This window comes from Pagrus pagrus (genome assembly GCF_965226575.1).
Source record: "Pagrus pagrus genome assembly, chromosome: 3".
NCBI lineage: Eukaryota > Metazoa > Chordata > Actinopteri > Spariformes > Sparidae > Pagrus > Pagrus pagrus.
In genome coordinates this window covers 9,012,023-9,082,782 of record NC_140187.1, presented here as the reverse complement: position 1 = coordinate 9,082,782, position 70,760 = coordinate 9,012,023, and the positions used below count along the sequence as shown (strand labels likewise).

General features: G+C 38.7%; 5 protein-coding genes across 10 annotated transcripts in view; 1 reads left to right on the top strand and 4 right to left on the bottom strand.

The window, feature by feature from the left end:
- LOC311255459 (synaptotagmin-2-like) overlaps window positions 1-9,756 on the top strand; it is a 35,863-nt gene extending 26,107 nt beyond the window's left edge. For all 3 annotated transcript variants that reach the window (XM_084349946.1, XM_084349948.1, XM_084349947.1), the window contains 5 exons: window positions 893-1,060; window positions 1,963-2,130; window positions 2,516-2,633; window positions 3,128-3,261; window positions 3,784-9,756. In XM_084349946.1, the coding sequence (XP_084206072.1) occupies window positions 893-1,060; window positions 1,963-2,130; window positions 2,516-2,633; window positions 3,128-3,261; window positions 3,784-3,999 (804 nt within the window). In that variant the 3' untranslated portion in view covers window positions 4,000-9,756. The remainder of the gene's footprint in view (window positions 1-892; window positions 1,061-1,962; window positions 2,131-2,515; window positions 2,634-3,127; window positions 3,262-3,783) is intronic.
- A 2,082-nt stretch (window positions 9,757-11,838) lies between these two features.
- On the bottom strand, window positions 11,839-21,828 carry LOC311255460 (protein phosphatase 1 regulatory subunit 12B-like). 2 transcript variants are annotated; one of them, XM_084349949.1, is made up of 7 exons: window positions 21,473-21,828; window positions 16,568-16,584; window positions 16,275-16,413; window positions 15,027-15,128; window positions 14,574-14,624; window positions 14,430-14,480; window positions 11,839-12,168 (listed from the first exon to the last, which is right to left on the bottom strand). In XM_084349949.1, exons 1-7 carry the CDS (start codon window positions 21,566-21,568, stop codon window positions 12,082-12,084), a joined length of 543 nt encoding a protein of 180 aa, XP_084206075.1. In that variant the 5' UTR covers window positions 21,569-21,828; the 3' UTR covers window positions 11,839-12,081. The 2 variants fall into 2 exon arrangements, with proteins under 2 accessions (XP_084206075.1, XP_084206076.1); XM_084349950.1 differs by lacking the exon at window positions 14,430-14,480.
- Window positions 21,829-24,341: 2,513 nt separating this feature from the next.
- Window positions 24,342-28,277, bottom strand: LOC311253280 (uncharacterized protein). Of its 2 annotated transcripts, XM_084347128.1 has the most exons (5): window positions 27,914-28,277; window positions 26,547-27,025; window positions 26,291-26,438; window positions 25,631-26,156; window positions 24,342-24,758 (listed from the first exon to the last, which is right to left on the bottom strand). In XM_084347128.1, exons 1-5 carry the CDS (start codon window positions 28,178-28,180, stop codon window positions 24,745-24,747), a joined length of 1,434 nt encoding a protein of 477 aa, XP_084203254.1. In that variant the 5' UTR covers window positions 28,181-28,277; the 3' UTR covers window positions 24,342-24,744. The 2 variants fall into 2 exon arrangements, with proteins under 2 accessions (XP_084203254.1, XP_084203253.1); XM_084347127.1 differs by having other exon boundaries at window positions 24,342-26,156.
- Window positions 28,278-29,351: 1,074 nt separating this feature from the next.
- On the bottom strand, window positions 29,352-43,127 carry LOC311254835 (immunoglobulin-like and fibronectin type III domain-containing protein 1; the record flags this gene model as incomplete). Its single annotated transcript, XM_084348832.1, has 23 exons — window positions 29,352-29,362; window positions 30,030-30,356; window positions 30,710-31,006; window positions 31,508-31,700; window positions 31,825-31,910; window positions 32,839-33,147; window positions 33,237-33,365; window positions 33,462-33,638; window positions 34,250-34,549; window positions 34,657-34,950; window positions 35,041-35,182; window positions 35,303-35,427; window positions 36,321-36,713; window positions 36,838-37,110; window positions 37,254-37,416; window positions 37,513-37,626; window positions 38,575-38,770; window positions 38,854-38,896; window positions 39,128-39,148; window positions 39,277-39,376; window positions 39,567-39,706; window positions 39,813-39,935; window positions 43,091-43,127. The coding sequence occupies 23 exons, from the start codon at window positions 43,125-43,127 to the stop codon at window positions 29,352-29,354; spliced, it is 3,993 nt and encodes a 1,330-aa protein (XP_084204958.1).
- Window positions 43,128-47,390: 4,263 nt separating this feature from the next.
- LOC311255328 (immunoglobulin-like and fibronectin type III domain-containing protein 1) lies at window positions 47,391-67,069 on the bottom strand. 2 transcript variants are annotated; one of them, XM_084349721.1, is made up of 24 exons: window positions 67,004-67,069; window positions 62,809-62,899; window positions 61,101-61,223; window positions 60,541-60,680; window positions 59,520-59,619; window positions 59,172-59,253; window positions 58,890-59,082; window positions 58,633-58,746; window positions 58,111-58,279; window positions 57,752-58,024; window positions 57,416-57,658; window positions 57,136-57,183; window positions 54,521-54,586; window positions 52,875-52,990; window positions 51,756-51,897; window positions 51,368-51,661; window positions 50,917-51,219; window positions 50,420-50,599; window positions 50,197-50,325; window positions 50,022-50,101; window positions 49,628-49,820; window positions 48,720-49,016; window positions 47,813-48,139; window positions 47,391-47,710 (listed from the first exon to the last, which is right to left on the bottom strand). In XM_084349721.1, the coding sequence occupies exons 2-24, from the start codon at window positions 62,852-62,854 to the stop codon at window positions 47,706-47,708; spliced, it is 3,663 nt and encodes a 1,220-aa protein (XP_084205847.1). In that variant the 5' UTR covers window positions 62,855-62,899; window positions 67,004-67,069; the 3' UTR covers window positions 47,391-47,705. The 2 variants fall into 2 exon arrangements, with proteins under 2 accessions (XP_084205847.1, XP_084205846.1); XM_084349720.1 differs by lacking the exons at window positions 54,521-54,586; window positions 59,172-59,253; window positions 59,520-59,619; ... (2 more) ...; window positions 62,809-62,899; window positions 67,004-67,069 and having other exon boundaries at window positions 58,890-59,120.
- Window positions 67,070-70,760: the final 3,691 nt, after the last annotated feature.

The following is a 70,760-nucleotide window of genomic DNA, read 5'->3' as shown; positions in this document are numbered from 1 at the left end:
TTAGCTAACTACTAGCTAGTAGCCTGCGTTTCTAAAATGTACTCTCGTAGTCATATTGCTACAGTCGTACCTTTCATCATCCCTTACGTTGTCATCCTCCTCACTGTTGACGACAAGCTCTTGAACAAGAGGCGATACATTTTATATTATACTACATATTGACGGGAAATCATTTCTTATGGCCTTTATGTGATGCTACGCCTACTGGCTGCAGCTTCATATTAAATGGACGGACATTAGAGTAAAACTGACCTTCTTGTCTAACTAAGAATATTTCTCCAAATGCTCAGCTAGTCCTTTAAGGTCTGATGCTTGCGAACTTATTCATTTATTGTTATGAAACTCCAGCAGAGCGGAGCAACAATAATTTTCACAGACAGGCTGATAAAATTTAGCTTCACGATAAGTCTGGCTCAAAGAAAAGGGAATTTGTCAGAGATTAGGTAACTTGTCATCATTACTGTAACGCCCTCAGGAGCATATGGACACAGCGGCTGTATATGACATGAATTAATTAGGCTTTAAGAGGTGAATCAATGAGAAAATGCCTTAAATTAAGTCAACATAAAACAGAGCAGAGACTAGCATACATATTAAATAGATGTTAATCTTATGGTACAGAGGAAAAGGCAGATTTCAAAAGTTACCACACTGTGATGATTGTGTGACATTGAAGGAAACCCTCTGACATTCAATACTTCTCCGGTCCGACAAGAAGTTTGCGGTGATTGATTGCACGGCTTCAGATGTCAGATGATGTTACATCACCAGGCTGTCGCTTGCAGCTGTGACCCAAATGAACAATCTTATAAACGCTGGGTTTTTCACCTCATAAAAATGTGCCTTCACTTCTCCTATCCCTCACATCCTGCCTCACCTCCTCTGCACACAGCTCACCGTTGGCATCCTTCAAGCTGCGGATCTCATGTCGATGGACTCGGGCGGCACCTCCGATCCTTACGTTAAAGTCTCGCTCCATCCTGACAAGAAGAAGAAGTACGACACCAAAGTCCACAAGAAAACACTGAACCCCGTCTTCAACGAGACATTTGTATTCAAGGTGAGTCGTATCAGAGTGATCAAAATGTCGACTGATGGAGAATTTGCATCTTGCTGCACGGCTGAGGGGATGCAGATGTAAACACACAAAGGTCAGATGTTTGTGGATGATCATGAGTAAGTTTGTGTTTTTATACAAAATGAGCGGCACAAATAATCATCCTAACCAGCTGCCAGTGTGTCCCTTACAGTGTGTTAGTGTAATAACACTAACTGTGTCCTGTCAGGTTCCTCAGGATGTGTGTACTCACTGGTCTGTGCAGCCTGCAGTACATGCTGCTCTTTCCTTTCCGGGCTAATAAAGCCCACAGAGACTTAACAAGCGGCTCTGGGTCACGCTGGAAGCTCTGCCTGTCTGCAAATTTGCAGCAGATCGAATTTTACCAAAATTTTTTCTCCCACTTTATTGCAAAGGTTTATTTGAATTTCTTACTACTTTTTTTTTTTTGCTATTAATTTCTTATGCCTTAAATGGTTGTCTGCAGTGGATGGTAGTGTTTTAGCCAGCAGATAATCTTTTCTTATGTCATTTATAGAAGTAAAAGGGAATTAAATACATTTTTATTGTATTTAAGTTCTTTTGTCCTTCAATACAGGTCTTTTCTCAGAGAACTTATATTATATTAACTCAGTTTCATATATTTCTCCTTGTTTCTCAGCTAAAAATCACCACCACATATATTAAAAACTACTCCAGTCTTACCCATTATTGCACTTTAAAGAAAACTGGACAATCCACAGGAAACCAATGTGAATTTTTCCTCCTGGACATCAAATCTAATATTTAGAATTACTGTTTTTCCTCTTATTATTTGAGGATTTAATTCACTTTTATAGTACAAATGTAAAGACAACACAAGCCACCACAGTTTAAAACAACACTGCGTTGTGTCTGTTGATCAGGTGCCCTACGAGGAGCTCGGTGGAAAAACTCTGGTGATGTCTGTTTACGACTACGACCGATTCTCCAAACATGACGTCATCGGCGAGGTGAAGATTCCCATGAACACCATCGACCTCGGACGGCCGATCGAGGAGTGGAAAGATCTGGAGAGCGCCGATCAAGAGGAGGTGCTGTTCAGATTCAAACTTTTGAAATCAGGCTTTTAAAGATGACAGCTAATAGATAATATACAGTTGTTAAAAGAGATGTTTGAAAAACCAAACATTCAATCAACAAAATCACAATTTTCTTTCAGTGGTTAAATAATTTTGATAACATTTTTTTGAACTTCCTCAAAACCCTTTGAGGCAAAATTCACTTCTCATTTACGCCAGTAGATGCTGAATCTTTTCATTTTCCTCAATCCAAACAAAGAAAAAGTGCAGCAGACAGCAGCAGAGAGCATTTTTCTTTAGCCATTATCATATTCTTAAACAATCAGTTTTCTGTTGTTGGCTGATGAACACGTGTGCTTGTCGTCTCTGCCTCTTCTCTCTGTGCTGACTGACTCAGCCCGAGAAACTGGGAGACATCTGCATCTCCCTCCGTTACGTCCCCACTGCCGGGAAACTCACCGTCTGCATCCTGGAGGCAAAGAACCTGAAGAAGATGGACGCCTGTGGATTATCCGGTAAAGAAAGTTAAAGTTACAGTTGATATTGCTGCTGTTGGGAGCAATTAAGGCTTCGATTTGTGTTTGTCCATGACTGTGATTATGAATGATGTCTCAAAAAGATCTCTGCGCTCACAGCACAGTTCTGATCTGATGTGCGAGAAAGCCTGAAACATCAAAAATGGAGAAAAGACAGCTCTGCATACTTAAATTCACTGCACGTATTTAATGATAAACACAATCTCTGGGTCCCTAGAGCAATCCCAGAACTTATAATGACTTCAAATAGAGCAAATACACTTGGGAAGTGCAGCTCACAATTGTATTTCGGCAGCTTCAGACTCCACAGGAAAGCTGATAAATCAATACAGAGAGCGATCACGAGCATCAGCATCAGGAGTAATAGAGGGGTTGTAAATATTGCAGGAACTACAGGAAGGCCGACAATTACGTTACATTAACTTGCCTTGATGGTCTCTGTTGCTGATCTTATTGATTGATGCCCTTTGCAGATCCTTATGTGAAGATCCAGCTGCTGCAGGGAGGTAAGCGTCTGAAGAAAAAGAAGACCACGGTGAAGAAGAACACCCTGAACCCTTACTACAACGAATCCTTCAGCTTTGAAATCCCTCTGGAGCAAATGCAGGTACAGTACGAGACAGACCTATTTAAGCTATTAGTGAAGCAAAGTGTTGTGGAAGTGTTTGAAAGTCATCTCCACTCATATTTTAAAATTGTTGTGACGACTTCACCCTTTCATGCATGGTGTCTGATATTATTTACACTTGAATAGTTTGTATTAAGCAGCAGTATTTAATAGTCCTCAGGTTTTGTCTATTTATAGGGCCAATAGGCAGAACATACCCTTTGCTGCATTGCGTCCGCTGGGCGGCACGGTGTATTTTCAGTCACAGAAAACAGTACTTCACTCTTTTACTTGAAAAATAAAGGTTTCACCTGTCTGGTTTTCTGAGAATGAATCGATTTAACAGTTAAACATTTGCATAACTCCTTCAGAATAATATATTACTCTTTTGAAGAGTAAAAAACAAACAACAACAAAAAGAAAAGCATTACTTTGTGATTTAATCATTCATGCATGAAAGAGAACAGAAACAGAAAACAACAACACACAGAAATGATAAATTCTCTCTCGTTCCCTTCTTAGAAAATCTTGGTGGCGGTCACAGTGTTTGATTACGACAAGATCGGTAAGAACGACGCCATCGGAAAGATCTTCGTGGGCAGTAAAGCGACCGGCCTCGGTCTGAAGCACTGGTCCGACATGCTGGCTAACCCGCGTCGCCCCATCGCCCAGTGGCATCCATTGCAGCCAGAGGAGGATATCGACGGTCAGCTGGCATCCTTGAATGCAAAGAAGTAACATGCTCCACCAACCAGCTAATGCACTAACTCAGAAATCCAACCCCCCCACCCCCCCTACTTTGCATGAAACCCATGACTTAACACATGACGACTCGTCATGAAACCTGCTCAGCAAAAAAGAGACATCTTAGAATATCTGCTCATTCATGGTTAAGTCGGAAAAAAAAACTCTTTTTAAGCATCACATTTCACACATTTAGTGTATGCTGAGAAGAGTGGCGTTGAGTTTATCTGGTGACTGGTTCGTGAATGATCGACTTTTGGTCTTTCTTTGATTTGAAGAAACTTAGAAACTGATTCTTAGGGTGCTGACACTGAACGAAAGTCTTGGTGAAGACAATGCTGGAAATAAAGCTTTAGTTTAGTTTATAGAGCATGCTTTACTTACCTCCCCACTGCCCTGCATACACCACGCCCAGTCTTGTATCTTGCTATAAGTGTGCTATAACTTGCAATAGAAAGTACTGTAGTATTGGGTTATTTCCTGCATATAGAGTCTGTTTAAGTCTATAAATGCAAAAAGATTTAATTGAGGATGAATGAGGTCACTGAATGCAGCGATTCCATGTTGCAATATATTTTCAAGAGAAATAAATGATTGTCTTCATTCTAGCAGCTCACATTTGAGAAGGAGACACACACACAGTACACTACAGTGTTACACATCACGACAGGGGGGACACAGTCGTCTGATCTAAGTTGCTTGTTTTGTCTGCATACATACATCTCTGTCTTCTTCAAACAGATCTAATGTAGGACAGGAATACAAGGGTGCCTTTCCTGATACGACACTTTGAGAAAATCAGTAAGCTTCATTGTTTTATTTATTTCAGAGGGGAAACTTTTACAGAGTGAATCTCGTTCAAAAGTAGTCAGGGACACTGTGAATGTGCCATCTGGAGTCTTGTCTTGAGCTGTGTCGACCACTTGGATGTAAAACCTTACTTACCTGTGGACAAAGTGAGGATACTAGAAGGCTTACCAATGATGTTCAAACCAATTGTGACTATGCTTCTTTAAAAAAAATTGCTTCCTGACAACAGTGCCATCTAACACGTCTTTTGTTTTGATATCCATTAAACAGATTAAATGTCTTTAGTACAACTTCAACAGCTTCTGGTGAAAACGACGCGAGGATTTCTGTCAAAGACGAAATGTTTTTATAGAGAATTGAATTTGAAATGTAAAGATGTGGCTGCACTTTTTAAGAGAACGTGAACTCGAGTACAAAAATGCAGGTTTGTGCTAAACATATAATACGATGAAACACATCTTGGACCATTTGCTTGAACCAAATAGAGCTGCAGAGCCGAGCATGTATCATGCCTCACAGTACTTCACGTTGTTTGGATCGCTCACTCGTCAGCCACAAGCTTCGTAAAAACCTGGAGTGCCGCAACATGGTGGTGTTACAGCTTCATCACAGACATACTGCTTTACTGTGATGTGCAGAGGGACGGAGGCAAAAAAATGTCAAAAGGATTTGAATCTTATAAACAACTCAACACTTAATATGAAGTTTAATCACTGCTGAATGCTTAACGCAGACATTTTAAAACCACTGAACTCAACCTGTTGCACCGGATCAGTTTAAGGTTTGGGAATGCCGGTGACACCAGAACCAAGAACAGATATAGTTTACATGACGTCACAATGATAATATTTTTTATTTGTATAGCACGTATTGAAACCAGCTTTACAAAGTGCTTCACAACAAACACAAAAACACAATAATAAAATACAAACTAATAAAAAAGAAATAAAACTAATAAGAGTGGATGATTACAACCATACAAACACCAAAGACAAAAAGTTTAAAAAGCAATGGGTATATTCAAATAGAGTCGTGCAATGTCTAGAATAAAGCGCAGTGTAATAAAAAAATAAAAAAATAAATATAGAAATGTGAAAGACGTGTGGTGATTTTTATAGCTGTAACATTTAGCATGGCCTCGCTAATGCTACTCCAGGATGAGCTACTGAAGATGAGAACCACAAAATAATAATGTTTCCTTCATGTTTGAACTGAAGTAATAAAGATTTTATAGATGTTTTAGCCCCACAGTAACAGTAAATGTTCACATTTTCACAAACTAGGGCGTCTTCTGTTATAAGCTTTATATTTGGGAATGCTAATGATGAATAGCATTGATTTCCAAATAGAGGTATTTGCACCCCAGGGGGTATTTCTGCAGTTGCCATGGGGTACATGGAAAGACTGTGGAGTAGTGCGACTGTTAAATAAAAGTAGAGAAATTATTATTTAATGGAAAAATAATAAATCCCCATATTTAGCCATAACACACAAATAGGATTATAAATGTGTGATGCTGATCTTTTGTATATTTATTGTCACAATTACAACAGTTGGAAAACTAGTTGGCATCAGAGAATTATTTATTGTTCACATAACAGTTACTCCATCTAGAATAAAAAATATCTGACTGTAGATATAAACAAGATTTAAATAGCGATAGATAACACGACAAGAGTAAGTAAGAATAAAATATATAAAATACAGAAATGTAAAAATAACAGTAAAAAAGTACATAAAACTATAATATGTGACAGCTTTGTATATATAAATATATACACACTCCAAAGGATAATTGTACTGATGAAAACTTCACTAAACCCACTGAAACTAGTAGAGCGCATACCTTCGCCAAGACCAGTGTCCTTTAATTCAATCAAGCCTTATCCAATATAAAATAAAACATGATAGATCTACTAGATCCACTAGATCTGAATTTAATTTTTATTTCAATCTACATCAAATCGAGCTCACTCATAGATACCAGGCAGCCGAATCCACCTTTTTTTTTTTTTTTCATCAACTCATGTGTTATTCCCGGAGAAATTAACGAAAATGTCAAAAATCTTGCGATGTTAAAGAAAATGAGAAAACATTTCTGGATCTACCCCAAAAGTTAATGGGGTCTATTCTGGGCTGAGACCAATTTTCCATGCAAGTTTCATGGAAATCCAGTTGATAGTTTTTGTGTAATCCTGCTGACAAACCAACCAACTAACCAACCAGCTAATGAACGCACGTGAAAACATAACCTCAGTAGTGGAGCCAAAAAAGAGCCCAGAATCACCATGTGTTGTATGAAAAAAGAGTATAGTATAGTTTATACAGTATATACTTTAATATAACTAATAGAGTAAAATACCATCCAGCTTAAATTACATTTGGTGTCAATGAGGAGGAACTAACCTTTTAAAAACTGTACAACTCGAAATGACCTTCTGTAAACGGTTCAGAAATATTCATAAGATTGACAGTCAACTATTTCAGTGGTATTTAAATGTCCACATTAAGACTTCAGTAGTGGTTACATTTCAGAAGTAGCCGTTCAGTTGAGAATAACATTCACGTTATCACAGCCTTTCTTTGCTTCAGTAGGAGGTCGTATTGTCACCAGAAGTAAGAATAATTCTGCAGGAGGGTGAAGTGCAGCACGCCGATCGGTCCATTCACAATACTACTTCTTCCTATTGTCAACATAACGCATCGCGCAGATCTGTTAATAGGCTACAGCATGTATTTACAAGATGATGTAAATAGTAGCATGTTTTAAAGAGGAACCATAATTATATTGTGTATGTGTGTTTGTGTTCTGTGTCATATTTTGATAATAAAACGGAGTAAAAAAAAAGAGTATGCACTGACTGCAAAGTGTATGTATTTTTGCTGAATGGGACTTGAATGTATGTCTGAATAACTGATGTTAGGGTTCACAGGCTCCTTTAAACGCCACACTCCTTTAAAGCAGGGTTGCTTTGTGTATCATGTGTAAAAAAAAAAAAAAAAAAAATCCCACTCAGTTTGCCATAATACTGCATGACTGTGTGGTTTTTCTGTCACCGTCTGTACGTGTCCTCTGTGCTGAATTACAGTTAACTCGGGCTACAAGTCATTTATTGTTCATTTCTGCTTGCACTTGTTACACAGTGTGTGTTTGTCGCTGACCAGTAAACTGTATATATTTCAAAAAAAGGAGAATATTTGCCGCCTCCTTGATTTTCTATCTCAGTGTACCGTAAGTGTTTCCTTGGTTCACTCCTGCCAGATCAAGTCATAGTTTATTAAATGTAGATAAAGTGGACGACGTAATCGACTTGTAGCCCCGTTTTTCTTTCCGTACTTCATTAAACTGTACCTTCTCATCTTATTGCTATTCATATAAACCTGCTCTTATATGACTGATTATACTTTTTAACAAGAGAAATGAGTGTCAGAAGTCAGTAATTTACATATGAAATAAACCAACCTTTATTTTTTAATGTCACAAAACATCTTTTTTTAACTCGATTACTTCTGGGAAATATTACCACTGCATGTTATTGATGCAGTCCTCTTATGTAGCTCCAGTCAGATAACGAAGCAATCAATAACCTTTTCATAATAAATGTCACTTCATGAATGAACAGTTTGACTAATGGATCGCAATACGATGAGCTGGGGTTGTGTCACTTGTGCATGCTGTGAGATATCGATGCTGTGTCTACCATGACATTTCTGGCGTGAGGATTTGTTTTCCCCCCGTCTGTGAGTCATTGTCATTTAGATAAACCTTTATTTGGACCGCATGAAGATGAGCAATCCTTATCTTCATGACAGTCGATCTTTTAGAGTGTAATGTCGATATATCTCTATGTTCAAGGGGATAAGAGGAGTACTACGGAAGAGGATTAGGGCCATTGTATAAAAACAAAATTGAGTTCTGACTTTTTTTCTCAGAATTGTGATTTTTGAGATTAAAATCTGAAAAGAGTCAGAATTTTGAGTTTAAGTGCAATATTTTGAGGGAAAAAGGTCAGAATTGTGGGAAATAAAGTCACAATTTTGAATAAAAACTCACAACTCTGAGAGAAAAGTCACAATTCTGACAAAAATTGAGATTGTGAATTGTGAAAAAAAGTCAGAACTCATTTATTTTTTGTTTTACAGTGGCCCTGATCCTCTTCTATAGAAAACACAACAGACACATTTTCCATTAATAATATTGAGTCTGTTTTGAAGATTCAATCCCACAATGTGGTGTCCCATTTTCAGATTTTATTGTGAAGGAGCGCCGCATCACATCCTTAATGTGTGTCAGGTCGTCCTCTCCCGGGGTCGGTCACCTCATCTACGTATACGAGCTGACATTCTGTCCTCGACTTTGTGTATTTGCAATAGGACCAATAGAGCCTGTATTTGTTTTATTGTCGTTCTGTTAATGGACTGTCATTTTTCTGCAATGCAGGCAACAAAATCCCCTGTCTTCCTGGGTCACACAAGCTATTATGAGCACAGAGCAGACCCAAACAGTGCAGAACAGCATTCGCATTGCAATACTGCCAACCTGCTGCTTCAGTTACGGTTCCTCTTTATTCCTCTTACGTGAACATAGCCATGATACAGAGCATCCAAAGACTTGATCGTCACCCGTCACGCATTCACTCTCTCCGAGCGACACAGACAAGGGAAATGCTTGAACGTCTTTCTTGACTCTTCTTGTTTTCTGTCTTGTTGTAGAGGTGTGTCAGTACAGTAGTTGTGCCTTTTTGTGAACTGCATGATTTATTTCCACACGGAATCCATGTTTTCCAGCAAAAAAAGAAAAAGAAACAAAAAGACCAACAAAGTTGTACTCATATAACACTCTATGTAGAATTACTCAAGGGAACCAAAATATGGGATGTGGTCAGGACATATCTGTGTGTTGTCAAAATGTAATCATAGGAAATAAAGGCATTTTAAGTAGCCTTGTCATGTGTGGTGTGTAAAGGGAATCAAAGGGTGCATTTCCACTTCTGGTCAGAGGGTGGCATCATACACAGCATGAGGAAAAATGGGGAGCAGTGTTGAGAAGCACATCTTGGAGCCACTGCGGTGACGCAATGTGAATGTGTTGACAAATGGTGGATGACAAACCTGCAATGATGAACTAGGATGAAGTTTGTGTTCATCGTATCTGTCATTGAAACAACTTTTAGGATTATTCTTCAGATTATTCATAAACTATGATGATCAACATTAAACATACAAAGAATAGAAAATGAAATGTCAGTCTGGCAGGGATCCTGTGAATGTATGATTATAAATGGGACTCATTAAATGTCCTTAATGTGCAACAAAAGATAAATTATAGCCAGTGTTGTGCATAAACACAACAGTTCAGTTGTGATTATCATGAAATTCCTTCATGAAAGAGCTGTACTTTCAGATCTGTTTGTCCAGTTTTCAAACACTGTAAGGACAACCAAAAGTTGGGGTTCATTTTTTATCATCTGCTGATAAAGATCTTTATGTTATATACTCCAGAACAGCTACTTAAAGGGTAACTCCACCAATTGTATACGTTAAAGCATGTTAACAGGTCTTGGGGGTACAACTGTATAAGTGAAAAAGTACGATAAAGCCTTTTGAGGCTCCAGAGGAAGCTGTATGTAATAAATATAAAGATAAATTGCATCCAGTGATGTCGCTCCCTGGCAGAATTGCATTGTGGGTAATGTAGGGGCCAGGTTTTGAAAAGGAAGAAGAATGTATGGGGGGGAAAAGGTGATATTTCTGGTTCTGCTGTATCAATTTTGATCATTTGTTTTTAAAGATGTTCATAATGAGTCCAACAGTGTTGCAGGAGTGCAGTCGGCTGCTTTCAGAACCTGGTGCCTACATTACCCACAATGCACTTAGCCAGCGAGTGACATCACTGGAGGAAATTTATCAGATTACATACAGCTTCCTCTGGAGCCACAAAAGGCTTTATACTACTTTGTTCACATATGCAGTAGTTTTCCCAAGACCCGTCAACGCTCTCTTGTCATGGTCTTGCTTGGTCTTTTCAGTTTTGAGATTTCCTGTTTAAAGTTGAAAGCCTCTTCTTGTGTCATGTTTTGTTTTTGTTTCCATTTCCTGTCTTTGTCTTTTTCCCACCCTTTTGCTGTGTACACCTGCTGTCCATAAATTAATCATTCCTGCGTATATAAGCCTGTGTTTTTCACTTACTCTTTGTCAGTTTGTCTGTTTTTGTCCTCGGATCAGTCCTGTGTCACCCTGTGTTTCACATCTATTCCCTGGTCCTGTTTTCTCCTTGTGTCTTGCCTTTGTTGCTGCAGGTATTCCTTATGTCCCCTCAGTTCGCACTGATTTGCTTTGTTTTGTTTATTTTACCTGCTTTTTGCTTTTATGGACCACAGCTTTGGTGTCATTAAAGCTAGCTGCTCTGTGTGTCTTAATGTATAAAACTGGCGGAGTAACCCTTTAATCGGTTAATAAGCTGAAATTTTTTCGTCTGGTTTCATTACTTATTTAAAAAGAGAGAATCTGAAGCCTCTCCACTCACCATGAATCGACCGACTCATATTTTACATGCAGGTCTGGTTTTGCTTTGGCGCTGACAGTTGTGATTCACCGTACAAGTGCCTTTTATGCATTTGATTGTGTTTATATTGCAGGTTAAGAGGAAAAAGCTTGTCATTTGTGACATCATACTTCAAGGTAAAGCTCTTATATCAGAGATCACGCTCCCACGTTCCTGAGAATTGCAGCTCATCCATCATCCGCTGTCCCTGATAGCTCAGAGTTTCAAGGTCCGCATATGGAGTGAACAAAATATGGCTGTTTCCATGGCAATACCTTCAGTGGAAATACCTGCAATATTTTGTCCATTTATGTATGTATGCAGGGATATTCTTCATATGATTGCCTAGTTTTAAAAAAAAGATCTAATCCTGGACAGCCTGAACACAGCGAGGAAAAACACACGTAATGATCCGTGTTGGCATTTGGCTTTATGTAGAAATATTTAAATGAACATACAGTATGAACTTTAACTTAATGTATTGTCTGTTTGGGAATGTTTTAATACTGTAGATCCAGTACAGTAAAAGGAGGCTTTCACAGCCGATGTGAAACGTGTATTCATCCCTGAAAATGTTACAGACAACAGGGCAAAAAATGTCAAGTTTCCCAAATGAACTGGAAAACTGTGTAGATACATTCTTTCTGAGGATATCATGAATGTAGCGAGAATGCAGGTACAGACTTCAGGTATCCGTCTCTCTTCTTCTCATCCTTCCTGTCTCACTTGGACAGTTTGGTGATGACCCGGATCAAAGCTCCGTTCTCATCCTTCAGTCTCTGGTTCTCCATCTTAAGCTCTGCTTTAACCTGAAGAAAGAGCACGAGACAGCTAAACAGATGCGAAGCACATGTTACTGATAACCTGCAGGGCTCATTGTTCTGGGTGGAACGTGTCTTTTCATAATAGAAAGAATCAAAACATTAAAGCGGCTACAAGTAACTTTCATTCTGTGCTGATTCTGGCGCCCCCTGTGGACAAAAGTGGTATGAGCACCACCAGCTCTGAGTGCAACACCACCGTCGTAAATACAAATCCCAGGTCTGTAACAATTTGTACGCAAGAGCCCCCTGGTGGTCTGTGAGTAGATTCGGTAAAATATCATGTTTTAAATTAAGTGTTTCTCAAACTGTATGCGACTCCAAATCCTTGTAGTGAGAAGGACTGATGTATCGTTTTCATTATTTAATCAACTTGTACACTTGTACGTAAATTCAAACATTATTATGTGAATTGGCTGTTTTGCTGTGTTGGCAGGCTTCAGCAACGTCATGTGACTGTTTTGCAACACTGCCTGCATAACATATTTCCGCTGGTATTAAAATCTATGTAAAAAATGATCATCTGTTGATCGCTATGTGAGACTAAAACACTCCAGTTTGGAGCCAGACATTGCTACACTGATGTCTCTATTCTTCCCATTAAGATAGCAACAGAGACAATGATGAGTGAGTAGGCCCTGCTATTTTGCAAGACTGTCATCTAATTAGGCTAAAATGTGTAATATATTTTTGAAGTAGGCCGACTGTGGGTTTTTTTTTGTTAAATGTTCCTGAGAAACACTGAATTACAACAATGTTATGTGTTGAAAACGTGTATCTTGAAGTAAACATGTATGTGACACTGTGATCCTACCCTCATTTTAACTACTTTATATACTGTTGGGTAGTTTAATCGACAGACATGCATCATATTCCTTAAATCATTCATATGTTTGTAGCGTCGCTGTCCTTTGAGAAGCACACACAGTATCTCTGAAAAATCTCCTCCTCAGGGCGCCCAAACAGCTCCTCTGTCGCACTTCATCTTCACTCTTACTATCCAAGAAAGCAATGAAGAAAGGCCAAAAAAATACTTAAAAAAGGAAATGGATATACCTTATAAGAGCTCAGTTTTCAACTTTGTGATAAAGCATTTTCCAGCTAATCCGAGGGAGGTATTAAAGTAGTTTTATTGTGTGCTTTTTTTCAATTTATAAAGGAACACTTAATGCTTCACCAAAATAGGAGATACATATTTTTCCCTTGCCAAGGCGGGTATCAAGAATTGTAATTTGAAAAGCTATCAGACAAATGTAGTGAATAAAAAGCACATTATTGGCCTCTAAAATGCAAAATGAAAAGTATAAAGCTGAATAAACTGGCTACAAAGATGATTCCCTCTTAATGTGTTTAAAGTGGAATAGAAGAAATCAAGAATATGAAGGATAAAACTCACAATGTTGTTTTCAAAACGCTCCACATGCATAAAAGTTAAGATAAAGCTAACACAGGGATTCATCTGACAAGGGGAATGATCACAACTTATAACTCTTACTGTTTTGAAATAAATCTAAAAATGTGGATCATTTTAGATGTTGTAAATACAGAAAACACCACAAAAATATTTAGTGGACAAATTACAAATATGTTTGCTCTTTAGAAATGTATATTTTATGTTTTCTTTTGGCATTTTGAGGTTTCACATTTCTCCTGCCTGTCTTGCCTGCTGCTGCTACACCAGAAAAGAAATTAGCTACACAAAAAATGAGCAATCTGATCTGAATTCATCCGGGCAATTTATTACAATAAAACAAATACTTATGTAACCTCTACTCTTGCATTCAGTGACACAAATAAAATGGGTCCAGACTCATTTAAATACGCGTAACAAAGCTTCTCTGTCGCGAGTGTCTATTTTCAGACCGGTTCCCCCGTGTTTGTTCGGACCTCTCATTCACAGAGACAACAGGTTTTTGTTGGGATCCTCTTGGGCATAACACTGCAGACGTTTGTGAACGTTACCCTGTCGATGAATACTGATGGCTCGCTCGCCACGGTGTCAAAGTGCTCACACATTCCACAGCCAACAGAGCATAATGGTGACAAATGATGTCAGCTCAAACCTCCACAGACAGAGACGCTAACACCACGGCTCCAAGTGCCACAGACACCTATCACTGTTTGGATGTGATTGTTTATTGTGTTGCTAAAGTCAAACAGGCAGCTTCACCCTGAGTAAGAGATCCTGCTATATTGTTAACTATTCATATTTTTTTAAAGGAGAAAAGGGGCTCGTATTTCTGAATTACCTTCAACTGTTCTTCCATATCTGATATCCTCTTTTTTAGACTCCAACTTTCCTATGAAGAATAACATTTAATAAAAAATAATCAAGATAAACCAAAACACTTTGAGTAAAAAACATATTTATGAGTATTACAATGAGTTCTTACCTTCTTTTCTGTCTCGAGCATGTTGGAGCCACAGTCTCCTGGTTTCCCCTTCTGCAACAATGAAAGGTTATTACATAAAAAGCCTTGAAAAGTGTATTTTTACTGTGGTAAAAACATCCAATATACTAACAGATGTACACAGAAACTTTAAAGCGGTTCACTGTTGTTATTCTAAAATTCAGACCTGGAAACTGACAGTAATCATATTGCAGCTTCCTCGTATAGCTGCTATCTTTCATGTCACATTTCTGTCACATTACAGTTTCACCTGCTATCATAACAAGAATATATGGGAGACATTTCTGTGTGTACTGGCAAGAAAAAATATGATTAATTTAAATTATGGCTTGGAGAAACTTCTCGGTACTTTCTGAGTCGCCTCTCCAGCAACAAATTCCTTCATGTCTTTCACACTCATGAATCTGGATTGGATTTATTAACCACATGACCTACCTGTGCTCTCTGCAGTTGGTCCTGAATCATGGCGAGTTCCTGTTTACTTGTTTCCAGCCTGGACTTGAGCCTTTGATTGGTGGCCAGTGCCTTCTCATACATCTACAAAATATGTGTCTGTTAGGATTTCCAATGACTGTTTTCACAGCACACAGAGTAGCAAACAGTGACATCAGCAGCCACAGTGACTCTTAGTAGAGTGGTAGTTTTAACTGATGACCTTACTGAGGCTGACATTTCTGGTTCTTAAAGAAATATTGTCATGAAATTTGGTATAAATGTCAACTGCCCAGATGAATCCCGATAACTTTGGTTATTTCTCTGACATTTATCCAGCACGAACAGGTAGAAGATTGCCTTTATTCAGTGAAATATCACCTACACCTACTGACTGGATTGCATTTGTACAAATATCCGTCATTCTCATCATAGAATCATATTTGTGGTTTTGAGCACAATTTATCAAAAACTATTTAATGGATTGTCATGAAATTTTGTCCAGACGTTCATCCCCTCAGGATGAACCATAATCACTTTGGACTTCTTCCTTTGTTCCTTTGTTTGTGCTAAGCTAAAGACATTTATTCATCTAATCAGCCTCAGCTCTGTGTGTGAGCTTTGTTTGGAGCTAATCATCAAACGTTATCAAAAAGCATGCTAACTGCTAAACTAAGAACAGCCTCAGATAGCTGCTAGCACGGCTGTTGACCCTAAGTCTTGTTTTTATTTAATTTTATCAATAAGTTTATAAAAAAAACAAGAACATAATGAAAAGTAACTTTTTTGTCTGATCAATAGACAGAAACACAAAATATATGAATCTTACAATGACATAAAACATTGATTTTAAAAATTCAATTTATCAAAAATGTATAGATTTTGCTAAATATATGACTTAAACAGATTATCGCAAATTAAAATTGTTGCCAGTAAATTTTATGATTTTACTGATGTAATGGCTAATTGTTCCTCACTCCTGTGTGTGTAACATTTTGTTGTGTACTTTTATTTTGAAATTTCAATGTTTAGAGTTGTCATGATGATTGACAAAGGCTCGGCCATCTTGTTGTTAACATATAGGATGACCTTTTATCCACTCTGTAAAGGACCGTGATGAAGGTGCTACATGTGCAGGAGATTATTAGTAGACTCTTCAAGTAAGTTCATGTTAAGTGAGCACATTTAGTTACTTGAACACTCAAACAACATTCAACTAAACATTAGCAACATGCAGACTGCATGACCTGCCTTTTTATAGTCATTGTTTGCCGTCTCTTCCTCTGCCTTTTTCCTTGCAGACAGTCTGTTCTCCCTCCGTTTGAAGTAGGACTCAGCGTGGTTTGTTGACGCGTCGTTGGAGATGTCAGAGGACCCAGACGAGCTCAATCTGATAACACATGAGAGGTATTAGCAACTCAACACCGGGGCTTAGCTCGGTGTATTATCAGTGAGCCAGTCGTCTTTTTCTGTCATTCTCTCAGGAGATTATTGGATGTCTTTCGTATGTATTAATGTTGTGAATCAAAGTAGAGGGTGCTTACCTAGACAGTCTCTCATGCTGAAATAGAGGAGAAATGTTTTAGAACTGGCTGACTGACCAAAATTTAAGAAATGCAACAGCAACATCAATGTAGGGTTTTTATAAGGACCTTTCTCATTGTCCTACTTAAAGACGAATTCCAGTATTTTTAAACCTCTGCCTTTATTTACATGTTTTGGTGTGTAAATGGTTCATACTTGCCAAAGTTTTTGAATCTGTCCAGGAGATCGCCTCAGCTGGCAGCCATCCACTAAAAGTGCTTGTTTACAACATTATGGAAATGGAGAGAGACTTTTTTGGTAAATAATAAGATCCTTTTTGCAGCCATAAACACAGGTGTCATCTAGTCTTGCTCTAAAATCGTGTGTGAGGTGAGCGGTTGCAGGAAGACGACAGCGGAAACTTTGAGTCAGAGTTGGACTTGGAGTTTGAGCTGCCAGAAGAATTTATTTACAAAGCGACTGACTATTTACCGATTCTGACTTTCTAAATGAAGCAACAGCTGAAACAAATCACCTCCCGCGAGATTTCAGAGTGAGATTTCTCCATGAGCAAGGCCTGTTTCTAAATATCTGACACTTACGCTTACAACAAAAGGTCTAATTTTTCGTAATATTGTCAGACACTTGAGTATGATCATCATTTACACACTAAAAAACGGAAATTCAGGGCCCAGGTTTTAAAATAATGAATTCCCCTTTAAGGTTTCAGATGCATTTATTCCCAACTTAACCTTATGTGGCATGAACAAGTCATTCAACCCCATCATGACCCTTTTCTGTGTTTAAATAGATGCTCGTTACTGCACAAATAATGACATCCCACAGCTTGACTCCGTCATTTACTTGACAGGCTGTTTGGTCCTGATGTGAGATTTATGAAGTACAATAAGAATTCAAATCCACAAATGAGGTTGTTTTTGTACCATGTTGACCTTTTTTCCTCTACATAATAATGTAACCATGCAGTTTATGTCCACTCAGGACATATTTTATTACATGAACATGTCAGCAAGTACATTCATTATCAGCACATCTCAGTGATTCTTTGAAGTGACCTGACCAGTAATTCTTTATGAAAGACTTCCAAGAAAAGGTTTATGGCGGTCTGACGTACCGAGCCAAGTTAAAGAAGGAGAGAGGAAATGATCCCTTAAATAAACTGACAGGCACAGATAAGTAAACACATCCAAAAAAGGTAATAGTTCTGGCAGTGGCTTTCACGATTTGTTCATTATGGCCTGCTGAAGATGGGAGTTTAGTGCGGTGTCCTTGATGAGAGATCTTCAAGAGGACGAGCTTCAGAACTGCTAAATAATGAAAACTCACACAAAATTACTTTGAACTATGAAGTATGAAATACTATGAAGATAGGTGACAAATTAAGTGTTTTAGTAAGATGCTGAGCCAGTATGAGCTGTCAGATAAGCTTCAGTTTTTCTTGGCAGAGATTGTCCCTCTACTGGAAAAACTATTCTTTCAGTGTTCTCCCTTATTTAGTGCGTCTGATGATAATGGCGGTGACCTCTGTCTAACACAATGCTGAAATGAGGTGAATGTGATTGTGAAGGCCATTTTTACTGTATATTATGTTCTCAACTGTTTTCTCTCCTGTGTGTACTGTATGCCTTGCGAGCTGGTTGGGGAAAAAAAGTATTGCCAGGATAGTGTCTTAAAGTTTCTTTACTTTTTTCCCATCTGTGAAATCATGTGGAAAAAAATTCTTGTGTGAAACAATGTAAAAAAAAAGTTTTAAAAAATTCAGTAGAAAAAAAAAATTAAGAAAAAAAAAAAAAAAATGTCATTAGACATGTTTTTGTATGTGTGAAGCTGAGTGGGAAAAAAAGTTTTTTTCCCCAAAAGAAAAAATATTTTTTTGTTTTTGTAATACTCATTTTAACCACAAGAGGCTGAAGTGCACAACTGTCCCATGTCCTTCGATCAGACTTAGAAAATTGATCACCAGACAAAAAAAAATTCTCTCTTGTCCCTCAGGGCTTCTGTAGACACCCCTTCATACAGGTGTACTTTTTGCGCCTAGATGAGCTGACCTTTACCCTCTCACGCTGACCTCTAGTGGATAGGAGGGTCTGTTACACACTCTGGTGTTGGACTGGGCTGTAGCAATGGTATACTTATCATTGTTATTTTACCATGCTGATGTTAGCATTTGGCTCAAAGCCCCACTTTTAAACAACGAGGTAATCCAAAGTGCTTTATGTAAAAGACAAAATGGCATTAGGTCAAGATATAAAACAGTTCACAGTAGACAGAAGCTCTGGAGCTGCCATAGATCCTCTCCTGAACCTGCTGAACTCATCCTCTCCTTCTGCAAATGCTCTTTCATCATATTAATCACGGGGAAGCTAATATGACTCTTTCAGGTTTATTACATTCACCAGTGCTAACAATCAAAATGTACCAACTCATAAGAGGTAATTATCTTGGCTGTTGTAAATACTCCCGCATATATCAGAGAAATACAGGTGCACTGGATGATTTACTCCTGCTGGCACAACTTCTAAGGCAGTACCATATTGTGTTGTACTTTATTCTTTAGACGTCGAGACTTATTGTCACAGTCACGTGAACTAAAAGCAAAAAGCAGACTTGTGACCACTGCTTAAACATGTCTAACTAAATAATGGAGATGACAAGTGGATTCCTGAAAAGAACAAACAGGGCTTTAAGTTACAGACACGATGTGTAAACACAGTGATATGCCTCAGCTCAGACATTTACAAGATCACTGGATCCTCACCAGACTCCGATGTCAGCTCCTTCCAGGCCGTCTCTGGACACTTGGATATACTTAGTGAACGCTCATTAATGATATACGGTGTGCAGGCTTGGAAAAAGCTCTGGTTTAGATTAAGCAACATGACATATAAACAGATGCTGATGGAAACAGAGGATTTTGTGGCATTTTTATCCCATGTATGTGAGCGTCTCTGTCACTAAGCTGTCCTCCAGCCTTTCTACATCCCATGAGGAACTTCTTGCCTGCTGACCAGCTATTCCCTAGTGGAAAATGTGAGCTTCCCGTAGGACTAGCAGAGAGATAAACATCCATAAATACTGCGTCTGAGTTCCCACAGGCCGGTCCTAAGCACTCTATCCCTCCTTCTCTCTGTTCCCTGTCATCCTGTCTTTCACCCCCTGTTTTCTTTCTACTCTCTTCCTGTATCTCTCTCTTCTTCTCTCCATTTACCCTTCCCAAGTGGATTCTTAGTTTACATAAACAGATATGACTAACTGCTCATTACAACTTTGCCTCAGTCACACTCACAAGTTTTGTTCCTCCGTGCTCATGCACAGCAACATGCAATTTTGTTTCACAGTTTATGTGAGTCATTACAAAGCTTTATAAGCATGTCAGAGTGTTTTGAGAGATAAAAACTGTTATTTTCTGGGATGTCACGGTGGCCTAGGAGTCCAAGATGCATATCATTGTAACTACACTGTTCCCAGTGTACTATTAGGAATACAGGCAAATGTCCCAGATAGCACATAAAACTGGGAATAGACAACTTTATTTGCTTTGACTTATTATTGCCAAACGGACGACTGGAGTTCGAATCACACCACTGGATATTTTTAAGGACACCTGGAGACATTTCCAGCTATTTTAGTGGAGACAAAACTGTGTGTTCTTCTAAGGAGACCTGTGAACATTTCTAGTGGCCTTAATGGCGACAAACCCGTGTGGTTTTGATGAGCCATAGAGCCATGGGGACATTTCCATCCACTTTAATGGCGTCAAAACTGGTTGGTTTTAAGTAGAGCTGCAGGCATTTCCAGCGGTTCCTGTGGCGACCAAAATGGTTACTTTTCACAAGAAGTCAGACCATCTCCATCCATGAGAGTCAACCAGAACAAGTATTTTAATCCAAACCATGATGCTTTCCTAACTCTAACCAAGTGATTTTTGTGCCTAAACCTAAACAGAGCACGAGCACAGCGTTGTGACAAAAGAGAAATAGAAAGTTCAACCTAAACAAATGAAAAGTTGCAACGTAAAGAAACATCCAGTTTTAACTTAAGTGTGGTTTTGCAGAAATGTATTTGGCTAACACATATTCTGGTGATTGGGTTGAGATGAAGAGCACCTGTGCTATTTCTATTCCCCCATACCACTGGGATTATTTCTACTAGATCAGTAAGTAAGGGGTCAGGATTTCTGGGTCAAACTGGGATTCCTACAGTTGTATTTTGCTTTGGATAGTAGCCAGGCTGGTAGCAGTATCCATTTTTGCTTAGAGCGCTGACAGTAATACTACAGAAATACAGTTTGAAGTGTGAAGTTTCCACTTTAAAGTTGTAGAAAGAACATGTCTCATTCAAACAAGCATGTAAAGTGCAACATTTGATAAATAATACAGCTGACAAATGGAAACAACACCATCTGTATTTCCTTGCATAGAATTACTTGTTGATTAAAGTGCCAAAATAAATGCATATAGTTATTATTTTGCCTTTGAAGAGTCACTGATGGCACCCTCTCTTGAGAAACTCTGCTTTACATCCCTCTGAACGCACTATATTACAGAGAAAGATAATGTAATCCTGAAAGCATCTTTAGTTACATTCCAACAGCTGTAATGTGTAAACAGCGTTTCCCAAGAAGGGACTCAAGTTATTTCAAATGAGGCAGGACAAAGTCATTTAGGACTAATTTTCCATTCATTACGAAGGCTATGTCACGCATGGATATTGAATCATGTATGATACGTCCAAAGAGTCCATAGCAAAATATACAAACACACAGGAATACCTCTGCGGTTTGTAACAGAGACATTTGTTTGACCCTGGCTGAACTTTAATGTTAGTGTTTTGAATTATGTCAGCCATGGCATTTCCTCTAACTAAACAGACACTGGAAAGATTTAAACACGATTAGACCTCACCCTCAGGCTCCTGGTGGCGGCGGTGGATGAAGCTGGAGAGGAGTCGGTGAGCGCTTTTCTAATGCGGGGCTGATCTTGAGAAAGCAGAGAAGACATCGCTCCCGAGCTGCTGTAGCCTGCATGCAGCTGTGATGTGCTCCAAAGTACTTCCAATAAGTTTTGATAAAAAGTTCTTCTTCGACGACAAAGACGCAAACAAGATGATGAAGGGTGTATTTACGCTCCACTGATATGAAATTATGATGCAGCTGCTATCCTTAGTGAAAGAGAGAAAACTCAAGTGTGATCTTCATGTGATGGTGAGACATTGACTATCTGATGAGAGTGAAAGAGCTGCACAAGTGTGAGAGCTGTGGAGGAAGTGGTCGGACTGGAGAGTAGGCGGGCTGTAGTGTGTGTTGGTGTGTGTGTGTGCGTGCGTGTGTGTGTGTGTGTGTGTGTGTGTGTGTGTGTGTGCGTGTGTGTGTGTGGACACAAGGATCTGACAGCAGTATTGTTCACAAGGGCTCTCAAGGGACTCAGGGTCACTCAGCAAATATGGAAAAAGTACAGTAAAGCATCATTAGTCTCATTTAAGGAGTTAGAATGTGTGTTATTTTGGTACTGTGTGTATTACACAGGGAAGTGTGCTGATGGTGGTCAAAGTGTACTTCCCTCAAAAATAACTGTGGTTTGTGACACTGTAAAAACAAAACCGAAATTGAATAGAATACATTCATCTTTTCTCATTAACTTAATGTAAATATAAAGGTGTTATTTATTTCAAGCTAATTCAACTTAAATGTGTAGTTTTTATTTTCAGAAATTATAAAGATGACTTCTTCTAACTTGACGTCTTCTGACTTGAAGTGTTGAGTTAGATAATATAGTGTATCTGAGTTCAATCAACTCATTTAAATGAGATTATAAAGAAACACATGTTTCCGCATGTTAGCAGACTTCCCAGCATGCGTTGTTTGAGAGTTAACACTCTCCTGAGACAGTTCTTTCTCATAGTTTAATGAAAACGTGATGGAAACTTGCTGTGTGTTTAATACTTTGTAAGACAAGTCATGGTTTTTGTTGATGAATTCAGTCTCTACCCTCTTAGCCATTAAATCAAAGACGTTCAAGGGGGGAGTTTCATGTGCACTGTGAAATCTGACAGTGACTTTACTTTAAAAAAACCCTGATTATCTCAAAATAACCAAGTAAAGTAGACTGATCGTTTTAAGCTGTTTAAAACTTTTTAGCTGGCACAACTTAAATTGAGCACTCTACTTTACTTGGTAAAAGTCTGACGTAAAAGGTTTTTCAACTTTTAAAGTAAAGTCAACTTTTAAAATTTACAGTGTATTGTTATCCTGCCAACTTAGGCCGGAGCAAAGTAACTCCAATAGGAGCAGATGCAGCTGTTTTCTTTGTGTGAAGAACAACTGACTCTTCAGACTGACAAAGTACAAATGGAAATCAGAGTTGTATGTTATATAATGTTTGTCAGTGTGGCTGATTCAACTTAACATCTTGAGGTTATTGGACGTGTTTCCTCAAGTTCAGTTAACTTATCAATAAAGGTTTGACAAGCTTGAATCGAACTTCACATGAAAAGATTTCTGAGAAGATTTTGAACTATTAATTGAACCTAAGTCAACTTATATATTAAAGGTGGCCGTTGAACTTAAATTTTTATGTGGAAAAAGCCCAAAAATGACTTACGTTGATTTTTCTTTACCAAGGAGAAACAAGGCTAGTAACTCCTAAATTAAAACATCTGGTAGAGGGTACATCTAAAAGTTATAATAACATGCAGCAGATGGAGAAACACACATGGGTTTGTGTTGTTTGTGTTGGCTTGAGATAAGAGTGTATACAAACAACAAATATACTGTGCTGACAGTATTAAATGAAGCTGGAGGCTGTGTGTGTTCAGTTGAGATGAGCTCACATACCTTTCTGATATGTTCCACGATGCCTACATTATGGCAGCACAGGTCATTTGTTTGCAGTTTATTCTCCTAATAAGGGCATCTAAAGGGGTGCACTTTCTGGGCGTTAAGCATGCTGTAGATGGAATGAGACAAATATATTTCATTGCAAATATGCTGACACTAAAAAGTCCAAACACACAAATATTCGGTGAGGGTTAAACACACATTTGAAACATTCGTGAAAGTTGGAGGAGAAAGTGTTCATGGTCTCAGGTGGTGATACACACCAGGTGCTTCATCTTGTGTCTCGGTTCGCTTCTAATTAATTCTGAGTCAGAGATGGCTGTCTGAGCAACCCTCGCCTGCACCTGCTGTCATCTAAACATAGAATTAAATTAGGCAAATAAATTCATAAATTCACACAGTGATCCTGATGAGAGCATGTGGCGCTCAACTAGTAAATCCTGCACAGTACACTTTTGGAGTGAGGGGTTTTAACTGCCGCCGAAGAGGTTATGTTTTCAGCTGTGTCCATTGGTTGGTTGGTTTGTCAAGATGATTAAACAAAAAGTGCTGAGCAGATTTCCACAAAACTTGGGTTAAGGTTGGGTCTTGGCCCAGAATAGACCCCATTGCGTTTTGGTGCATATGTGGATTTCTTTAACACTTTCTTTGAGACGTTTTTTCGACATTTTTGTTAATTTCTCGGGTAAAGAATTCATGGTTTCAAATCAGGCATATTTAGGTGGCTGGTGTCTGTGAGTGAGTACAAAAGGGGACTGCTGGGCCTTGAGTGCCATTCTAGTTTTTACTGCACTTGTCGCACAAACATGATTCATGAGTTTTTTGCCCATATTTGAGCTAATCATGTGGCTACGGCTACTGTATGTACAAGTGAAATTTGAGCACTTCTTCATTGGGCAGACAGGAAATGGGGGAGAGAAGATTATGACATGCAACAGATGTCACCAGCTGGAATTAAACTGCCGACATTGCAGCCATGCAGCGTGTACCGTAAGCATTAGGCACACACTTCAACACTCACTTTGTCAAACCCACAACAAAACCTCCTACAAGATTTTGCCTTATGACTGTTCTACATTAAACACGCCTGTCAGCTGGTTTTCACCTTCCATGCTCCCTTTTTTGTGTTTTTGTCACAAGAAATTCACGTAATTACTCCCACTGTCAAAATAATTGAAAAGAAATATCACCATTGACAGGTGGATTGGTCTCTGGGCTTTATTCAGCACATAACTGTCTTGAAAATGCACCCTTGTGGCAACTGAAGAGTCAGTGATATCAAATAAACGACATGTGGTCGGTCGCTGTTGCTTTTCCATCAGTGTCGGCTCAGACGGGATGTCACAGAGGGGTAACTGTAGTATGAACAACATGGGACAGATCCAGCATGAAGCTAGATGCAGACAGTTGTAAGTAGAATTTCCATTTTTAGTCATCTTACAACCAAGACAAAAATCATGAGACACTCACAGACCCCCCTCTTTTTTTTGGGTTCCTCTATCATATTATTCCTCATCATCACAGTAGTAATCAGGCTCCACCTACTGGCAGAAATAGCACTCTAACCTTTTCACAAAAGGGCTTCATGACAAGAGAACAGTATGTACCAGTGGAAACATATGCACCCACATGTACGCAGCATGTGCACTTGTACCATAAATAACTTTGCAGCGAGAGACACTTCATATGTACTTGTGTTAAATTACAAGCTATAAGCACGGTCACATTTCTCTGTCACATTGCAACAAACAATTGACATTACGTAATCTCATACTCTAATGTTGACATACGTTAATGGATGAAATAAAGTTAATTATACCAGCAGTAACCTGCTGCTCTATCAGACAGCCTTTCTTTTGTCTTCCATTTTTATTTTATATTTAACTAAAAACAGCAATTATACATCAATACTTGTCAAATGTATAAAATCTAAGTCATTTCTAACGAGACCATATGTATTTTGAAGAGAAGGAAAGTATGTCTGGAATTAGATTACATAAGTACTCTTCACAGTTTTAGAATATTTTCCATGTTTTTCAGGACGGACAGCTAACCTGACACAATCTATATGTCAGACAACCAAACAAATAACAAATATCAGCAGCCACCACTTAAAGAAAGCGTGCTGCATGTATAAATATTATCATTTATCAAAATAAGACTTAAAAATTACAGTAGTATTGGTGCAACTACTCCTCCTCCTCATTTTCGTCCATGAACACCTCACTTTTTAATTCAGCTGACTCTTCCTCTACCTCCTCCCAGCTCTCCTCATCTTCTTCGGATACCTCCTCTTCCAAAGAATCGTCCAAAACGTCATCGTCCACGGTCTCTCCTGGGATCTCCTCTTCGTCTGTCTCACCAGTAACCTCCTGCTCCTCACTTTGTCCTGTAATTTCCTCATCTTCTTGCTCTTCTGGTGTAATTTCTTCTTCCTCTTCTGTAATTTCCTCCTCTTCCTCTTCTATAATTTCTTTTTCACCATCTATATTTTCATGTTCCTCCTCATCTGTAACATCCCCCTCCACTTCCTGTTCTAGTGGCTGTTCCTCCTCCTCCTCCTCCTCCTCCTCCTCCTCCTCTGCCTCCTCTTCCGGTTCATCTTCAGCATCCTGCTGCTCAGTCTTTTCCTCAACATCTTCTAGCTTCTCCTGCACCTCAGTGACATTCTGTGCTGTACCGGAGACGAGCTCTTCTTCTGCTGGGCCCTCCTCATTTGACTTTGCCTTTATTGACAAAGGAGCATTCCCCAGCTGAGGTAGACAGATATGGTAATCATTAATGGAATTCAATTCTTGCAAAATGAAAACAATGTAGACTGTCACAAAGTGCTTTTATTAATCATTTATTTGAAAAAGTAATCTAAGTAAAAGTAGCAGCGTTATACCTGGGTGTGAAAAGTCTGCAGCTGAGCCATGACGCTGCTGTGGAGAGTCTGTGAAGTGGAAAACTGCTCATCCAGAGTCATCTGCACTGAACTGAGCATCTTTTCCAAAGCCTGGGCACGCTTGGCTTGCTTAGCCTCCAAAAGCTCCCTGAAAAAAACAAAACAAAAAAACACACACACACCAGAAATTAAACTTCTTTGAAATGTCAGCAAAGTCAACATGCATATCAACTCTGTGAAATCAAACTGAGCTCACTTTATTGCAGCCATTTCCTGGTTGTTTGTAGAAAGGGCAACATTATGAAGGTGCATTGACTCTTTCATCTCATTCAGCTCTGAGGTTTGTCCCTCCAACATCACATTAAGAGCCTCCACTGATGCAACCTGCTCATCAGCCTTAGCGTAGGCACTGGCCACAGCACGGCTCAGCCCGGCCACATTTTCAGCCAGCGCTGAGCCGGAGCTCAAACCGGCCACCACGCTCTCCTTCACAGCTTCAAACTCCTCACTCTGGTTCTTGAACATGACCTGGAGAGTTGCGACGGACAGGGAGACCTGCTTTATCTCGGCCAGTCGTGTGTCCATCTCATCATGGAGGGCCGAGAGCTGCAAGTAACCGTTGGAGTTCTTCACCTTCTCTGATGTGGACATGGCAACCTGAGCCCTCTCCTGAGCCTGCTGCTGCGCCTCCTCCAGGGCAAAGATCCTCTCTTCCACGTTGAAATCGTTATCAAGCTAAAGAGTGAGAGAGAGAGATGATTTAGCCATGTGGTTTGACTCAAGCATTTGAAATCTGTGATCACTGATTAATGTCAGACTGAGACAATATAAAAACTGTGGTAGCTATCCCTTCAATAGGCTATCTCTTGCTGTATTAGGCCATTGTGGGCAATGTTACAAACGTCAATGTCAAATGAGATTTGTCAGGTAAATATTTGCCTGTAATAGACAAACATCTTAAACAATTTCTTGATTTATTTTCCAGGAAATCCATTGCAGAAGATCATGATATTGAGATGCAACATTATATACAGTCTTGCAGAACTAGTTGCAATAACTGCTGATGTTGAAAGATATCTAGCATTATTTATATTTCACAGAGGAGCTGTGAATGTAACTGTAACGTGGACATGAAGCTCTCACTCAGGACGTCCTAAAAATATCAACAGGTGTTACTAAAAGTGTCAAGCCAGCCATTTTAAACATGTCCTACTGCTTTATAGCTTTTCAAAATAAACTCACTGACTAACAGTTTCATTCATTTTATCCTATACATGGCACAAACTAATAGTGAATTCATGGCTTTATGTTAAACACACTCCTATGTATCCATCCATGTGTTCAGATCTACCCATGTGCTCAAATCTGAGAAACGTAATTCGCTTATTTTGAAGGCGCATCATTGATTTCCGGGATGTAAGCTAGCTTAACGCAGCCATTTTTTAAAACATCATGCTGTGCGCCTGAAACAACGAAATTAAGTTAATGAAAAACAGTTGTCGATTAAATTTCACCTTGTTACACGATAATACAAAACCAAATAAGAGGATGAGTAAGTATTTAAAAATTAACTGACCAGCCGAGCAGAAAACACGGGTGAGAAAAAGTTAGCTAACTTGTTACCTGTGAGTCCTGCGCCTTCATCACCTGCTGGAGGTTGGTGATCCTCCTCTCCATTGTCGTGAACGACTCTGTCAGTTGGTCGAGGCTGTGCTGCTGTTGTGCACAAAACCACCCCACTATGGAGGCCCCGACTGTGAAGAAGATAACAATGAACACCAACGCTGAGGAAGCCCAGGAGTTTATCCTCCTCTTGGACTGTGGTACCGATGGGTCCAACAAAATGGAGGTGTCATCTTGTTGCGGCTTCTTTGACTTGCGCCTGGCCATGACAGCAGCAGCAGAGGGACTGGGAGAGGTATGTGTGCCTTCAGTGAGATGTGGCAAAGTGTGGCTTCTCAACTGCTTTTTCTATTCTGCTGCAGACCCTTTGACCTAGTCAGTCATTGGACCCCTCCATAATACTCAAGGCAACTGCTGGGGAGGGGGGCGTGACAGCATATTATGTAACTGCAGTTGTAGAAGTTGTGCTCAGGTCCACCACTGAAGTTAAATACCACAGAGTAGAACTACTCTACTGGATTAATAAGTCTTGCATCCATAACTTAAATCAAGCAAAAGTGCATATGTATCAGCAGTTAGATGTGCAAGCAGTTAAAACCAGTCCTAGTGTTGCCAAGTTTGACTACAGTACTGTATGTGCTGTTGTGTTGTACATTGGTAGAGGAGATTTTATACATGAAATGTATCTGCACTCGGGGTCGACCGATATGGCTTTTTCCGTGCTGATACTGACACCGATTATTAGAAAACAAGGCGAGTCCAAACCGATATTTAGGCCCAATATTCATTCGTGGTGAAAATGAAACTCTTGGTGAAATAAACCGTTCTCAAGTACTATTTTGAGGCACTTTACTTGAGTCTTTCCATTTTCTGCTACTCTATACTTCCTCTCCACAACATTTATTTGATACATTTAGATTTTTCAGTGTATACTGTAGGCTAATACTTGTGACGTGTTACCAATCAGATTTTGGTGTGGGCAGGACATCGAGTGAGAGGATGCTGCATCAGAGCCAAAGTAAGGGTGTTTTTATTAAGTTTGTTTTATCAGCAATCTGACAGAAATATAACTGATGAACAGCAGTGACCAGATTCACTAAACTGAGCTTCACAATGGCACTTCAGAAACTTATGGGTGAGGTCATGGGGACTACATCCATGTTTTAGGCTGTCCAAGGTTGGTTGTAACTCATTCAAAAACGTACACACATATTAAAAGGCTGCAGGCTTACTTCAAAGGTTTTGCCGCTACATTTTCAGAAAACTAGTTGTGCACTAATTCTTGTGAATGTTCCTCAGCCCTTCCCAGGAAAAGTCCATAATCAAAACATTAGGTAAAGTCAGAAGTGCAACATGCGCTGTTCGAAAGACAATCGCTAAACTTAAATTTAAAACACAAAACATTACCTTAGGAATATAATAGGGTGTGTGCTAACTGTCAGTCTTCACCTTCAAAGAAAAAGTGTGATTTAATGATGAAATGTGACACAAAAGGCTGACATGGACAATAACACAGACATCAAGATTAAACAATGTCTCTTTAATCATGTAAGACTTTACAGGGATTTACAACTCTCTGTACTTAACCTAGTGCAACGTTAAACTACTAACAGTACTTGTGTATTACATGTACTTGTGCATGACATTCAAGCAAAACAGTAACACAGTAACAGTGTTTAGGGGCTATGGAAATAAGTAATGGTAAAAGTAATTTAAGTTGGATTGTTTTATATAGAAATAATTGAAAACAGACTCAAACACTCAAAGAAATGAAAACATTAAACGTGTCATTCTGCTGTGTGTTTGACCACATCTTTAGTAAATGGAAGCATGACGGTGAAATATCTTTGAAGTGTAATAGCACAGGATACAACACTTTCCAGAAGCAAACAAAACTGGTGTCACATTCGAGTGTTAAATGGGGCAAAGTAAAATTAATAAGTTGGATTAAATTTAAACAAAGCTTCTTATTGATTTAAAACACAGTATTGAATCTGTTGGTTCAGCTTCTGTCCAGCAGCTGCAGCTCTTCTTCACACTGTTAAGAAATATATTAATAGTCTCAGGTTGTACATTTTCAAAATATATGATTCTTAAAAGTTGTACAATTGCATACCTTTGACATTCAGTATCATTGAGGACTCTGTTATCCCCAGTTTGTTCTCAATGACGACTTTGTATTCCCCGTTGTCCTTGGGTCCCACCCTGAGTATGAGCATGGAGCAGACTCCACACACATTGGTGATGAGGTAGTTGATGTTTGTGTTCAGGCTGATATTGTTGCGGTACCATGTCACACGTGGAGCTGGATCACCCTTAACTGCACAGGTCATGCAGCACTCATATCCCTGTGGAGCTGTACGCCTCCTCAGGGGAAGGATAAATGAAGGTGGGCACTGAAAGTCCAAGGACTTTGACTCTGGCATGTTTATTTTGAACTTTTCTGAAACACAAAGAAATACACAAAGTTTATGGTTTTACACAATTATAATAGTTGGGGACTACGTTTTTACTAGTGGACTTGCAGGACATTTTTTTCGCAACTTATTGTAGAATCCCTAACAATTCAATTGAGAGCCAGTTGGTAAAAACACCTCTTCCTGAAGCCAGTAGGGAGAAAAGTGAAAATATCTTTGTCATCATGAAAAGCCTTCAATGTTGTTGATATACTGAGGTGATCTTAGCAGGAAAATAAGACATACCGGTAAGTCAAATATCAGAATTCATCATTGTTAGCATGGGAACCACGCTTTAGTACAAGTGAGAAGTGATTCAGTTGTGATTGGAGGCACAAACCTTTTTCCTTTTTGGTTTGAAACGCAGGGGACAGAGAAGGTGGTGAGAGACCCATGTCATTTTTAGCGAATACTCTGAAGTTGTACTCCCGTCCAGGCAAAATGTTGACAACTGTGAACTTATTGTTGAAGAGGTTGTCTGCCACTGTCCTCCAAGTGCGTTTGAAGGAGTCACGCTTGGATACCATGTAGTGTAGTCTGTCATCCCTCTTCTCATCTGGAGAGGAAGTCCAGGACAGAGTCACTGTTCCCGGGATGTTCTGATCCAGCTCCACTGGACCTGGAGGCTTGGGATCATCTACAAGCACCACAGAGAACCCGATTACTGACATAACAGGGTTAGTTTACTGATTTTAAATCCAAATCCTACCTTTTATGTCCTCACATTATCTCAACCAGTTGCTAACAATGTTATAGCATTTTATGGTATTGTTGATTATAACAAAAACATTCTTACATTAGAGAAGAACCTACTGTACTTGGCAAAAAAATGTCCTCTTTCACCTTATGTTGGCACCCGATGCTATTGGTAACTTCACATTATCTCTAACATACTTACATTGATAAACTTATGAGGACCAAGTGACAAAACTATCTTTCTATCCAACAAACTGTACTCGCCATATACAGCATCTGTAGCCAGCTCAGTTTACGTTTGCTTTATGTTTGTGCAGTCCAACACTTGGATTCAGTAAATCCAACTGTGGTTTATTGGGTCAAGTGTTAAAACTCTCAAAAGGGTCGCATGAAACAGCTAATGAGGCTTGCATTCAGTCTCTGTAACCTTAGTGGGAATCACCTGTAACTCTGATTTCAACATTGAAGCTCTCCTGGCCAACAATGTTCTTGACAGTTATGGTGTAGATGCCGGTGTCAGACCATTCAGATGTGGGGATTAACAGTTGAGAGCCTTTATCAGAGTTGGTAATTGTTACATGTTTGGGCACTGGCATGCCATCTTTTAGCCAAGAGATCTCTGGCAGTGGGGAGGCCTGTAGACAATAAGAAACATTTAAGATTAATTGGTTAAAAAGTCTGACAATGTAAGTGTAGGTTCACACTATAAAAACACCTTCTCCTAAGATCTCATTAGTAAGAAAACCACTGTTACAATACCTCAAAGTTGATGTTCAGGCGGACTGTGTTTCCAGATTTTACCACCACAAAGGTCTTCATATTGCGATCTTTAAACTTTGGCTTTACTGTGAGGGTAAAAATCAGGATAAAATGTTTAGATTCTTGTATTTATTTAATTTAGCAAACTGTCTGGTAGTATTTCATTACTTTTTAAATACTATCTACTCTTGTATAAACTATTAAGAAATCATATATTTTTTAAATTCCTTTTCACATAAAAAGGGATGTTTTGAGGAAATATATATGATTGGAATAATGATAATTTAAAAAAAATTGATCATTGCAGCATCTCTACAAATCCAGGTAAATTTCACATCCTCCGTTTAATGTAATCTATTGTTCAGCTGCTGAAAACCCCACATTGCATTGCGCATTGCGAACCTATTTCTATCCCACTGTGCCGCAAATGACTGAACCACAGGGTGGCATGACTAAATAAACAGAAGCCATCAGTTTCAATACATACATAAACACGCTGAGAGCCTGTATCAGTGATGCGGATGCAACTCCTTTGTGTAAATGCAGTAAGACAAGTCACTTTGCCTGTATTAAAGTTGTGTTTTGACGTTGTACCCTCCCTTTAAATTGCTATTTTTTGTCAAAAGCTGCATTTGAACGTCAGTAGTTGGCTGTGGGTGCTGGGCTGTCCAAAGTAATTTTATAACACTATTGCTGTCATAAGTGCCTTGTCACAATAATTCCACCCTTCAAGTCCAATATCCATCGATATTAAACAAAAGATTGTAAGACACTAATCAGAAGGAAAGCTGTTGTGCAGGCAGTGTTTTCTTGGTACAGAGATTTGCAGTATATTTGACAGCTGTAGGGATATTTCATGGCAAAGGCTGCACTGTGCAGATGTATATGGAAGAAAATCTAAATATTTGCTATAACTGTATCCCTATACTAAATATAATTGGATAATGACATTTTAAGAACTAATAGAGAGAGCTGTTGTTTTATTAAACATTACATAACTACAAATGTTCTCACCAGGAGGAGGCATGGCAATGATGTAATTGTCAAAGCCCTGAGGTTCTCCGTCACCTCCATAATTGGTGGCAATTACTCTCACCCAGTAGGTGGCCATCGCCTTCAAGCCAAGCACGGTGTAGGAAGTTAGAGTAATTGGGATGGCATTACAGCGGGTCCATTCAAGGCTTTCTATTGGTCTGATCTCGACAAAGTACCCTTGGGCTTCGTCCTCTACCCCTTTCATTTCTTTAGGTTTAGTCCAAGCCAGTGAAAATGTGGTGTAATTGGAGGATGTTAACTTCAGGTCTGTGACTTTGCCTGGGGGTTCTGTAATTACAGTAATGAGAGGTTATTGGCTCAGCAGGGTTTTTCAGTGAAGACAACAGCAGTAGAATATAAGAGTGTGACTGGCTTACTCATCGGGTCTCTTGCAATTACTGTGTCACATGGTATACTAGGATCTCCAGCACCAGACAGGTTGATGGCAGACACTCTAAATTCGTAAGCTGCTCCTTCAAAAACATCCTTCACTGCATACTTTGTATCTGTGGACAGAGGAAGAAGTATTTGTTGACTTAGGTGGATGCACAGCACTGTAGTAAATCATTGTATTCCTGCAGCTTGTCGTATAAATTGGGTACCTGTGATAGGCCCACTTTGGTTTACAAGGCTCCAGTAATTTGTCCCCTTCTTTTTCTTTTCCAATTTGTATCCCACTATTTTGGTACCTCCAGTGTCACATGGAGGAGTCCATGCCAGATTGATGCAGTCTTTAAAGGCACTGACCACTTTAGGTGGTGTTGGGGCTCCAGGATAACCTGTGGGGGAAACATGACATTTTGTCTATTCTGTGTTGTTATGTCATTTTTGCTCTTTTGTTATTATTACCTCCAGAGTTGGGCCGATTATAAAAATGTTCAAACCAGTTTGAGATTAAGCCAAATACCATTCTGGACCAGTAAGACCAAAATTTACTACCGGTTGTTACATGTTACTCAGCTGCTCTTGAGTGGAACAAAATGAGAGCCCATGGTCTGAATAGTACGTGCACAACTCAACTATAGTACATCACCACAAAACAGAGGGAGGCATGACTGTGTGGTGCTGAGGTTATCAGCTGTCTTAGCTCCTGCAAACAAGCCACATCCTGCCAGCTCTCTTCACCTACGACCCAAACATGCTGGTAAGGTCAGTTGAGATAAAATCAAACCGGTTTAAGTTCGTACACCAGACCAGTCCAGCAAAACCAGAAACCTTCCCAACTCGGCAGTACATGGTACATAGCAGAAAGTGGATAGAGGGCTGAAAAATGTTTGTAGAATAAAGCATGATGTCTTGGAAAAGAGTATTTTAATTTGATATGCATTGGATCTCACACTCTACACCTACATAATGGCCCTTACTACAAATCCTCCAACTAAAGACTTACGCAATACACCAGCTGATATGTCCTCGGTCTGCAGGTAGTCACTGATGCCCTCTGAGTTCTTGGCTCTGATCCGGTAGCAGTATCTCCTCCCAGGGTCCACATCTGAATCTTTGTAACTTGGGTTGCCACCAGGGATCTCACCGAGATTTGACCATTTATTGCGCCCTACTTGTTGTCGGTCAATGATATAGTTTGTGACCGGGCATCCACCACTATCTTTTGGTGGTTTCCATTTGAACTCAACAGCTGTTACAGCACTTTCCATAATGTCTACAGGTCCCTGTGGTGGTGTGGGTTTGTCTGTTGATGAAATGAAAATGAATCATACGAACAGCTTAAAGTATTTGCTCTTTAGACAGTACAATGTGTAAAACATGACAAACTTTAGCTTCCTCTTGACAACTTACCCAGTACAATAAGTTTGGAAGTTGCCTCTGTTGTGCCAAATTCATTTTTGATTTTGATTTTGACCTCTCCACTATCTTTCCTTTGGCACTTAGTTAAGCGGAGTTTACTCTCAGTAGCTGATGTTTCAATCTTCACATTGAGAGCAGGCAAAAGCTCGTCATCATCCTTGTACCACTGTATATTCATCGGTCCCCCACCTGAGAACGGCAGCTTCCATTCTGCATTTTCACCTGCTTTTATAATGACTGGCTTTGTGAACTTTCCCAGGGCGTCAGCATCGATTTTGGGTGGGTCTTCCATGTTGGAGAAGAAACAGTTAAAACTCTTGTTTAAACCCTTTTAAACAATGGATACCAAACCGTGTTGTTGACTTTTATTCTGACCTTGTATATTAAGCGTTGCTTCTGATTTACGGCCCTCAGCTTCGAAGCGGTACACAGCTGCATCATCTTTATTACAGCAATCAATTATCAACCTGTGACAGGCTCCATCTTTGATAATTGTTACCCCATCCTCATTGGTTAGCTTGTCAGATAAGAAGATTCAATATTTATAAGACAAACATTTTGATAAATGAATGCATGCAACAACTAAAATGGACCATTACAGTTTCACAAACTAGGAAACTAGGAATAGTTTACTTACCAACTTCCCATTTTTATACCAACGTCCCTCAGAGGTTTCATTGCTTAATTTGCAAGACAGCTCTGCCCGTTCACCAACATTAGCAAGAGTGTCTGACAGCCCACTGACAAACTGGACACCCCGATCTGCAACAGTAAGAAATGGCACACTAGTCAAAATGACTGTGTGCATCGTGTTTGGCCATAAAAAACAAATATATTGTTTGCTAAATTTAAGAGACATGGAATAGCAATTGTTAGTAAGACCTGACAATCTGCACCACAAAACCGAGAGCCAACAGAGCAAACAAAGAGCATGCAGTTTTTATTTCTCAGTACAAGCAAATCAAGCACAGCAATCACTGGAACATCCCTGTTTCTGTTCTGCCTTTCCAATTTACTTGTTTACAGTACGTCTCTCTCTAGTGGTCAACAAGCAGCATTGCAGAAGATTTTCTGCAATTACACTTCAATTGCATTGTTTTTGTAACTGAACTATTACAAACTGAACTGTTTTTGGAAAATCAAAATGGTCTACAATCTTAAATTTGATAGAAATGTAAAAATATTTTAACTTCTTGACTATAGGTCAGTAATGACATTTTCACCAGGATTTAAGAGATTTTGAAGGGGGTCCTTGAATTCCTTATCCGGTGGCTATTTGTGACTAACTTTTCTATCTACCAATCTGACCTTTACCCACTCCACAAGTAGTTAAAGACATTTCTTTCACTCACTGAATTATCTAAGAAGGAAATCTTAAATACTCCCAGGTCCACACTTCCTTCACCTACTCTGCTCTCAGGAGTAGAAAGCTTCCCACTGTAGCTATCTCTCATATCTTACTCTAGGAAGGGAGTGCAAGAAATAATTCTGAGACACTTGGCAAATATTGGCCCAGATAGCAAACCTGACAAGACAGTATGCAGCAGCAGAGACCTATAATGAGAACTGGAACTAACACTATGCCTAATATCTTCAGTATGTCTGTGCAGTGCAGTGACACATTATTCACTCTTCACACAGTGCAATAATTTTACCTGTAACAGTGTCAGGAACCAAAGGCCCGGTTCGTGATCTCTTCTTTTTCTTATCACCTGCATCACCATCTTTATTTCCATCATCTCCATCTGTCAGGAGGTTTTTATTTTTGCCGTCTCCATCACCCTCGTCTCCATCAGTCTTACCACCAGACCCATCACCAGAACCATCACCAGAACCAGAACCATCTCCAGAACCATCTCTTCCGTCCCTTCCATCTTTCCCATCCCCGCCATCCCCCAGAGCAGCCTTAGCTGCTGCATCTGCAGCGTCCCTTTCAGCCTTTGCTCGTCTGGCTGCATCCAAGTCGTCTTTCTCTTTTTGTAGTTTACTCAGGTTATCTTGATCCCCCGTTTGAGTGCCCTTACGCCTTTTACGAGCGTTTGGATCAGCTGAATGAAGTGAAGGTAGGGAGAATAAATCATTTTTGTTGAAGCACTTTAAATAGGTGAATATTTGAGATGTGTTTATCACACTGTCAACATCAAGTAATTTGCTAAACAAAAGACGTCCCACCTTTCACTGTGAGAGAGGCTTTGCTCGACTTAATCCCGGCGATGGCATAATATGCTCCATTATCTGCTATTTCACAGTCTTTAACCCTCAATGTGTGAATTAGTTTGTCCTCTGAGACAGTGATCTCATATTTGTCCCCATGTTCAAGTGACGAATCCTGTTTTGACCAGGTAATTCTGTTGAGGGGTTTTGACAAGACGCACTGAAAAATGGCATCCTCACTTTCAACGACCTTCACATCCTTGATCTTGGCTGCAAACTCCACATCAGGTACTGAAAGACAAGGGAGAGGAGATGTGGATTAAGTGGTGGATTAACTGACCACCGACTCATCTCTCATTCCTAATTGTGCCACAAATTGCCTTGCCAAGTGCCAATACAACCATCCTTATTACAGATTCAATAGTTACACTTACCTTGAAAGTCAGTTGTGAGGACGTTAGCTTCCTCAACATCAACCTGGTAAAATCCAGCATCTTCTGGCTGAGGGTCTTTGATGCTGAAAACATACTTTGTCCCCATTTTCTTCAGGCTATGCTTTGAATTTTCATCATCACCATATGGAACCATTGTGCCATCCTTTTTAGAAAAAAGCAGTTAGATGAGTTTTTTAAAAAAAAATTATTTGAGTAGCGATTGGTATTTAAGTGTTTATCTTAGAATACATAAACTCACCTTGTATAAATTAATTGTACTGTTGGGATCCCATAGTGTCATGTCCATGCTAAATTCAGCTTTCCCAAAGGGTGTTACTTCTATTTGTTTCACATTTTCGAGTGCCTCTACAACCTAGAAAAGAAAGATAGTCCAGTGTATGTTTCTGTAGGTTTTGCTCTGACCTTCACTAGTGAAGCCATGGCATTTTGAACTTGAAGGTATAATGTGATTGGACACCTGTCAAAGGTTGCTACACAAAAACATGGGGGAGCATATCACCAGAGTAACCACCAACTACTGTTCACTGCACTCTTTGCTGTAGCTTTCTTTTACTAGAGCTATTAGCTGCTGTTAGCTGGTTAGCTCAGTTAGCAGTGCAGCCTGTGACCCTATTATCTGACTGGCACAGAACTAAGGAAACTTAGGGGTGGCTAATAGATAGGTGAAGTCCCTCTCTTTCTGGTGAACCACCATGGGAGCTTTATTTTAGAAAAATCCAACAGTCGCAGTGATTGTCACCTTTTTTCATACTTTTTCTGTGCTGAGGTGACGCCATGTTGGCGTTATGCGCTAGGTTAGTTTTGCCTTGGGCAAAACTGGCCTCCATGCAGAGAAAGAAAACAAAATCAAAGCTTGAAATAAATCTTGAATTTATTTGTATGAGATGTACTTTTAAAAATAATAATTTAACACCTCCTGAAAAAGTTTTCTGACCTCCCAGTGATTAAAATTTTACACCTTGCTGCAGTGATGGGCAAATGTACTCCAGGACCCTGTGATATCACGATTAGATGTGATTAAAAGTGCAATAAATTATACTTACACACAGAGGTGAAGCAGGCTTGATATGTTCAATCAGAGAGGGCAGCGAAAAACTGATTTACAGACTGGTGTTGAGTTACGCTTTGAAGTTAGCCAACAATAAGCAAACTCTAGCTGATACTTGGGTCACCAGGTTTTCTCTTCCAGCCTTAACAATACTTTTGACCAAGAGTAAAACCTCACCAACATTTTGCAGGCTCAAAATCCAGAAATCCAGAATTCATGTGCAGTTGTTACATAATACACACAGCACTGTACCTTAGCCTGCTCATCCTCTCTTTCCTTTTTCATCTGGCTGAGTCTCTTCAGCATCCAGCGAAAGTCAGTAACACCGAAGTCAAAACAGATTTTTTCATAGTCCTTCTTCTTTGCACTGAGAAGCAGTTCCCAGAGCTTGGGATCAATTTCTCCTTCTTTTTTTGGTGGGAGTTGTTTTTTTCTGGTGACAATAACTCTAAAAAGAGAAGAACGGAGTTTTATGTTTTTTGAGAGTTTGCAGCAATAAATATTTAGTGGAAAACTTTGACTTGAGCTTACGTTTTCTTAAGCATTGCTCTGAAATCCTGTGGTGCTTGATCAGCTTCTCAAAGGAAAATGGGGAAAAAAGAAAATATCATGGGATGCTTTTCTTAATGCCAAATAATTATATTATCATGATGGTTTACACTCTAGAGAATTTTTAATTACATTTAACTAAAGGAATGAACACAATTATTACATTTGTGTTAGCCTAAAAGATAAATTCATGGAAAAATGGATGAGAGAAAAGAAAAAATTAAGCTCCATCAGAGATCTGTGGAAAATGTCATACCTGGGCTTTTCTTCTTCACACCTGGACAAAACATGAAAATATCAGCAAAACAAGAACTCATAAGTAAATAGTCAAAGCTAAGTTGTAATTTTTTTCTAATTCAATAAATTTACAATGAACATATTGCATCGTAAGTATCTGTCTTTTACCTCCCATAACATTGAGAGCTGCGGTGCAGACAGCCTTTCCATACTCATTGGTGGCAAAGCATCTGTAGGTGTCAGCTTCCTCTGGTTTTGCACAGATTACCTGAAAAAGCATTGTTGTCACAGTTAGATTGCATCTTTAGTGCTGAACATTCGGTTCAGTCTCCCCATTGACACAAGGAATTAGCTTTTCTAACTGAGTACTCTTAATAAGGACAAATCAAAGTATTTAAGACTTTTAAACAACAACATGTTTTATGAGGTGTGGAGGATCTTTTTCAAAGTTTTCTCACCTCAAGAATGTGCTCGTGAGATCTTTCATCATATCTGGTTTTGTATTTTCCTGGGTCTGTGATGTCACCCTTATTACGCTCCCATGTTACAGTTGGTGCTGGCTCTCCATTCACTATAGCTTTGAAAAACCCTTTTTTCCCTTAAAAAAACAAAATACAGAGAGCCGTACAGCAGTGTTACAGTTGTAGACATTGTTTTATAATGTTGTTGTATTCACAGTTTTACTTCCTAGGTTTCTTATTTACCATTCTGAACGGTCACATTCATTGGCTTCCGAGTGAAGTCAGGCGTTGACTTTCCAGGAGGGAGTTGCTCGACATACTGAGTGATCATAACCCCAGGAACTCTGGATCTTTTCTTGATAGCCACTGACAAGACCAGGAAATAACAGAAAACTCAGTTGTAGGAGGTGGTTAAGGCAAAGAAGAAACAGAAAACATGTTTATAATGCTTTGTATTCATCATTCACACTGTTCAACACAGCATTAAATCATCCATTGTGTAAGTATTAAAGGCGATGATATTGTCTTTAACATACATTATAACCATGATTTGTTCACCAGTGCTTTTGCTTTTGGTTGCAGTTACGCTAAAATTTCACAAGAGGTCAGTATTTCCTTTCTCTTTGTCAACCGTTACAGCTGCTCCAACATGGCAAGAACTTGAATTTCTTGGGCTGTGTTTATTGAGATGTATATTGGGTAGAATTGTATCTATTTTATCTAAAGGTAAAGGGCAAACATTTATGGCAAACTCATTAAAATCAGTTTTAAGTGGTAGTTATGTATGTACAAGTAACCCAATGTTTTTTTTCTCATTTAATCAATTTTATTTACACTGTTACAATTTATGGTTATAAAGAACTTAACAGAAGGTCAGACAAGACTATGTAAATACATGAACATTTAAAACAAACCCATTTGTAAAAAAATTGCCATTTAAAAATGCTGTGTTTTTATGAGATGCTCTAAAAAATGTGCTTCTCTGAGGTTTTAGAAAGGCTATCACAAAGTTGAGAAGCCACAGTGTCAAAAGCAGATCACTCTTGTGTTTTTTTAGGCCAGACCTTGTAGCCAGATGGGTGACACTTTTTTCCGCCTTTATCCTCTCTCGGATTTCAACTGTAGGATGACTCAGAAAACAACACGACGTTCATACACCAGCTGGTGAAATCTCAGACTCCAACTGTTACTCCTTTTCCTGCACAAGCATCGTACCTCATAATGACTCAGAGCTGTTTCATTCACCCCAAGGCTTGAACCTTTACTGCTGCATACCATAGATATGGCCAAATGACTCATCACAGTCAAACTGTGTGAAGAATTAAATGTGTTCCACAATTATTGCAGTAAACTCAGGTCGTCAGCCACAGTTTAGGTTACACACCAAAACTTAAATCACACTCAATGTTTAATTAGGCTACAATTAGATTTCTGAATGGATGTTGCACAATCTGTAGAAGCAATGGCCACAAACAAGCCATTTTTAGTACTTTTGACCAATTAATTGCATTTTAACAAGCGTATATTAAAGCTCAATCCCTAGAAAAGGTTATTTTTAACCTTAATTTAGTTAATTTTGCAATCTAAGATTCTGTTTTAATATGCAATACATTTAATTGTTCTGTTTTAAATGTGAGAATTTCAGTGAAGTAATTGTGTTTTGTGTGACTGTCTTTTTAGGTATCTTACCAGGTTTAACAGGGATTTAACAGCCTTTAAGACTTTTTAAGCACATTCTGTGTATTAATCTCTAATTTTCAAATGTAAATGTTCTAACGGTTTTATGAACACAATGTTTGATTTCCCAGAATCAGACAGATACAATATGGTAAGCCATAGTTAAAACACAATTTGGAAGTTGAAATATAAATGCAAGCAAACCTCTCCTACCCCACACCTTACCCTTATGTCACCATTATGTAATGCAGCTGCACAAAATCACATGGAAACACATGTAAAAAGGCAGGTGATAATGCTCACAAAAATTGAAGACGCAAGAAAAATAAACAAACAATAGAGTCAATGAAAAAAAAAAGGAAAACATGTTTTTTTCTACTCAGTGGTTTAACATCAATCAGGACTGGGCAATATGGCAATAAAATGTTAGGACTGGGCGACAAAATCATATATCAAGATACTTTTAATCTAATACCTTGATTTTGATACTGTAAGCATGATGTTTGGTACCTTCACAAAATATTAACGTGATTATTTTTGATAATTAGTCATCAGTGATGTGGATATAATGACAAGCTGCGACAATATATAGTCTCATATCATATGACGTTATAATATTGAAATGTTGCCCAGCTCTAACAGGAATTAAATAACTTGGACCATGAAAGAACGCAGCTACGAAATTAACCTTTAAAGTGAAACCAGATCCTCTCAGTGACAGACTAAACTTCTTCATCACCTTTCCAAGCAGTCCTACTTCAGTTAGAGGGCATATATTGAATATTCATTAAGTTCTGTGTGTCATCTCTCAAGGGGTTGGTTTACGCTCTTATATCATCTGAGTGCAGGCAGGATTCTTGTAACCTTGTTCCTCAAGCATTGATTCACACATAATCCATGTCTGGTAGGACACAGTCAGTCGTTTGCTTCTGCATACCAAACACTCCTGGAAGAACTGTCAGTTTGGACAGCAGCAGACTTCAGGATACTTCACGTAATAATTTGTTGGCTGTATAAAACTGATACTCCTTTCACAAACCTCTCTGAGCCTCCAACACTCAGCCTCTAGTATAGGTACAAATGGCCTCAGGCACTCTGGGAGATAGAAAATTGAAACTGATACACTTCCTGACTTTCATATATATCCATGATAGACGTTTCTCCATTTCTAGTACGTGGTGTTTCTGACATCAAATGATGTTCAGAGGTTTTCAAGTGTTGAAAAAAATGTAATCAAAGAAAATATACTTGTTGGTATATTTTCTTTCAGTACTTCATTTTCTGTCCCTTCTTTGTTCTTTGTTCTGTGTTCTTCCTCTTCTACAATCCAATTTTAAATCACGATCCATTATCTAAATTGCAATCTTTTTCCTAAATCTGGAGATGCCCGTAGACTGACTTGAAATAGCCTATACATTTCTCAGTTTGCACCATTAAAACACAATATTGCAATTCATTGCATTGCCATGCTGCTAGCTATTACTCACATTACATTATTTACAACACCTCACCCAAGGAAGAGCCACGTGAGTCAGTGTAGTTATTGAGTTGGCTACATCACTCTATTGGTATTTAGTGTGGATCTGAAGTAAATGCGGTTATATGGAAACAGAAGTAAGAGGACATTAAACACTGCTATCTCTATGATTTTCCTGTAAAGTGGATTATGGACACCTTCAAGATTGATCAAGGCATCCTCAATCTTATCTTTATTTAAAGATTTGTGAAGGTCTAAATATACTGTATTTGGTCTGTTAAATATGTAATAACACAACTTGGTGATCAATGAACTGTAGAACAAACAAAACAACCACAAAAAAGTGCCTTACATCTTCCAAACTTACCTGAGGCTTTTGGTTCCTGGGTTGTTAGTGAACTCATTGTAGCGTTGTTGATTGTTTGTCAGCCCTCCGGGTTTGATGACTTTGTGGCTGAAACGCAAAGAAAAACTGTCACTGTATGAAGTATCTAGCTACATTAGCATTCATCATTAGTCAGTATTCAGAAGCAAGCATCATTTTTCATTGTCTTTATAAATTATTTTTACAAAGCAAACATTGAACCATAATGGAAAAAAGTATGCTCTGTTTAAGATAAGCAATTTGGATTTGTGGTTGTGGGTAAATCATATACTCCAGCTGAATTAACATCATGCTGTACTTCATGGTCAACTACATCATTGATGTGTTTTATCACTTTTTTTTATTCAGATTGAAGAAAAACACAATTAGGGCAGTTTCGAAACCACAACTAGGTTTTGTGTGTTTGGGGCTATTTATGGAAAACACTTGAACAGCTAAAAGGTTTCTATTTACGCCTCATCATCAACCCGAAATTCCTAAAATTACTTTGCTGACAGAATCATGAAAAGGAAAAGCAATCTTTATTCAACTGCAGCAAATATGATTGGCAGTTCTAATATCTATGTAAATAAACACATTTTATATCACCTTGGAGTGGTGTTTCTTCACATAACTCTTATGGTATCTTATCATTATGTATTCCTACTACTGCAAGACATCTAATTAAAATGGGGAGAAACTGAAAGTTATGCAACAATAATGAGCTAAGATAGAAAAAATATTCAAGAAATGTCCGAAAATAGCAAAAACTGTCCTAAAACTCTTCCCCAAACCCTGTCAATTGACTAATCAATTGTTTATGCTCTAATTTACTTTTTGTATAATTCATTTGGAGCTCCCTCCATGTATCCTCAAAGCCACATGACTCAACTTCATGACAGTAACTGCTGGGGTCATGAGAAACTAGGAACCCTACATATGGGGTCGGGGGCCAGAAAAGGTTGAGAAACTCTGCCTTGGAGGTTCTCCTCATATATCATCTGTGTTACCGTATGACATCAGCCTGTCAAAGTGGGGATGCCTTGACTTCTGCGTGACTCGTGCAGACATTTGGAGACATGCTGGGACACTGTAAAAGGGGAATGTGAAATCCCACCTAGTGGCTGACTCTGCCCAACTGCCTGTGGAGTCAAGTGGCTGTGCCAGCAGTTTAACGGCTCAGGATCCAAACATAGACAGGGCCAGAATGTCTTGGAATCAAACTGTTAAGCCAGTGCACGTATCTGTAAATCTCTTTTATGCCACCAACTCTTAAAAATTATGTTTTGCCCAGTGATTCTTGTTAGGTGCCTGGTTGTTAACGGCCAGCAAAAGACTGAAAGTAAACTTTAAAGTCAGTCTACTTGTCCTGAGCGATTCATAGACATTTGTTTTGTGTTGGAAGGTGAGACAGCACAGATTGTGTACGTACTTATTTGAAAAGCAAAACTTCTCCAAAGAGGGTTATTATAGAGATACAGAGTTTGTTTCCACCAAGCCCTTAGCATATCGGCAGTAAACAGGAATGACTTTGACCTACTTTGACTGTCGCTGATGAGACCTTTAAGTCAAGCAGTGGATGGTAATGACCTAAAAACTGTCAGTGTAGGGTATTTCTAATCTTAAAGTTGGACGGATGATTCTTTTAGTATCTTCAGAGCTGAGAGGATTTTAATTAGAACAAAATGGGCTGTATATCAAGATTATGGCCATAAGGCTTTTTTTACACGGCCCTTTAATTTTAAGGACCATAAGAGGAACATGGAAAAATGTGATAAAAGATATCTGACCTTGAACATCTACAACCCAGCAATAACGGTATTTTATTAAGGCTTTGATGTGTCACACAGTGCAAACTGATCATAGTCTCATGCCCAATCCTTTGTTAGTCATGGGGAGTCAGTTGGGAAGGTCACATTCCTCACTGAGATATGGCACACAGTTGAGATCGTCAATATCAGTATCACGGGATGGTCTCAAGATGTTCATTCATAACTTTCCCTTTTTACAAGGTGTCAGATTTCTTCTTCGCTGCATTAACTCTTGTAATATGAAAAAGTTTTTAGATTTGAGATACTGTTATAGACAACACTTCGGTTCCTGTGGTGTTGGTTTTGGCCCAGGTTTGTGAGGCTATGCCAACAAACCAGCCACTAATACTTTTACACAGCTATACAGATATATATAATATACAAAAGAGAGTCTGTAAAAATGGTTATTTGAATGTTATTTGTTCCTTTTTGTCTGGTTTAGTAGAATTCTGCAGTTGATCCAATGCTTTGAATGCCTCTAAATCCAACCTAATGCTCATCTATGGTAAATAAATCCTAGCTGCTTATCTGAAATGATGTACCCAATCACTTTTGGTGCTATTTGTCTATTTGTTAAATGTTTACAGAACTGAGGAATGTATTGGAGCTAGTCTGTGCTGTTTTACGGTCCTAAACTTTCCACAAATAATGTATTTCTATTGTCCCATACCTTTTGAAATCATTAATAGTTCACGTTTTCACGATGGATAAAACATAAGCAAACATTCAATAACAACTGACCGTAACAAGTTGACATGGAGCACCGAAAAAGGATTGAAACATAATGACACTAATGTCCCATACGTAAATAATTGTACTTTCCTTGTGCCACTTGTGGTTTTAAAGCATCCTGCACTGGTTTCAGTCGCACGACTATAAAACGTGGTTGCTTTCAGTCAGTCGATTATTTCGTCGAAGACGTTTTTAACGCGGGGAAAATGCTGTTAAAGAAAAAAAAATCCGACTTACTCTCAGTTCCTTGCCCACAATGTTCAGATATCCGTCTTCTGCTTGTTCTCTTCTCACTAACCAATATTTCAAAGGTGACACCCCTTTTTGTTTCGGTAATAAACGTTTGGAGCGCATGGAAATCCATACATGGGTGAAATTGAGTTTCTAAAAACCCATATTACAGCACTGGTAAGGGTGGAGGTTCCTCTTACCCATCCCTATGAAAGCGATCACTTTGCGGCTGGAAATACATTATGACTGTTCATTCAATCTGCTATTGGACATATCGAGTCAACAGTTTTCTACAACTACTGTTGACAATATAAAAACACCAGGTGCGTTATATACTAATATCGGATTCACATTCTATGAAATTTAAACTATGACAAATTTAAACTCTTTTTTTTAATTTTATTTGTATTAATGATGGACTTGACTGTTCACGATGTTTATGGTTGAGGCTTTATGATTTATGGATCTACAATACCCGAGTACAGTAAGGGTCAAAGCATCCAACCAAAAGCTTTTCGACTGGCAGCTTCACAAGGTCTCTAGTAATATGATAACTGTTCTACTGGTCAATAAACATTAACATGAGCCCTTTTATTTGGTAAAACAATCTCCGGTGTAAATGTATTGGCTGTTCAATTAGCCTCCAAGAGTGTCAACGGAAATTCTCACAGCATGTCTGTGGTATTCAGTGAGTCACACTGGACCTGTGGTGGCATTATAAAAAGATGGGTGCTCATGGCGTGGGGGTGTTTTGGACTCATTGCTGTGAGTGGGTTTTTGGGTTCACATTGTCAGAGGTTAAACAAGCGTGACTTATCAAGACAGTTTGAATAGTCACCCCGACCCTTATAAAAGAGACTGTGACTTAACTGAAAGAAAAGCCTGATGACACTAGTGAAGAATATACTCAAATATCACCTTCTACCCTAGCAAAAGAAATGAGGTAAGCACTCTTACATAAAAGAAGGATATTGACAACTGTGCTAGTATTATAGGAAGAACAACGCTGCATCATTTCAACCTTGTCAGTGAGTCTAATGCAATCAAATTAAAAGGGCATCTTGGTGGTATGTGCTAGTCAAAAGGTTGAATTCTGCAGCATTGACTGTGTCATAGCTGTCATAGTATGTACAGTATGGACTTTATATGTGTTGGCCTTGTCAGTGAAATGTATGTTCAAGTCTTTGAGCTCTATACGAACAGTTGGCACACTTAAAGCTCTTGAGTGGTCATTTGGCTGTATAAATAAAAAAGGCCTTAATAAAGGTTTTGCAGGCGAGGATTTTCTTATAGACAATTTGCTGGATAGCTCAGGTGTCTGTATGGAAATGTAAAGAACATATGCACTCAGTTTATAAAGGCTTTATCTAGTACTGCGATGTGCACTCTGTTGCTAAGATATTGGACCTATGTGCTACTGGAAACACATGCTGGAAACATCTGTTGCTTGAATGATTTAAATAGTTGGTTTCTGTCAGCGAAGTGAGTGAAGAACATTTGTAAAGAACAAAAAGGAACACTACACATCGTTGTCAGTTTGTTGATTTATTACAGTCGTTACAAGAGCTTGAAAATTAGACAGATGTCTTTGTGCTACAGTTTGTCACTTCACTCGTGCTACATGGTTATTATTTCTGTTGACAGAGTAACAATTGTAAATCAGTCACATTTCAAATAAATTAAATAAGTTAGCATTCAGACAATTTTTTATTTGATCGTTTTAACAGCACTTCACATAAAAGTATCCCATGCTGTGAATGCAGCCAACACAGAAAAACAAAACCATTCCACTTCTTTATTTTATCTCCGTAAGAGGAAAAGTTGCATGAAGCTGTCATGTCATTTTAATCTGTGGAGAAAAAGCAGAGAGAAAAATGATCGTTATAAGAATACACCAAAACAGGTAACTCTGAAAAGGATCCTTGTGATTTTTAAGTTAAACCTTTATTACCTTTAACAGTAAGTTTTGTTGAACACTCTGCCTTTCCAAGAGAGTTTACTGCAACAACTTTGTAATCACCGCTGTCCTCCGATCGGACTCTGAGAATGTACATGGAGCACACACCAAATGAGTTGGTGATGTAATAGTTGTTGTCTGAGTTGATGCAGACATCGTTCAGGTACCAGGACACAGTGGGTGTAGGGCATCCTCGGACAGCGCATGTCATGTAGAGTCGGTAACCTTCAGGTGGTGTGTGGACTTTCAGAGGGACCAAGATGGATGGAGGCCTCTCAAAGCAAACGTCCGTTGAATTAACTCCATTTGAGGTAATTTGGACTTCAAGACAAATCAAAGGGGGTAAGGATTAAAATTAGCATTAAGGTCACATGATAATCACACCAACAAAGATCCACAACATTTCAAACATTCACTTGTATTACCCAGATCTAAAATAATAGATTGTGTGCAATGAGTCTATGCTACGGACTGTGATGTTATGTCAATAACACCTTATGAAGACCACCAACTGACTGGACCCAAAGTTTACTCAACCTCGGAGATGTTGGGTTTATTTCCTTTTTCAGAGATCCTTTATTGATTTGTTTGGAAAAAGGGTTTACTCATGGAGGAAGAACTGAGGGTTTACTTGGGAAAGATTTGAAAAACCAAAGAAGAAGCTGAATTTCTTCCTTTTTTTGTTTATTGTTCAATCCCTGAAGGGTGGTATTTTTTTCTGATCTGTTGATCTTCAAAAAATCAGATGCAGTAGTCAGTGGCATAGACGTCAGTGCTATAAAAAAAAACAAAAAAACGTTCAAATCTAATCGAGACCTTAAAATTGAAAGTCAGGTAATCAAATCAGGTAATTGGAGAATTAACTTGACATAACTAAACTGCCACAGCTATAATAACCCACCTCTGTTGCTGTTGACGCCCCACGTAGGTGACTGAGATGGATCCGAGAGGCCCACATCATTCTTGGCGTAGATCCGGAAATGGTACTCTGTCCCGGCGTTAATGTTGATGGCTGTGTATGTGTTCGTGAAGAGGCGGTCTGCTACTGTCTTCCACATTCTGATGTTGGAGTCATGTTGAGACACCACATAGTACAGACGGTCGTCAAGCTCCTGGTCTGGGGAGGGAGCCCATGATATCACCACCTTTCCCTGGACTGTTTGCTCCAGCTCAACTGGCCCTGGAGTCTTGGGTTCATCTAGCAAGAAATATGATAAGATGCAGAGTATCTTGGTTAGAGGAAAGATCAGTTTCTAAACATTTGTCCTGTTTAACCACGTATTTGGAGCAGCTTTCATTAGTTTCTTTATAATGAGACTGCACTGAGACCTTGCACAATCTTACCTTACTCAAGAGATATTCCACTCCTCTGTGGGTTTTTGCAAGGATTTCATTTGCATTTGACAGCTAGTATAACTTAATCATATCCTATTACTGCATGTTACACGGTAAGAATTATGTTTCTCATTCCATTTGGATGTTGTTTAGTTTTAATTAGGGTTTGACATTGGGTTGTCAATACATTGGTGTGTCATTTGAATTTAATTGGCGAAATGTTACCCAATTATATGTTGTCCAATGTTGATATAAATGATGTTCTCCCCTGGACAGAGGAACACAATTTGAGCGATTAAATTAATCTCCTACAGATGAACGCCTCATTTAAAGACCTGAGGATTGTCAAGCCAACATGCAGCTAATATCAGCACAAAATAATTGCCACCAGTAGTTTCAGGACAAATTTATCACTGCTGTTTCCACAGCTTTTCTGCTCTAATCATAGTCTAAAACCCTGTTATTTGTCCTTACCTGTGACTCTAACCTCAATGTCGAATGAAGCCTCACCCACAGAGTTTTTGGCTATGATCGTGTAAATGGCTGAATCCGAGCGCTTTGATGAGGGTATAACAAGCTGAGACATTCCCTCTGTATTGATGACATGACTCCACGGGGATATTGGCTCATCATCCTTCAGCCAAGTGATCTGTGGTGGAGGTTCAGCCTGGAGACATCAATATCGGATAAAAGAGATAAAGCGTGAGGTATATGCAGTCATGTCACAAACTCATCACTCAGGAATATGACATGGATGGAATGGGGGTATAAGTTACAAAATACAGAATTGAGTAAAGAGCTAGATTTGGGATTCATACCGTGGAAGAGAAGCTCAGTAATGCTTTCAAGCTTTTATGCATATTCCTACCTCATAGCAAACTTTGACACGTACAGAATTTCCAGCCCTGACAACAATGAAGTCCTCTGGGTCTTTAAAACGAGGTCTCACTGGATGAAAACATAAAACATAAAATGCAGATGGCAGACAAACATTGCTCTGGACAAATCGTTTATATGCACAATGAAGGAAGTGCACTACTTACTGTTGGGATTCTTTGCACACACCATTGCAGAGGGAGGGCTAAGATCTCCGGCTCCCGACTCATTGATTGCTGAAACCCTGAACTCATACTCGGCTCCTTCAGTAACATCCTTAACTGCATAGCTCACGCCTGAAAATAAGATTAATAGCATTCCAGGAAAAAAAAGAATGAATGAAAATGAAGCGAATTTTCCTTTAGTATGCGGTAAGTGTTCCTGACCAACCTTCAATTGGTTCATTAACTGCATTCAAGGCAATCCACTGATTCATGTCTTTCTTCCGTTTCTCTAGCTGGTAACCAATGATCGGTACTCCTCTGTCGTCCTCTGGAGGGGTCCAGGTCAAGTTGATGCAGGTCTTGGAGGCACTCACCACGTTGGGAGCACCAGGTGGACCGGAGAGTACTACAGAATGACATGTCTAATTAATCAAGTAAGCTCATTATTAATAATTAAGAGGTAATTAAAGACGTGGAATAAATTAAGGACATCTACATGTTGTTAGTGCAGGATATTGCAAACTATTCCTCTCGGAGATAGAGCGGCTATTACAGCAATGATAAAAGATGGGTGTTCTACAGTGACTAAATAGTGTCGGTGATAAACGATTTGAAGCAATCAGAAAACCTTTCCAGGGGCATTTTCATTTATTACAACCTGAGGGAGATTAACACGGGTTTTGCTGAGGAATGCTAAATGAGACTTCTTTTTTCTACACTCACTCATTATGCCAGCCATAATGCTATCAGCTGTCTCCAGGGAGTCACTGAGGCCCTCGGGGTTTTCTGCGTAGATGCGGTAGTTGTATTTCTTTCCATGAGTCACATTCCTGTCTCTGAAGGAGGTCTTGTCAGCTGAGACATCCCCAAGTTTCGTCCACAGACTCTGCCCTGCCTGCTGCCGCTCTATGATATAGTTGGTGACAGCGGAGCCGCCGTCGTCTTTGGGAGGGCTCCATTTAATCTCAATGATAGATGAAGTGGTTTCAACAGTCTCCACGGGACCCTCAGGTGGTCCTGGCCGATCTGTTACAAAAACAAGGTTTTAAATTTCAAAATGTGATGCTTTGTAAGGTGGAAGTTTTGTACATGGCCATGAATTTTGATAATTTCATGTTTTTATCTTTCATTATTTGTCACATTTCTCATTAGATGTCTTTGTATTTTTTTGTACCAAGCACAATAAGCCGAGATGTGGCCTCCACAGCCCCAAATGGGTTTTTCAGTTGTATCTTTATTTCCCCTGCGTCTGTCCGCAGGCAGTCTTTGAGCAGCAGCCGGCTGTGATTGGGCTCCCTCACTATCTTAATTCCTCCTCCGTCTTTGAGTTCAGTGCCATCTTTAAACCAACTGACCACCATAGACTCCTGAGGAGCAAAGGGCATCTTGAAAGCAGCGTTCTGGCCGACTCTTACGATCACAGGTTTGGAGAACTTGTGAAGGTCGTCCGGGTCAAATTCAGGTACACCTGTGAAAAACAGTTTTATTTCAGTTGAATACACAGTAACTGTTGTATCATTTAATGTACTGTTTGATCTATAATAGAGAGGAGCAAATTATACCTCCAACAGTGACCTTTCCTTGTGTACTTAGATCCCCTGATTCAAAACGATAAACTCCAGAGTCATCATCTCTGCAGCTTCGAATTGACAGCTTGTGAGAGGTTCCATCTTTGGTTATGGTGACCCCAGCACCTGAGTTTAACTAGCAAATCAAAAGTGAAATGAAAATGGAAATGAACTCTAGTTCTGTTTTACATTACTCAGTTGGCAGAAAGAAGATCTCCCATCTCAAGACACAAGACTATTTGTTAGTTTTTACTTAAAGGTATAGTTGGTAATGTTGGAGAGCTAGCAAGATTTGAAAGTGGCACCTCCTCTAAGCTCCACCCCCTTCTCCTCCTCCCATCAGTGCGCCGTCCAAAGCCCCGCCCCCACAAACTTGAACGCGCATCAGACAGTCCGTCAGCAGGGCAGAGGAGAGCCGTTAGCATTGGGCTAATACAAGCTACAAAAGTAGCTAAGTTGGCTAACGTTAAATATTTCATGAAAATAACAAATCCCCCCGAGGCAAAACAAATAATTACCTGTCCAACAGAAAGACAGCAACCTCTGCATCACTTCTGGAAGTGCTACTTTTGGCTGCATTTTCTCTGCCATTGTTGTCTCTTGCTAACTGTGCTAACTCTTCTTCTTCTGCTGTTGTTTTATGGCTGTTGGCAAACAACTGTTAGGTGTGCATTACCGCCACCTCTGACCCTGGAGTGTGTATCTCCTGCTAACTCCATATGCAGTGTGCTGAATATATCCGGCAACACGTGACACGTGATGAGTGCGCGCAGGGAGGAGGTGGGGACAGAGGGGGGTGCAGGCAGGACAAGACATGAAGGCATCTGATTGGTTCTTTCAACTCGGACCGAGAGGGAGGGATTGGTCAGAGTTTTTACAGGCCTGCAGCTGCCACAGAGGTCCGATTTATTTCGTTCCTTTTTTTTGAACACATTATGTATGGACTACTCTCAGGGTGGGAAGACCATTTCACCCAGTATAACAAAAAGTGTTTCTGAACAGGATTACCAACTATACCTTTAAGTTGGTTGTTTATAATGTTGAAAATGAAAGGCTTTTCGTACAAATACATATTTTAAGTATGTAGGAAATTTGCTAATTCATGGGCTTTACCTGCTCTCCATCTTTGAACCAGGTGCCGTCATTGTCGACATTCATCGTCACATTTAATTCTTCAGGCTTTCCATGAAGAGCATAAATATCAGAGAGTCCACAGGTAATTCCAGGCTCTGAGCAAAATAAAAGAAAGTTACTCTCCACTTTGCATATTCATGTGCAGCAGCTTTCAGTCTAGGTCTATATGTATACTGAATCAAAGTACAGAATAAATTAATTACCTGCACACATGCTTCTATTTTCTACTCATTACTATGCTTGAGATTAAGTAGTTATATGGTTAATGAATATCAATGTCTTCCTGAGAATAATGTCATAGTGTAGCTTAAAGAGAAAGGCTAGTGTTAGGCTTTGAAAAGTAGGGAAGGAATTATGAGTGTGATCATAACTTAAAGGAAAAGTTCACCCAAAAATGAAAATCAGTCATTTTAGTCTCCCCCATGCCAACAGGAAGTCAGGTAAAATGTTGTAGTCCACAAAACATTTCTTGACAGCAAAACAGAACTGTAACACTCGTAAAAAACTGAAGAAGATGGGATCGAAAAAGCAAAATGCGATATACAGTCGAGCTCTATGCACCCACTTCAGACAGGGTTGAATGCTAACGCTTTTAGCTTAGCAGCTACATTGAAGATTTCAACTTTGAAAAAGGTGTTAATAACATATACATCAATTTGGGATCTCTGGGCCTCCAGACAAGCTGTATGGAACCATTTTACCCATTCCACGAACCTTGTTGTTTAAAATGTATTTTTTTATTTATTTTTACGTTTGTAACAGCTACTTTTTAACGGCTCCAGAAAGCTTTTGTGGACTACAAAACTTCACCCTACCTTCCATTGTTTTTTTAATAAATGTGGTGCACACTACAGTGCATGGTTCACATGTAAGATAAGTGTTGATCTAGTTTGAAATTTAGTGACAAACATTCGTAAGAAAGCAACTTCACAATATCAAAAGCAAGCACAATGACAACTGGCGAACATAAAGCTTTGCAAATGTTATCAAAAACCAGGCAGGCTCACAAGACTTTCTAAGAAGACATGAACAAATTTGAACAGTGAGAGTCTTTGGACCAGTATTACACCAAAATTGGTGTTCACACATGCAGGTTATAATAAATCCCTGTTGTGTTATTTCACACCTTTGCATACATGAAGCGGCATTTGACAGAAGGCAGAATGAGTAAGATATTTTGGTTGAGTTTGTAAAAACCACATTCAAAGTTGGCCCCCTTCTCCCTGGCTCAATGGGTGCTCTAAGATGCATGCTTACAGTCTGGCGCCCGGTCGCTATGTATTTATGGAGAACCCCCCCCCCCCCTCATACCCAGCATGCCGTTATTTGCTGGGGGCAATACAGCGACTGTCCAAAGGCCCAATGTCCCAAACAGCAAAATAAGAAAATGCAGGCATAGATTTAGGGAAGATCCTACTCATTCTGCCTTTAAAGGAGAAATTTAATTGGTAGCTTTAAAGAAGAAGGCTGTTAAAGGGAATATGATAAGTGATTGTTATTGGTGGACATTTTGATTTGTTAATTTAAAAACTCTATTGTTCTACTACAGCAAATAAAAAGTTATTTTATTAGTCTATTAATATCTATGTTACTATTATGCTTTCAGCATTTAATATCTGGCATACCGCCTCTTGCATCTGCAAGTGGTTGATCAAGCTTTTCACCACCAGTGGCTTCCTTGGCTGAGTGGCCTAACAGCAATAATGAGAGTAAGTCATTTGATTTAGTAAATTCACTTCTCAATTTAATATGCACTACTGTCTCTCTTACCACTCCCCGAGTCTCCAGCTGCTGCTTCTGATGATTTGTCTGACTGACATATCAGCGATAGGTCACAGACAGTATGAAATCTAGTGTGAAACTACTTCAATTTTCCATTTTTCAAAGCATGCCATAGTGTTGCAGCTATATTCCTACTTACAGAAAGACGAGTTGGTGGTGTCTCTTTTTTAAACCCTTATAAGATTAGTCTGTGGTTGAAAGCCAGACCTATACTTTCCTTGATAGATACATGATACTGTTTTATAGATATACATTTTTTTTTGACAAAAACAGTCTACCATTTAAATGTCAACAATGAACCTGAAATTCAATTATTTCTTTATATCTTCACTCCAAAGACAAATGTATTTTAATGCATCACGTTTAAATGATGATTGCTTCCTTTTAGGATAATCATCTGAAAATAACTTGTGGTGTCCCTTACAAGTTGTGAGGAACATATAAGCTTGTGCTCATGTGCCTTATGAGCTTACTCCTATGATGTTTGTGTAAGTGTGTTATTAATCCTTAAGTGCAGTTTTATGTTTAAAGGACTGTTTTGGTACGACTGTTCAAAGTTATGAGGTTCAAATTTTAACAGTTTGCCTTAATGCACTATTTGATAAAGGGTGCTGAAGTGTAAGAAAGTTATCTACAAGCTTTAGCTACCTGCCAAAGTTATGCCCCTCACCGGTAATATAATTGCTTCCAGAATCGTTGTGCTTTGGAGTCCAATAATATCGTCTGTAGGTCTGAACGTATAGAAATGAAACAAACTTAATTAGAATCAGCTCCACTTTTTTCTTTTAAAATGATGGGTGTGGTATGTGAGGCTGTGGTGAATAGTTATCTTTTTCAGAACAGCAGTTATGGAGGGTTGGTTATGGTTCAGGGCACCTCATATATTCATATTCATATTCTCTCAAATGCTCAGTGAGGGGGAAGAGATGATGTCTTTTTAGTGGTTTGAACTTTTGTGTTGAAATACTGGACAGAAAATTATTAAGACTATTTTTGAACATCTTTATTGTTTCTGAAGGGAACTGTGAAAAGAGGCAGAGACCTTACATTAAAGCAAAATTATGTAACTGTTTTACCTTAAGATAACAGCTTCAAAATCTTTTTGATGGTTCAATGTCTTGTAATAGGGTGAATGGTGTCTCTGTCTCAGTCACTCCGCCCCCATAACGCTTCTTTCTGCACTAAGTACCTTCAGTTAGTCATAACATTGTTTTGACGTAATGAGTTTTGTTTGTAGTTAGCGCCTACATTACGTCTGACAAATTGCCAATTTCTACATAATGTTTCTTTAAGTGCTGTAGGTAATCTATGTTAAGATCCTCTTTGTTTACTGTTCTAACCAGTCTTCACATAAAAAGACACTAGGATGCAGCATTAACAATAAGACCAGACATAATGCGGAGATGGGTCACCTAACACAGGCGTGCTAAGAAGACGTCCATATGGCAGTGAAATAAATGAGTGGCTTCTTATTCAGTGGTGGGTAACAATCCTAAAAATCTTAGAAACTACAGCATGCTTTGAAAAATAGTGAATGTAACTTTTATAAAAATGGATGCAAGGCTCTGGTTTGGTGCCTTAAACAGAAATCAAGTTATTTGTAAATTACCCACTGATACATCTCGATAAGAAAATGTGATGCAGTCTTTAAACAGTAACGCATGATTCTGAGCATACTGGAGAACACAATATCATGAACCAAAACACAAAACTGAGATTTAATCATTCAGCAAAGGTGCAGACCACAGTAAGCGACTGTGTGGTAGCATAGCGACCTTTGTCTATAGCTATCTTAAGAATATTGATTGTATCAGTAAATCTTAGTAATACGAAACAAAACCTGACATAATAGCGGCAGACAATCGCATAATGAGCTGACAACACAACATAAAATAATCGTGCGTTCACTTGCTGTCGGAATTGTCCAACTGTCCAAATGTTTTTCCAACTGAGAAAATTCATGTGAAAAACGTCTCAAGTCGGAAAAACACCTGAGAAAGTCAAAGAACATTTTGATACACAAGTTGCTGAGTTGACGTCATATGATGCTGAAACATGCCGAACCATAGTATACATTGGGTAAGAAACTTTTACCAAAGTCATGTATTGTATAGTCATTGTATAGTTTCCTCTGCGCTTCCTTGTCACTCAAATACTGGAAACAGCTGTCAACATGATGTTTAAACGCTCCCACATCCCGACATGACGCACATGAACATGCCGTAGTCAGAAGAACGACTTCCCAACTCAGGAAATGGGACCATCCGACGAGCACACGAATGCAGCAAAAGTCAAAACAGTACAGTGTCCTCGGCATGATTTTAAAAACTTGATCCAGAGATATTTTTTTATCAAAGTGAAGAATATGAGGGAAAAGAAACGCTGTTATATTTCAACTGGCTGTCATATTAACATGTGTATGCATGCAGAGGTTGTCACAGCCATTCAGGTTTCTTACCAGTTTTTGCTGCCTCCGCGACCGGTGATGCTGGTGCTGGTTCTTTTTCTATTGCGGGCAATCATCAAAACAAGTCAGTGATTGCCATGTCAACGAATTATCATAGCAACTTTTTTTCAATGCAAATTAAGATGTCACAACCGATGAGTGAATCAAAAGAATTACAGGTTTGATGACCACATTTGTATTAGTCTTAATTCAATTTCAGGCATTGAATAGATTTTGCCAATATAGCCTCTTCCACACACTTTTTCATAAACTTTGTTGTCAGCATTCTTACTTGTTTCAGGGGCCTTTGGTGCCACAGCTGGAGCCTTGGTGGATGCAGGAGCTGTAGGGGTTTCAGGTGGTGGTGCAGCTGCAGCAGCTTCTTTCACAGCCTTAATCTGTTCTTTGATTTCCTCTCTCTGCTGCTCTAATTTTACTTGCTGTTCCTGGGCAATCTTCTGCAGATCCACCCCAGATCCGCCTGCCCTCGTTGTTTTCCTGGCAGTTTTTTTGCCCTTTTGTGCATCTTTATCAGCTGAATTGAAAAAAAAAAAAAAAAATGTGCGTACTTAAGAGCTTATTCTTTAAATATTGTCAGTAAGTCTTTTGGCAGAATATAATATCTTACCTTCAACAATCAGCCATGCATTACAAGATTTTATTCCTGCACAGGCCGAATAAATTCCTTTGTCTACTATCATGCAGTCTTTGACCACCAGCCTATGAATGAGTTTGTCTTCTGAGACCTCGATATCATATTTATCTCCTTGTTCCAGCGGTAAATTCTTGCCAAACCACAAAATCTTGGAGAAGGGATTTGACAGAACACACTCAAAAACAGCATCTTCTCTCTCTGTTGCCTTCACCTCCTGAAGTTTCACCAAGAAATCCACCATAGGGACTGAAATATAAAAAGTATAAAACACAGTTATGTTTATTTGTTTTGTGTTAGTGTTACGCATTGGAAATATTGTCTGTAAAACTTACTTTTAAATTCAGTGGAAAACATAGTCACATCCTCTACATCCAGCTGGTACAGTCCAGCATCATCTGGCATAAGGTCCCTCATACTGAAAATATACTTTCTCCCCACTTGTTTTAGGCCGTGCTTCATCTTATCTCCTAGCTCCTTTGTATATGGAACCATTACACCATCCTGTGGGGGAAATATACAGAATAATTTCCTTTTGGGATGTTTCAAACTTTGCTTGCAAAACAAATCGGCAAGATGACTGCTGGAGAAATAACACTAAGTTAAGTTAAATTGTTCATCAGAACATTGTTCTGTACTCAAAGCAGTAAGCTCTGGTATATACTATACACTAAGAGTTGTGTTGTAAGGAGTCTCAGAGGTATGAGTTTACAAGGAGACGTGCCCAGTGATGTTGAACCACTGGCTGAAAGTAAATTAATTGTTGTAATTCAGGGACCCTGAAGGATGAAACCAATTATTTGGGCAACTTCTTGACGTGTTGTGTAGGAGAGTTAGAAATGTGTTTTCGCACTAACCTTGTACAGGAATATGGATTTGCTTGGATCAAGAAGGTCCATGTCAATCTCGAAGGATGCAGTGCCATCTGAATTGACTTGAATAGGTTTCAGGTTGGACAAGTTTTTGACAAACTGGAACAAAAACAGAACAAAATTGAAAGAAAAGGAGCATTATTTCAAATTAGATTAGTTATACAACTGTCTTACATTAATGGAGTGAACTGTATCTAAGCACGTGTAGTCGACGTCAATATTCAACAGCACAAATAACAGACCTGAGCTTGTTCCTCTTCCCTTTCTTTCTTCATCTCATTCAGTTTCTTGAGCATCCAGCGAAAGTCAGTCACTCCAAACTCTGAACAGATTCTCTCATATTCTTTCTTGTCAGCACTAATCAAGAGCTCCCAAAATTTAGGATCAATCTCGCCCTCTTTTTTCTCAGGTTGCTCAACTTTCGGACGGATCTTACTGGAAATTGAAACAAGGTGCATGTAGATGAAGAATTACAGAAATCTATTGAACACAGAACTCTATCAACATATATGACTCAAACCTGCCTTTTCCTTTTTAGGACCGTTTTGAAATTCAGATCGGTGGCCACGGCTGCTTGTTGTATTGCTTTATTCTTTTTGAAGCCAACTGAAAGCAGAAGAGGGTGCTCACATTATTAATATAATCATGTAATTAACATACAAGAGGGACTGCTGAGTGATACAGTAAGTACTGGGTGAGTGTAATACACAACAGGATTTGAAGTAGTGAAGTGTCAATTTGGATCCAAGTGTGCTCAATTTGAAGTAGATTTGGGAGGACGCTTGAGTCTGTTTGCCATGTCAGATTACATCACTCTGCATAATGTTGCTTACATTAATTTGACATATCAGTAGCAAGCAAACGGTCCTTACCTTCAATAACATTCAGAACAACTGTGACCACGGCTTGTCCAAATTCATTTATGGCAAAGCATTTATAGGTGTCAGCTTGATCTGGTTGGACATTTGGCATCTGGAAGATAAGAGACATGCTAAATATAACGGAGCCAGTGAGTAGAGTTGTTGGCTTTGTGGTTAATTTTAATGATTTAAACCAGTGTCCAGACCTTTTGTCGTATGTGATAAGTGCCCCGGCAGGCCTGTCAGATCAGCTCAAGTGCCAGATAATTGACACCATTTGGTGAAGTTGTTTTGATTTTAATTTGGATGTTCAAAGTGGATATTATCAGAAAGGTAGATAATGTGCTAAGCTTGGTCTGTTTTTTTTTTTTTTTCTGGTTTCTAATACTACCTCCACTTGGATTGGAATAAGCTGAATTTTCCAACCATTTATCCGTTACTTTTGGAAAACGTTTTGACTTTTGTCAAAACTCACTCATATATATATATATACTGTGTATGTATATATATATAACCAAGTCATAATTTCTGTTTTTCCAAATTAGCTGAGCTTCTCAACAAACTTTCCATTTACCTCCTGGCAGCTGCAAAATTACCCACATGGGTAGGTCTGTAGTTGTTTGGGACCAAAGAACAGTAATTGTTAAATAATATGTATCCCTGTGACATCTTACATATGACAGACCAATTTCATTGAAATACTCTGGTACAATTACAGGCTGCTCTTGCAGTTTGATTGGTAGCAGTGAGTTGACAGGATATGGGAGTAGACATGTCCACTCCAGCCCATTTCATCAAACTGACTTAGTTGAGTGTTCTCCTCTGAGGATGAGTAAAATCACTTATTGTAGAAAAAGTAAGTGGCAAAGCACACTGAGGGGCGGAAGACATTAATGTAATCAAATAGCTGCTTATTTTCCCCCTCTCCTTTTCTTCCTATTTATCTATTTTTCTCTGTGCTATTTTTACCACTCCTTTATATCAGCATGTTGCTGTATGGTATCACTGTGATTGGATAGCCCGTATCACTTGCCTCAAATGTATGCTCATTGGAATTGGGATCATATTTAGTCTGGTATCTTGACGTATCAGACACATCTCCATTATTTCTGCTCCATGATACGGTTGGCTGAGGGTCTCCAGTGACAATGGCTTTGAAAAAAGCGAATTTGCCTGTAAGAAAAGATAGACAAGGTCACCACGTGTTCTTCCTTTTTTATTTTTTAAACAGATGCAACTATATGTATTTAAATATTTCTGATATTTAGTATGATTACTGACTTGTAATATAAACCGTAATTACATAGAATGCTTGATGCCTTTATAAGACCACAGATTTTGCCAAATGCAAAAATTATGTCAGCAAAGACTTTTGATAATCTGATCACTTTTCCTGGATTAAACTGAAGTCAGTGTGTGTTTAATTTTATCTGACTGACACAGAGGGCTGGGTGTTGAATGGCATAGCTCTGCTCCCACTGGCCCATTGCACAGAAGTCATGGAGCTAATCCATTATGCAGAATCATGGAAATTTTAGGTTGGAATATTTTGTGATATTAACGTTGAAATTATTCTTATACTATCAGTCCTACCCTCTTGGATGGTCAAAGCAATCGGCTTGCGGGTGAAGTCTGGATGGCTCTTTCCCTCTGGCAGCGTCTCGATAAACTGTGTAATCATCACCCCGGGGACCCTAGATTTTTTCTTGATCCCCACTGTCGGCATTGGAAAATGAAATGTCAGCGGCAATACATTTAACACTTAAAAAAAGAGAAGAATGAGAACATGACCATCCAACCCTCAAAAAACCTGTTGCTGTTTTTTAATCCATTCATCAACCATGTAAATCACGCTGAAACACATTCTAATACACAACGTATTAGAATGTTTATTGTTACTCGCTGTATCAGTTTATTATCCTTTACAGCTGTGCGTATGTGACATGTTCAATATATGTACATTGACAACTTTATCTTTTGAAACCTTGCCCTTGGGAGTCCATGCCTGAAAATCAACCTGAGAACAGATATGTAGTGATGCACCTACATATCCACGCACAAAACATATGTGCGCTCATATAGTTTATCAATTAATTGGTTGCATATCAGTTCTTCATGCCTTCGTGAGCAGTCAGGAGGGAAAAAAGACAGCTGATGACGGCCTCTCTCTTTGTCCCCTAAGCTTACCATGGTCATTCTCTGCATCAGGACCTGATAAGGCACACGTTGAAGAGCATATACAGCACATGTCAGCATGGCATTAAAATGGGATTATAGATTTGATTTAAATAATTAAACGGGGGGACAGTAAACAAAATAGTAGAGCAGCTTTTGCAGCTACACTAAACGGCTAAATTGTAAGATTTGGAAGCACAGGTTAAACAGTGTAATATTTTCAGCAATTTTTAAAACATTTCGAATGTCAGATTGCAGTATAATTCAACAGGATATATACACTGTAACTGTGCATATGTGCGTCAAGCCCATGTTGTTGATCTACTCCTCATATGTGGTGTTGTAATCAGTCTGCAATGTACATATGTCTAACTCTTTATGAGCTCCCGCCAGCCTTGAATAGACTATGTGTTCATACGGTTGTAAAGTCTAAGTATGGTTGTTAATGGATAAATTGAGGCCTTGAACTTTCTGAACAAGCTGATTTTAACAGTATTACAGCAAAAGACAGCTGAGATCTTTGTGGCTGATATGTTTCTGTGATAACAGCAAGTAATTCATCATCTGAGGTGTCAGAGAGACTTAAAAATACACATTTGATATATTCATCATTACCTTCAGATTCATTCACAAATAGATCTCGTCGACCTCGTTCTGTCAATCCTGTTTGACACTGACTTGGAAATGTTTCATCTTATTATTAGTTTGTCAGAGTCTGTTAAGAAGATCACACTATCAGAGGAAAGCTTTGTGTTCAGTGTGTTTAGGACATATTTCTTCTTGGATTTAGGTAAGGCCAGCTTTATTCCAAAACGAACTCGATATTTACGTAAGGTGAATAAATTATATACCTTCTGTCTCCATTTTCTAAAACAAAGTGAAAAGTTTCCTTTTGATTTAAGACTTAATAGAATCCACTCATCCAATCAGAGGATATCTCAGTTTGCTCCCTGGGTTGAAGTTACTGGTTTTCTTTGGTGACTTGTCACCTCTGTGTTGCAAACAGATCTTCATAGATTTGAATAAAAGAACAAACATAAACTGTTGAGATGTTGTACATTCACACTAGCTTGATATTCTTCTTTATTCACTCCTGTAGAAAAAGATATCCCACTTAATTGCTTACCCTGGCCAGTGGCCGTCCCATCCGTCACGACTGATCGTCTTAACATCTTGGGTCCTTGGATTCCTGGATAGATTCAGCAGGAATTTCCTAACTGCAATAGATAATGGATTTATTATTTCAAATTTGCAGGAGTAAATGGTAAAGATTGTATTTAATTCACTGAGAGCCTCAATTAATGGCAAGAAGGCCCCTGTGGTGTTGAACAACTCAAGACTTAATTTTTGAGTTGAACTACAAGATTATAGAACAAATGCAAACCTCCTTGAGTAATTTTAGGATTAGATACATTTGTGTAAAATGTTCTTATGTGGAAGATCACAAGATCCTGGAGGGGGTGATTATTTGAACAGAATAATTCAAAATTAAGTCAGAACTTCTCCACAGGCACATACGTTACAAAATTAAAAAAACTATTATGGTCGAGAAAATGCTTTTTGTTGTAAAAACGCCTCTGCCAAACATAGCCATTGGCCGTGATTGTGACTCAGACTCTCAGTATACAGTAAAAGACACAAAACGTGATCGTCTTGCGTGCTGAGGTTTATCACATTCCCCAAAAATAAAATCCTTGAAATTAAAACTGGAGTGTAGAATTTCAGCTCAACCTCATGATGGAATTTCCAGCTCCAACTATCCTTACCGCAGGGTGTTTGTTGTCATCTTAAGCCGCAGCATGCTGGCTTGATGTTCGAATGACTACATGCTTATCAAATGAACCTCTTTATGATCTGTCAGTTCCATCAACAGCAGGGGTCTCCACTAGAACATAGCAATCTTTCATTACCCACATGATTGCTAAACTTAGAATGGCAAATGTCACTTCACAAAAATAGACCGACGGCACATTAATTGAAATGGAATCAGTGTTGCTGAGGCTTAAGGGGATTTACAGATATGCTAATATTTGTTTAGAAAGACAACTATATGCAAGGAATAAATTAACTTCACATGACTGACACACACAATTGTACCGACTAGAAAAAAAAGAAGTTGGATCTCTCCAATATCTGCTTGTTGCACTTCATCATTGCAGTACTGAAAGTTACTTTATACCAATACCATGCATCAAAATACAATGTATACATTCTACGTCTGTTGTAACAGTATTTGACTTAATCCTTTTATTGTAAAGTTATTTACAATAAGAGGATTATATATTTCACTGTGTATATTTCTTTTATTTACAGAGAGACATCATGACCTTAGTACTTTGTTGTCATCATCATCTTCACCCCAATTATCTGTTATATTATTTACGGATATAACTTCAATAAAATGCTCTTAAATGTAACGTTGCGAGGTAAATCAACAGTTTATATTTCTGTGACTAACTTTCAAAAATTCAGCATTAAACAAGTTAAACAAATCGTGTATAGGCTTGAATAGGCAATCGAGAGAGACGGAGGAGGGTGTAATTTTTCATGTCACGTTACAATATGCTCACATATGGCCGATTAATAAAGTGATTAATACACGTAAAGTAATGCAGATTGTTACACGTCAGGTGCCATAATCTTTAGGTAATATGGTTGATATTATCAAGACTGATATAGAATAAAACAGAGAAACAAATTAAAACTTTTGATGAATTGAGCTGCAGTAATTTGTTTAAAAATCTTTCTCAAGCCATTTTCTATTGCATCATTCAGGGATTTACATATTAATCACACTGCAGGTTTTGTTGCAAAGGTGACTGTGTGAGCTAGAATATATGTTCTGATACAGCTGCAAGATTGTACTGTTATTCCCTGGACTGTTTGTTGTACCAGGTCTGTACTTAATAGCTTTGGTGGAGACATGATCGTGTTCCCAAATATTGATTTTAATCTCCACCAACCACTAACATCAACACTGCACACATACATACTGTGTATTTGTAACTGTCTGATTGAAAAATAGATTGAAACAGACTGGGCATACCTTCTCAGCTGCATTGCTGAGAGTAAATGTGAAAAATTGATCGGGAAAATATGTCCTAAAACTAAATACCACTGATGCTGTCTGAACTTTGTAACTTTTTCTTTGCTCCTTGTCACAAGACCAGTTTGAACTACAGCCCTGTTGATCGTCACTATATGCTCTAAACTTAGAATACCCCACTGAACCAGACTGTTTGATGTGTCAGCACATACACGCTAGAGGAGATGCATCATGGGTTTGTGCATTTTACATGAGCTGAGTTATGCATCTCTGATTTAGCAGTCATAGCGGGTGTAAATGCAGTGCAGTAGTCACCTGAGGCTGTAAAGCTCCTTACTTTTAAGGTGAATCAGCAAACAAACATACACTTGCTGACAGACCGACTGAATAACTCACTGACTTTTGAGATCTATATAGTTGCTGCCATCACCAATAACGTAGTGCATCTTCCTGCCAGTGCTCTTTCAGCGCTTAAGTCAAGCATAAGACCTCAACTTTGCATCTTTCCAACATAGACATTTTAATGGAATAATTAATCATTTTATTCGAGCTGTTAACCGTTTCTAAGTTCTACCAGCATATTGTCAGCTATACTATAAGAGAAAAATGAATCTGAATGAACCACGACGTGAGATTGATAATCATGATTAAATGCTCTCGAGAACTGTTGAAAAACTGCTGCCACAGTGTTGTTGACAAAGTCAACACATTGAACTTTACTTTAGGATATGATTGACTACCACTAACCTTTCTCATGTAAAGTATTTGCACAAACGTAGCAACACCCATTATAGGCGCGTGATATTCTAGGGTGTCGATGGTCCACGGCTGTTGGAAGACGAGAAAACTGGATTGTCATCCGATATGTCACATGCCACATAAAACTGTGAACATCCCATCTTGTACATCTTAATATGCTTGTAAATCACTGTTGACATGACCAGTGAGTCATACCACAGTTAAACCTGCTCAGTATAGCAAGTTTAAACACTTGAGATTACCTTATTCTGGTGTTCTGGGGCACAAAAAGAGATATTTAATCTATCTTTATTACTCCCTGTCTCTTTATATGTGATAGTTTTTAAGTTTGTATATATAGCAAGTAAATCAGGTTTTAAATAATGTCATGTTTCAAGTAGTTCTGTGTTGTTGTGCTAAATATGCTGCAACTGTGTACAGTAAATGCTAAATATGCTGAGCACTTTACACGACTACAAATTTCATTTTTGTGCTAAATACACATTTTGAGCTTCACTCCGAGCAAACGGCCTTTCTTGCTGAGAGAGTTGGTTTTTATGGGTTCCATGTGGTCTGTGTTGCATGCTGCTGTTAACGCCACCAGCTGCTTATGCGACCAGTGCTGAAATACAGCACGGGACGGTATACTCAAGAGACGGAGCGCATCATAAAAATGATGAAAGGGAGACACTTCTAAGGGCATGTTCAGAAAGCGTGTTGCTATCTATGGAGTAGATGTCGAGAGTTGCAGGTTTGCTTAAATTGGATTATTACCAAGCTCGCTTTTTGCCTTCGTGCAGAGACGTTTTATTATTTGCAATGCATCTTTTTCAGTTGCTGTAAAACTGGAGGAGCAAGTGAACGTGCGAAGAAGAAACTTTGCAGTGTTGTGGTAAATATAAGAATGAAAGAAGGAGGATGCTCCTGAAAAGTTGACTAGTCGTCGTTAGTGGTTTTTGTATAGCTTATATGTTTGTTAAAAAACCATCTGTGGGGGGTGGAACATATGGATAGAATTGTGAATATTCGTGAACTATTTTGATTTGCCTACTTACCAATATAAGTGTGATTAAGATCTGGTGACTACACAAACATTTGCCATTAATTTGAACTGCTGTAAGAAGCTGTTATTGCTATTGGAAGTACGTGATCATATATTTTAATTTTTTTCCCCTCCACGATATGACTTCGATAACTTTACTACTTCTGATTTTAATTTGCACAAACCTTAACCCTAACAGTAATACAATTTATTTAAAAAATATACATTTGAGTCAAAATTAGAGCAGTAAAATCTAGACGCCGTCCTACAACGCTTTAAGAAATATGAATGTGAATGAATGTAAAAAACATGCATGTACATACCATAGAAAAAGGTAGCTCGGTTGTGTTAATAGGCAAATATTTTCCACTGTTTGCCACATTAACTTAGTGATATCTTTGGACTAGATTAGTGTTAAAGACTTTAGCCAACTGTAAATACTTAACACCTCCAACTAAAAGTGGTGCAGTATGTTAAGATGAATGATGAACTTACCTCAATTCTCCTGGCTCTCCTCTTGAGCAGTGCTGCTTCCCAGTCTGATATTTGAGTGTTGCCTCCCTGGTCCTCAAGCTATTAAATCCTTAGAGGAATGCAGAATGACTCCGCGACAAGCACCCACGTTGTCGGACATGGTGCCATGCCAAGAAAGGGGATTGCTTTTTTGTTTTTGGCATAAATCAAAACCTCTAGCAAGGGGGAGGAGGGAAAGCCAAGGATGGCTACATGCTTTGATGGGATGACCAGGGCTGGGACTGTGGAGCTTCTGCAGGGGTGATCTAAGTGATATGTATTTTCCGTCAATGCTTGTAATAAGTAGATTCTCTCTCGTCCGCTTTGATTTTTGTGTGAATTTTTCCTTTTGAGTTGACTTTGTTTTATAACAGTTTCTCCACATAGTTAATATCCTGATCCTTTCATGTAATCATTTACAACTTTTGCAGAAAGCGCTCACTTCCATTTTAGCAAGAGAAATCTGGAAGCCAGGTGCAATTTATTTTACTTAGTGTTTCATCTTTCTTATGGCTGTTAGATTTGACAGTTATGTCAGTGTGTGTTGCGACGCTGGGACGGAGGTGGTGAAAGTAAGAACAAAGTTGTGCTCAGAGCAGAAGTGTTGACAGCCAAGTATGCTCGCGTTGACACTCTTATGAAATTACGAGAACAACAAAACCTTATATTAATATTTAGATGCACTAATGACTCCTATTGACACCGACTAAAAATAGAGTGTTTATTGGATGTCTTGAATAGCGTCTTTAAACATTATACAGTGGTAACAGTGTGTGCCCAGGATCCTTGGAAGAAGAGTTATCTTATAAATCGTGAGATGTGTCGCACTTGTCTTTTAAGATGAGATAATGTTACATCATTTATAGTCATCTTGGAGTTAACATATTACTTGAGTCTTTAATGTGGGAATTGTGTGTTTAATGAGATACCAGTTGTAATTTTACAGCCTCAACTTGTGTTTTACAGGTTTCAAGTAGAAATACAGATCAAATCATTGAGGCGTTTTACGGCACTAGGCAGGTCTGTCTTTAAATCCACAAACAAGCAACAACTAATTGAAAATACATTGAAACAACAGCTTACTTTTCACAGACGTGTGTTTAATCAGTTTGATGCCTGTCTCATCTTGTCTATGCACATTTTTCTAGAACCTCGACATAAAAAAAGCAAAAGCATTTTCTTTCTCATTTCAGGTGATCGCCAAAAACAATCTGTCAAGTAATAAAGGCCATACTTTTGTAAAGCGGCTATAACCCATTTAAAGCTAAGTACCGGATGTGCTTGATGGTGTCCTGTAAGTGTTATTAGGCACAAAGACGAGGGTTTCGTCTAAAACTAATTTAAATGGAAATTTGGTTCAGCAGAGGGCTTTTTCATCTATCTTATGACTCAGGGTATTCTGTAAAAGAACCAGCCTCACTCTTAACATGATAATGTATGGAGACAAACTGAAAAAACACTAACACATCCCACCACATGCTCTGCAGGTGATACATTGCAGGTCCTCTAGTATTTAATTTGGGTTTTATTAACCACATGGCTATGCGGTCTACATTTAATTAACCTGCCAGTTACAACCAAATGTGAACAAACCATACTGTGAGATAGTTGTTTGAATAGATGGCTGAAAAAAAATAGTGTATGAGGATGAATCGAATCACCAAACATATTTTTCCGATTAGGGGTTTGGGAAAATATGAGCACGTCAGGCTGAAAGGTAGCTCTTAGAGACGCATCAGCCTTATGAGAAAAAGAAAATAACCTTTAGATCGAGTTGGATTTTTTTGCTAGTAATTTTTAAAATTAGAAATATCTGTCATACACCCGGACCACCTTGAGGATATTGACTTTCATGTGAGAAGTCATTGGGATGCCTCATGGAGTCTGGGTTGCTGCAACTTTAAACCACAACCCAGTTATTGTGGTGTTAGTAATAACAGAACTATGTTCACTTTGAGCACGATTGTGTATGTGTGTGGATATTTCAAGCCGTGTAATAAAAGCGGATGCGTGGCTCAGGCACTGTGACTGTTCTCAGGCATGGGAAGCTGATATGAGAGGCTTGATGTTCTTGAAGGCATTTATTGCAAGAGGTCATTGAAGTCAGGTGCTTTGAATTCTTCACTGCAAAACAATGACAAAACAACCTGACATTACACAACCCAATGTGACATGGACAAAGGTAACCCCATCTGTGTGTTGGCAACCATCATAGGAAAATACACTGTTCAATCAACCTAATCAATAGTATAAATAGTTACTATAGTTAAACTACATTAAAATGGCTAAAACTTTCTGGTCTAGTGGGAAAAAACCATTTAAAGCATCCATGTTTATTTGTTGTTTAAGGAAGGTGTCTTTTCATTTTACCTCTTTTCTACTGCATATTAAACAGCAACAGTACTTGTAATGTTATATTCTTAGCGTCTATAAGTACTATTGGCATGTGTGAAGAGGCTTTTAAATGTCAAAGCCTTCTACTATAAACTCCCAGTAAAGAGTTGTGTCGATAGTAACAGGATGCCACGCAGCTACTGATATTAGTGTGTCCTGTGACTTTACACAGGAAGATGCACAGTTGTTGGCAAGGTTGCACATGCAATTGGATTATTTATGACTTTCCATAATAGACACGCAATATCATGTGAAAGTGTGCAAACACATGTTGGCAGTAAAAAAGATATTTGAAGCCATGTGACAGTTGGCAAAGCGGAAGCATTGACCTGCACGTGAAGTTACAAAATGGAAAGGCACAATAAATGCCTCGCAGAGCTGAAGGTAAACTGAATGTGATCACACACAACAAACAAGTACCTATAAGGTCAGGTACCACTTAAGTGTAGTCAAGAAAACATGAAATACAGGCATATAATTACTTTATCATTTTCATGTATACTAAAGCGAACATCTTAGACATACTGTACGACATTTCAGGACTTGATAATTGTTATATTTCTTCAGGCGAGCATGGGTTTATATTTGTTGTTACAGAACGATGAATGGTTGGATTGCACCTGAATGCAACAATAAATCTTTGCAGAGACAAGGCCATTGCCTGAGTCTGGGTATTGACATCCTGGAGCACAGAAATTGTAAACAGGCCTTGTTACTGTGTCTGTTTGTTTGTTTGTTCCTTCGTCACTCAAGGATGGTTACGTCAGTTCTCCACCGCTTTGGTCGAGGACCTATTACAAGGCATGGTTCCTGCTAAAGATCTGGTAGTTGCAAAAAGCATAGTTAACTGTTAAAAAGTCCATAGTGAACTGCTAATAAATGCATAATAAAGTGTGTATTAATTTCAATAAAGCAACAAAAACCTAGTATGGCATAACAATGACATAATGGGCAAGTTAGTCAAACTCAATAAAAGTTTGTAACACTGTTGTAAACAATTATGAGAAACTCATAAAGTTTTGAAATACATTCTCAAGTGTATATAAATTGTTCTTTTTTAGGGGCTTCAGAATGTCTTATAATCTAACAATAACGTGTTTATTATGCTATTATAAACACTTATATAGTCATATAATTGTTAATAAGCATCTATTTATAAAGACCTTATTACCTCCACCAAGGAGGTTATATTTTCTTTAAAAGGTCCTATTTATAAGAATAGAAATTTGATTTTGGAGTCCTTAATATAAGAGTTACCAATTATTTATATTTTGAGTGTTAGCAAGCTGTTGTTAGCATTTTCTCAAAGCACGGCAGTGTGTAAATATAGCCTCAGAGTTAATAG

Bases quoted from the DNA above. Each gene is read 5' to 3' on its own strand.
- LOC311255460 (XM_084349949.1), bottom strand. From the start codon at position 21,568: ATGTCTTCTCTGCTTTCTCAAGATCAGCCCCGCATTAGAAAAGCGCTC. The intron at 14,625-15,026 runs GTAGGTCATGTG...TCATTGTTGCAG, and splicing joins ACCAACTGCAGAGAGCACAG to AAGGGGAAACCAGGAGACTG. The intron at 14,481-14,573 runs GTAAGAACTCAT...TATTCTTCATAG, and splicing joins TGCTCGAGACAGAAAAGAAG to GAAAGTTGGAGTCTAAAAAA.
- LOC311253280 (XM_084347127.1), bottom strand. From the start codon at position 28,180: ATGGCCAGGCGCAAGTCAAAGAAGCCGCAACAAGATGACACCTCCATT. The intron at 27,026-27,913 runs GTAACAAGTTAG...CTCACTCTTTAG, and splicing joins TGAAGGCGCAGGACTCACAG to CTTGATAACGATTTCAACGT. The intron at 26,157-26,290 runs GTATAACGCTGC...TGTCTACCTCAG, and splicing joins TGCAGACTTTTCACACCCAG to CTGGGGAATGCTCCTTTGTC.
- LOC311255328 (XM_084349721.1), bottom strand. From the start codon at position 62,854: ATGTTAAGACGATCAGTCGTGACGGATGGGACGGCCACTGGCCAGG. The intron at 61,224-62,808 runs GTAAGCAATTAA...CAATGCCGACAG, and splicing joins TGGGACGGCCACTGGCCAGG to TGGGGATCAAGAAAAAATCT. The intron at 50,326-50,419 runs GTTGGTCAGGAA...TCTTATTTTCAG, and splicing joins AGTTAATGAACCAATTGAAG to GCGTGAGCTATGCAGTTAAG.